The sequence below is a fragment of the Cherax quadricarinatus genome, chromosome 71 (genome assembly GCF_038502225.1).
Source record: "Cherax quadricarinatus isolate ZL_2023a chromosome 71, ASM3850222v1, whole genome shotgun sequence".
In the NCBI taxonomy this organism is placed as follows: Eukaryota; Metazoa; Arthropoda; class Malacostraca; order Decapoda; family Parastacidae; genus Cherax; species Cherax quadricarinatus.
In genome coordinates this window covers 17,420,806-17,492,894 of record NC_091362.1, presented here as the reverse complement: position 1 = coordinate 17,492,894, position 72,089 = coordinate 17,420,806, and the positions used below count along the sequence as shown (strand labels likewise).

At 41.7% G+C, this 72,089-nt stretch overlaps 4 protein-coding genes and 1 pseudogene across 4 annotated transcripts; 4 read left to right on the top strand and 1 right to left on the bottom strand.

Annotated features, from left to right (window-relative positions):
* The first annotated feature begins 5,430 nt into the window (after nucleotides 1-5,430).
* Nucleotides 5,431-9,298, top strand: LOC128700433 (cuticle protein AMP4-like; annotated as a pseudogene).
* Nucleotides 9,299-16,159: 6,861 nt separating this feature from the next.
* On the top strand, nucleotides 16,160-18,291 carry LOC128700343 (cuticle protein AMP4). The gene is made up of 3 exons (XM_053793456.2): nucleotides 16,160-16,195; nucleotides 16,516-16,715; nucleotides 17,787-18,291. The coding sequence occupies exons 1-3, from the start codon at nucleotides 16,187-16,189 to the stop codon at nucleotides 17,965-17,967; spliced, it is 390 nt and encodes a 129-aa protein (XP_053649431.1). The 5' UTR covers nucleotides 16,160-16,186; the 3' UTR covers nucleotides 17,968-18,291.
* A 5,539-nt stretch (nucleotides 18,292-23,830) lies between these two features.
* LOC128700256 (cuticle protein AMP4) lies at nucleotides 23,831-25,900 on the top strand. The gene is made up of 3 exons (XM_053793313.2): nucleotides 23,831-23,864; nucleotides 24,101-24,300; nucleotides 25,395-25,900. Exons 1-3 carry the CDS (start codon nucleotides 23,856-23,858, stop codon nucleotides 25,579-25,581), a joined length of 396 nt encoding a protein of 131 aa, XP_053649288.1. The 5' UTR covers nucleotides 23,831-23,855; the 3' UTR covers nucleotides 25,582-25,900.
* Nucleotides 25,901-31,641: 5,741 nt separating this feature from the next.
* On the top strand, nucleotides 31,642-33,531 carry LOC128700257 (cuticle protein AMP4-like). The gene is made up of 3 exons (XM_053793315.2): nucleotides 31,642-31,677; nucleotides 31,917-32,116; nucleotides 33,182-33,531. Exons 1-3 carry the CDS (start codon nucleotides 31,669-31,671, stop codon nucleotides 33,366-33,368), a joined length of 396 nt encoding a protein of 131 aa, XP_053649290.1. The 5' UTR covers nucleotides 31,642-31,668; the 3' UTR covers nucleotides 33,369-33,531.
* Nucleotides 33,532-41,887: 8,356 nt separating this feature from the next.
* On the bottom strand, nucleotides 41,888-43,470 carry LOC128700345 (cuticle protein AM1274). Its single transcript, XM_053793460.2, has 3 exons — nucleotides 43,423-43,470; nucleotides 42,938-43,137; nucleotides 41,888-42,246 (listed from the first exon to the last, which is right to left on the bottom strand). Exons 1-3 carry the CDS (start codon nucleotides 43,429-43,431, stop codon nucleotides 42,066-42,068), a joined length of 390 nt encoding a protein of 129 aa, XP_053649435.1. The 5' UTR covers nucleotides 43,432-43,470; the 3' UTR covers nucleotides 41,888-42,065.
* Nucleotides 43,471-72,089: the final 28,619 nt, after the last annotated feature.

Here is a 72,089-nt window from a genome sequence, read left to right as displayed (position 1 = left end):
GGGAGAGATGACAGTTAAAGGGAGAGGAAAGGGATGGTAGGGGAAGGGGTAGCTCACTAACATACCTTCCTTCTACCTTCTAGCTTACCTCCATTACTGCAGTTCACCTCCATCACTCCAGCTTACCCCCATCACCCCAACTTACCTCCATCACCCCAGCTTGCCTCCATTACTCCAGCTTACCTCCATCACCCCAGCTTGCCTCCATTACTCCAGCTTACCTCCATCACCCCAGCTTACCTCCATCACCCCAGCTTACCCCCATCACCCCAACTTACCTCCATCACTCCAGTTTACGTCCATTACCCCAGCTTACCTCCATTACCCCAGCTTACCTCCATCACCCCAGCTTACCTCCATTACCCCAGCTTACCTCCATCACCCCAGCTTACCTGGATTACCCCAGCTTACCTGGATTACCCCAGCTTACCTGGATTACCCCAGCTTACCTGGATTACCCCAGCTTACCTGGATTACCCCAGCTTACCTCCATCAACCCAGCTTACCTCCATCAACCCAGCTTACCTCCATCGCTACTTTTGCCTCCACTGCTTATACACCTCCATCGCTCCCTCTTCCATTATTCCTCCATGTATTATCAAATAATATCCTCAACTGACACCTACTACCAGGTACATAACCACTTCTCGGTGTATATACCGCCATTCCAACTACAGATCATGAGGCATTTTCGGAATATATTCCTCGAGACTTCATTTAAAATACCATAATTTCAGTCGTTACGTAACTCTGATGTTAGTGAACAGGATGAACTATACCGTAAAATAACCCTCCGGCCAGTTGATGAACATTAAAGTCAACAAAACTGTGCTGGAAACTGTCAGTATTGGGTCTCATGTTTCAACAATACTAACCTCTAACCCCAGGAGAGGGCGCTGAGTGTATATACACCGACTGTATGCGTGTGTATATACATGGAGACGGGTATACCTGAGAGTGTAAATACAGAGAGAAATTAGTCAGTAGTTGTCATAGGCACTTGTCGATGGATACTTGTCCGGGTTTGTTCGCGCGTGTGTGTGTACTCATCTATTTGTGGTTACAGGGGTCGAGACTCAGCTCCTGGCCCCGCCTCTTCATTGACCGCTACTGGGTCCTCCGTCTCCCTGCTCCATGACCTTTATTATACCTCGTCTTAAAACTATGTATGGTTCCTGCCTCCACTACATCACTAGCCAGATTATTCCACTTCCTAACAACTCTGTGGCTGAAGAAATACTTCCTAACATCCCTTTGACTCATCTGAGTCTTCAATTTCCAATTGTGACCTCTTGTATCTGTGTCCCATCCCTGGAACATCCTCTCTCTGTTTACCTTATCTATTCCACGCAATATATTGTATGTCGTTATCATATCTCCCTTGACCATCCTGTCCTCCAGCGTCTTCAGGCCGATTTCCCTCAACCTTTCTTAGTAGGACATTCCCCTGAGCTTTGGAACTAACCTTGTTGCAAGCCTTTGCACTTTCTCTAATTTCTTGACGTGTTTGACCAGGTGTGGGTTCCAAACTGGTGCTGCATACTCCAATACGGGCCTGAAGTGTGTGTGTACTCACCTATTTGTACTCACCTATTTGTGGTTGCAGGGGCCGAGTCCTAGCTCCTGGCCCCGCCTCTTCACCGGTTGCTACTGGGTCCTCTCTCTCCCTGCTCCATGAGCTTTATCAAACCTCGTCTGAAAACTATGTATGGTTCCCGCCTCCACTACATCACTTTCTAGGCTATTCCACGGCCTGACAACTCTATGACTGAAGAAATACTTCCTAATATCTCTCTTACTCATCTGTGTCTTCAACTTCCAATGGTGACCTCTTGTTTCTGTGTCCCCTCCCTGGAACATCCTGTCTTTGTCCACCTTGTCTATTCCGCGCAGTATTTTATATGTCGTTATCATGTCTCCCCTGACCCTCCTGTCCTCTAGTGTCGTCAGGCAGATTTCCCTTAACCTTTCTTCATAAGACATTCCCATTAGCTCTGGAACTAACCTTGTCGCAAACCTTTGCCCTTTCTCTAGTTTCTTGACGTGCTTTATCAAGTGCGGGTTCCAAACAGGTGCTGCATACTCCAGTATGGGCCTGACGTACACGGTGTATAGTGTCTTGAACGATTCCTTATTAAGGTATCGGAACGCTGTTCTCAGGCTTGCCAGGCGTGTGTGTGTGTGTGTGTGTGTGTGTGTGTAGCTATCAGTGTATGTGCACATCAAGACTGACGGAATGAAGAGATCATCTCCAGACTGAGGAGACGGGTTACCTCAACTCCTTCTTTTCTTCCATCCATTTTCTCTATATTGAACTGACAAAGCCACTGGCTGGCGAAACGTCTCCAGAACAATAACACCCAAGTGCTGCTCAAGTGTCTCACTTATCAACTTGTCAGTTTTCTATACCATTTACGAAATACAACCAGAGGTTTGTAATTCTAAATGGACATACACCGGGAGGTGTGTGTGTGTGTGTATGTGTGTGTGTGTGTGTCTGTATGTGTGTGTGTGTTTTTGTGTGTCTCTGTGTGTGTGTGTATGTGTGTGTGTCTATATGTGTGTATGTGTGTGTGCCTGTATGTGTGTGTGTATCCATACATGTCAAGTGTACAAACTCTCGAGAGTGTATTCTAATCCTTGTATTGAGGATTTAATCAATGCTGATGTCAGTATGTGAGGTAACAATGCTGATGTCAGTATGTGAGGCAACAATGCTGATGTCAGTATGTGAGGTAACAATGCTGATGTCAATATGTGAGGTAACAATGCTGATGTCAGTATGTGAGGTAACAATGCTGGTGTCAATATGTGAGGTAACAATGCTGATGTCAGTATGTGAGGTAACAATGCTGATGTCAATATGTGAGGTAACAATGCTGATGTCAGTATGTGAGGTAACAATGCTGATGTCAGTATGTGAGGTAACAATGCTGGTGTCAATATGTGAGGTAACAATGCTGATGTCAGTATGTGAGGTAACAATGCTGATGTCAATATGTGAGGTAACAATGCTGATGTCAGTATGTGAGGTAACAATGCTGATGTCAGTATGTGAGGTAACAATGCTGATGTCAGTATGTGAGGTAACAATGCTGATGTCAGTATGTGAGGTAACAATGCTGATGTCAGTATGTGAGGTAACAATGCTGATGTCAGTATGTGAGGTAACAATGCTGATGTCAGTATGTGAGGTAACAATGCTGATGTCAGTATGTGAGGTAACAATGCTGATGTCAGTATGTTAGGTAACAATGCTGATGTCAGTATGTGAGGTAACAATGCTGATGTCAGTATGTGAGGTAACAATGCTGATGTCAGTATGTGAGGTAACAATGCTGATGTCAGTATGTGAGGTAACAATGCTGATGTCAGTATGTGAGGTAACAATGCTGATGTCAGTATGTGAGGTAACAATGCTGATGTCAGTATGTGAGGTAACAATGCTGATGTCAGTATATTAGGTAACAATGCTGATGTCAGTATGTGAGGTAACAATGCTGATGTCAGTATGTTAGGTAACAATGCTGATGTCAGTATGTGAGGTAACAATGCTGATGTCAGTATGTTAGGTAACAATGCTGATGTCAGTATGTGAGGTAACAATGCTTATGTTAGTATGTGAGGTAACAATGCTGATGTCAGTATGTGAGGTAACAATGCTGATGTCAGTATGTGAGGTAACAATGCTGATGTCAGTATGTGAGGTAACAATGCTGATGTCAGTATGTGAGGTAACAATGCTGATGTCAGTATGTGAGGTAACAATGCTGATGTCAGTATGTGAGGTAACAATGCTGATGTCAGTATGTTAGGTAACAATGCTGATGTCAGTATGTGAGGTAACAATGCTGATGTCAGTATGTTAGGTAACAATGCTGATGTCAGTATGTGAGGTAACAATGCTTATGTTAGTATGTGAGGTAACAATGCTGATGTCAGTATGTGAGGTAACAATGCTGATGTCAGTATGTTAGGTAACAATGCTGATGTCAGTATGTGAGGTAACAATGGCTTTGATGATCCTGTTGCAGTCGAGAGGCTTCTCAAGTTCCTGTACAAGGAACTGTTAATTTTGCTGGTTACGCAGGACTGGTGGGAGAGGGTCACTCCCACCGATGTCCCCTTCGCTGTCAGGTTATTTGAGGTCACCCTGTGACCCGAAAGGTCAGAGGCAAGGTCCTGCTTCGTCTCGTACATTCTACTTATTTGGTGAAGCTGGACACAGACCAGTATTTATAATATAAATAATAATAGTAATAATAATAATAATAATAATAATAATAATAATAATAATAATAATAATAATAATAATTGTAATAAATTCTTCTTTTTCTATTATTATTATTATTATTATTATTATTATTATTATTATTATTATTATTATTATTATTATTATTATTATTATTTATTACTGCAGTATTTCAGGATACGTATTATATTATTAAAAGAACAAGCGCTAAACCCATTTGGGTGATTGAGCCGAATGGGTTTCAGAGCAACGTGATGCATAATAGGCAGGACCATGCTGGACCATGTACTGGACCAGGCTGGACCATTAAGACCATGAGCACCATGCTGGATCTTGAGGACCATGCTGGACCAGGAGGAACATGCTTAGACCATGAGGACCATGATGGACCTGGAGGAACATGCTAGACCATGAGGACCATGATGGACCTGGAGGAACATGCTAGACCATGAAGACCATGATGGACCTGGAGGAACATGCTAGACCATGAGGACCATGATGAACCTGGAGAAACATGCTAGACCATGAGGACCATGATGGACCTGGAGGAACATGCTAGACCATGAGGACCATGATGGACCTGGAGGAACATGCTAGACCATGAGGACCATGATGAACCTGGAGAAACATGCTAGATCATGAGGACCATGATGGACCTGGAGGAACATGCTAGACCATGAAGACCATGATGGACCTGGAGGAACATGCTAGACCATGAGGACCATGATGAACCTGGAGAAACATGCTAGACCATGAGGACCATGATGAACCTGGAGGAACATGCTAGACCATGAGGACCATGATGGACCTGGAGGAACATGCTAGACCATGAGGACCATGATGAACCTGGAGGAACATGCTAGACCATGAGGACCATGATGGACCTGGAGGAACATGCTAGACCATGGGGACCATGATGGACCTGGAGGGCCACACTGGACCATGCTGGACCATGAGAACCATACGGGACCATGAGGAGCACGCTAAACCATGAGGACCATACTGGCCATGAGGACCATGAGGATCATGCTGGATCATGAGGACCATGAGGATCAATCCGGACCATGAGGATCATGCTGGACCATGGGGACCATGCTGGACCACGAGGATCATGCTGGGTCATGAGGACTAAGCTGGACCATAAGGACCATGCTGGACCATGACTATCATGCTGGACCATGAAGACCATGTTTGACATGAGGACCATAAGGGCGAGTTTGTTGGACTTTTCACTTGTCATTCATTACAAGTTTTGTCTAACTGGTTTTGTCTCACTGGTTTTGTCTCACTGGTTTTGTCTCACTGGTTTTGTCTAACTGGTTTTGTCTCACTGGTTTTGTCTCACTGGTTTTGTCTCACTGGTTTTGTCTAACTGGTTTTGTCTCACTGGTTTTGTCTCACTGGTTTTGTCTCACTGGTTTTGTCTAACTGGTTTTGTCTCACTGGTTTTGTCTCACTGGTTTTGTCTCACTGGTTTTGTCTCACTGGTTTTGTCTAACTGGTTTTGTCTCACTGGTTTTGTCTTACTGGTTTTGTCTAACTGGTTTTGTCTCACTGGTTTTGTCTAACTGGTTTTGTCTCACTGGTTATGTTTCTCTGGTTTTGTCTCACTGGTTTTGTCTCACTGGTTTTGTCTCACTGGTTTTGTCTCACTGGTTTTGTCTAACTGGTTTTGTCTCACTGGTTATGTTTCTCTGGTTTTGTCTCACTGGTTTTGTCTCACTGGTTTTGTCTCACTGGTTTTGTCTCACTGGTTTTGTCTCACTGGTTTTGTCTAACTGGTTTTGTCTCACTGGTTTTGTCTCACTGGTTTTGTCTAACTGGTTTTGTCTCACTGGTTTTGTCTTACTGGTTTTGTCTAACTGGTTTTGTCTCACTGGTTTTGTCTAACTGGTTTTGTCTCACTGGTTATGTTTCTCTGGTTTTGTCTCACTGGTTTTGTCTCACTGGTTTTGTCTCACTGGTTTTGTCTCACTGGTTTTGTCTCACTGGTTTTGTCTAACTGGTTTTGTCTCACTGGTTTTGTCTCACTGGTTTTGTCTCACTGGTTTTGTCTCACTGGTTTTGTCTAACTGGTTTTGTCTCACTGGTTTTGTCTTACTGGTTTTGTCTAACTGGTTTTGTCTCACTGGTTTTGTCTAACTGGTTTTGTCTCACTGGTTATGTTTCTCTGGTTTTGTCTCACTGGTTTTGTCTCACTGGTTTTGTCTCACTGGTTTTTGTTGATTGTGTTTGCTGAGATGTTAGGTTTGTTGATGTTTTTGTTATGGTTGTTTATCTGTATCGTTGTTGTTAATATTGTTGTTATTGCTGTTGTTGGTTGTTGTCGTTGTTCATGTTGTGTTTTCTGTTGTTCTTGCTGTTGTCGTCTTTGGTAGTGATGATAGTTGCCGTTGCTGTTGGTGGTGGTGATGTTGTTGTTGTAGTTGGTGATGGTATTGTTGTTGTCAGTTTGTAGCTGTTGTTACTGCTGACGTAGTTGTTGTTGTCACTGTCGTTGGTCTGTGGTTATCGTTGTTGTTGCAGCTGTTATTATTGTCCTTTTTTCCTTTTTCTTTCAGTGACTGTTTTCATGTCTTTGTTGACCCGCTCGTTAAATATGTTCATTCGCCGAATTGGTGAAATTCCCATTTTCCTTAAGAGTCCTAAAGATGATCCAGTTTTCTACCTCGTCGTTCTCTCTTTCGTGTGGTGGTTCTGTCACGAACACGGGATATATACACTAAGAGGTGTATTTCTCGCAGCGTATATATACGTTTGGAGTTTAATCCCTATATTAGGAGTGAAATATTCTTGTCTGGTTGGTGGTGGAAGGGTACAGACTTAATGACCCTAGTCCAGGGTGTTCCCAACCATTTCTAAGTCCCGCAACCCTAGGAACCAAGTACTACTGTAGGCGAACAAACTGATCTTAGAAAATTAAGCTCTTAACTCAGCGCATAATGTAAATATAAACTGAGCAATTAGAACAGTATTTTGGTAAGATAAACGGAATTGGACTGTGTCGGTCCTGTATAAAAATGTATGAGACTATGATCTGCCAGCGGATATAAGGACGTGAAAAAATACCGCAGTGAAACTAGGAAATGTAACCTGGGCACTTTCATGTGCTTATATACATACTTCTCTGAAGATGTGTGTAAGCACATGAAATCGCTCAGGTTTTATTTCCTATTTTGACTGTGGTATTTTTTATATTGGCAGTCACGCGTTTTATTGTGATTTCTTTCATATAAGGACATTTCGACTATTACAAACTGCGTGGCAGTCAATTGCTTGTTTTATATCGTAATTGGTTATTTTTTTTTTAATGGACAGAGGACAACCTAACCTAACCGAGTAATTTACTGCAAACTGTATGTTAGAAGTCCACTTAAATGCTTGTGGGTGTTAAAAGGATGGGTTGGTAGTTGACCATCTGTTAAATCGTGGTACTGTCAATAGGCACTGGATGTGTTCAAGATCTGCTGTGTAGTTGGTCTCGTTCCAGCTGGTATCGTTTCAGCTTGTCTCTTCATGTAAATGCACTGGTTATAAGCTAGATTTTCTCGAACCATTTGTTCGCTTGTGCTGCCTACCATGGCGCTGTGAAAACAAGCCCTTGTGACGTAGGATACAGCAGGAGTCTTTGATCGTGTCTGGCACCCAGAACTCCTAGCTAATCTATAAAAACTAGAAGTGCTTGTGAGTCAGTCGGTGCTAGTGTACCACAAAGGAGTAAGCGTGGTCCATTGCTGTGGAATGTTACATGGGAGCGAGTTGGTCCATGGCTGTGGAATGTTTCGACATGGGAGAGAGTTTGGTCTATTACTGTGGAACATCTTCAACAAACTACCTTACCTCAGCCCCGAGTATATGCTTATTCAGATGACTGCACTGTAATATTTACATAAATAAGACAAATGAAAGAGAAAGGGAGAGAAAGAGATATGGGAAAATGGTGAGAACGTATGCTCCGCCAGTGCTGCATAATTCTGTTTTTCTCCCTCATACTTGTTGGTAAACAGGTGTCAGGGTCATATTTACCCCAATAAAAGTGAAAGCCTAAGAGCAGCGTCTTAGAAAAAGCCATCCTTGGTCAAGCAGTGATTATTTGGGGGATGACCTTCATTGTACGGGAGTGACCTCGGTCGACCTCTCACTGGCCCTACAACATGAAGTTCGTAAGTACTGAAGGTTCTCTTGACACTTACCACTGAAATCCGTCCTTTTCTATTATGAACCAAACCAGATTACCTCCTTTTCCCCAGGTTCTCTATGACCCCTACTGATTTAGCGTTTCCCATGAAAGTAATAATAATAATAATAATAATAATAATAATAATAATAATAATAATAATAATAATGTGAACCTTCATACTATTGTTTTTAACAATAATCGACTAACATTTTTTTTATTGTCCATTATAGTTCAATAGTCTGCAATAAATTAACAAAATGGCATATGGATTAGCTTTTAATCTGGTATCAAGTGTTCCATATTAGCTGGTGATCCTGGCTGTGGTTGCTGTGGCAGTGGCTGATAAACTGCCTGTCCTGCCCGTAGCCATCCTCCGCAGCCAGCAAATCAACCCCGACGCTGCTGGTGCCCACAGTTCCAACTTCGAGGCCGAGAACGGCATCCACTTCGAAGTTTCTGGCAAGGAAGGAGTTGATGGAGGATCCAACATGGCCGGCTCCTTGAGGTGAGTTACCTTTGATTTGGTCAAAGACCTTTCGGCAGCACAAATAACTATTTCTGCAAAGAATGCTTTGTATCTGGTTGCTGTATATAACAGCGCAGAAATAATGCTCGTCTTTCATGTTAATTTAACACTGCGGCATATTTTTTTTTCCAGCTACCCTCAGGAGGATGGCAGTGTAGCGTCAGTACAGTTCGTAGCTGACGAGAACGGCTATCAGCCACAGTCTGACTTGCTGCCCGTGGCTCTTGCATTCCCCCACAAAATCCCTCAGTTCGTCCTCGACCAGATCAAATTCGCCGAAGAGGAGATGAAGAAGAAGGCTCAAGAGCCATAAGACTCGAAGGGAGGCAATCCAGGCTAGGATTTAAGAGGAAATTTTCTTGGGTAAGACGTATGAGCAGAGTGACAAGGGTAAGACCCGAGAGAAAATTGCCTTTGTTAAATTAAACAAACGGTAGTCTGTGCCGAGTCAGACTTAACAGTCTATACTGAGTCAGACTCGAATAACAGTCAAGAAAATGCACCTCGAATGCTGCCATGGCTGGAAGTGACTTATTATGGGGGTTTAACTTCACCTAGTCTTCCTCGCTTTAGTCTAAATGAAGTCTTATGTTTTCAGAAAATTTACACGTATAGTCACTGCGTGACGAGTTCTGTGTGGTGTATTTATTTGTGAACCTTTGTTTTTTTTTCCTCGGAATATATATGTACAAAACTTTATGTGCTTATATTTACCTACTAAATTTTGTGAGTGGTGCACACTGCATAAAACACTCCCATAAAATACGATTTTCATCATGTTTCAATTTTGCTACCCAGATCATCGAGCACTATCATGCTATCACTAATTGCTAGCTTAATCATCACTACTAATTATAGGAACATAAGACAGAAGAAAAACTAAAGCAGGCTTATTGGCCTACTATGGTCCAATAGGCCTGCTAAAAAATATAATCCACTATCAAAAATATAGTCTAGAATGCAGTGATTCCCGATTCTTTTTTAAGTATAACAATTCCCTTTCACTTAATTTTTTTTTATTTCTCTCAATCCCTCATGCCATTAGTTATAATTTTAGCCCCGTTTATTGAGAAAATACGTAACGACAAAAGGTTATTATGAACTCTAAAGCTCGGCGAACCAGTCAGTATAACTCATGAGGACACCCAGGGGTCCGCAACCTACAGTTTGGGAACTACTGGTTTAAAGAATGTCTGTTTCTTCTGATAGTGACTCCTGACAGTTTCTTTTGAGTGTTGCTCCTGACAGTTTCTTTTGAGTGTTGCTCCTGACAGTTTCTTTTGAGTGTTGCTCCTGACAGTTTCTTTTGAGTGTTGCTCCTGACAGTTTCTTTTGAGTGTTGCTCCTGACAGTTTCTTTTGAGTGTTGCTCCTGACAGTTTCTTTTGAGTGTTGCTCCTGACAGTTTCTTTTGAGTGTTGCTCCTGACAGTTTCTTTTGAGTGTTGCTCCTGACAGTTTTTCCTGACAGTTTCTTATGACAAATCCTCCCAACAGTTTTAGAATTGAGTGAAACTATAACAGAGCACAATGTTTTTTTCCGAGTACATTGACACTGGATTTGAAGATTTGAAGAGTACAGAGCTAGAACTTCAATTGCAACAATACTTACCATCTCAGAAGAGATCATAAATATAATTGCATATGAAGCCAAGGCTTCATATGCAATAATGTTTTCTTAACATCATAGAAGGAGCGGTAAACATGTGTACTGAATGACTTGACACTTGAAATCAGTGCTGACTTGTGGAAACTAATTCTGATTATTATATATGTTATTACTCAAAAAGTTGAGGAGCCTTTAAACATGATGTCTCATGCCTTAAAAAACTGGGGAAGACGTATTCCCACTCTCCACCTTATAATGACGCTCGTGTATAGTGATGTAGGGTTGGAGGTGTAGGTAGGGTTGGAGGTGGAGGTAGGGTTGGAGGTGTAGGTAGGGTTGGAGGTGGAGGTAGGGTTGGAGGTGGAGGTAGGGTTGGAGGTGGAGGTAGGGTTGGAGGTGTAGGTAGGGTTGGAGGTGGAGGTAGGGTTGGAGGTGTAGGTAGGGTTGGAGGTGGAGGTAGGGTTGGAGGTGTAGGTAGGGTTGGAGGTGGAGGTAGGGTTGGAGGTGTAGGTAGGGTTGGAGGTGGAGGTAGGGTTGGAGGTGTAGGTAGGGTTGGAGGTGGAGGTAGGGTTGGAGGTGTAGGTAGGGTTGGAGGTGTAGGTAGGGTTGGAGGTGGAGGTAGGGTTGGAGGTGGAGGTAGGGTTGGAGGTGTAGGTAGGGTTGGAGGTGGAGGTAGGGTTGGAGGTGTAGGTAGGGTTGGAGGTGGAGGTAGGGTTGGAGGTGGAGGTAGGGTTGGAGGTGGAGGTAGGGTTGGAGGTGGAGGTAGGGACCGACGACGCTGTAAAGTTTGTAATACACTATCAGGTCTGCCAGGATAGAGAGTATTGTATATCTGAGGACAGCAAGCTCATATAAATTCATATAAACTCAACACTTTTACGTCTTCTACAAGTTTCATTTATATTGTAATATCAAAATCACATAAAACACTGATCATTTATGTGCGAGCAAATTATGTATGAAAACAGTTATGAAAGTGTAATGATAATATGCAAATATTTTATTCACATGCAAATACGGTGTGTATAAATACATAAATAAATATAAATGACACTGAGCATTGTGATGTCTGTATACAGAGAAAGTAGTAATGGAAAGTAATCAATAGTTGAAGAGTAGATCCAGGGAGAATGCGAAATAATAGAATTCTTAGCGTCCCTCTCGTTCCTCGCGCTTCCTTTCCTCCTCGGCGAAGGCGATCTGGTCGAGGACAAACAGAGATTTCGTGAGGGAATTCAGGAGCCTCAGGCAACAGGTCGAACTGTGGCTGGTAGCCGTTCTCGTCAGCTACGTACTGTACTGATGCTATACTACCATCCTCCTGGGGGATAAGACATTGGTATTATATATTGGTTGTTCATGTCAGTGATTAAGGCTTTCATGTCTAAAACATGCTCTGCTGTCGGTCTTTTGACACATTGTTGAGACCAAGTAAAAATTATATGCAGTGTGCAGTGTTCAATCTGGATGCTAGAAGTTAATGTTTTCTGGACAAGAATACAGGCCACCGTGGTTGAAGCACCGAGACCCATGTTTGTGAAATTGTGAAGCATAAAATGGAACTTTAGCCATTGGCTTAAGAGTTAAACTTATCACGAATATGTGATGAATTGTGTAGAGTTTATCACATACTATGTTTGAGACATATATTAACATTAAGGATTGTATGCTCTTACTGATGATAACTATGGAGAACTGGAATAGATGAAAGTTAAGGGTTTGCAAGGCGAATAGTAACGATAGCAACAGTGGGATATATTTTGGGTGTTTTATCAAACGATGTTAGAGTTCAATAAACAAATGAGTAAACTGTATACCGAGGGATAATAGACCTAGGGAAACAAGAGAGGACACACAGAGTTACATAGTCTGAAATAGTAGTTAAATAAATTTATGAGTGAGACTGAATGGGGATTAAAAGAAATAAGAATGGAGAAGAGAACCTAAATAAAATGGAATGATCAGCATCAGTAGCCGGTACAAAGGACACAAGATGAAGTGTGGAGTGGTCACTCTCTCTAAAGTATTCCAGCATTACATCATTTAGATGATATTTTAGTGTTGACAGAATTTAGAATCGGGGAAGTACTATCGGATATTTAAAAATATACGATATACGATCTATCATTACACTTACCTATATGAGCCAATTAAGTTGGTGCCTCCAGTGGCACCCTCAGAACCAGAAACGTGAACTTTAATGCCGTCCTCGCTTTCAAGTGCAGAACTGTGTGTCACCAGCAGCGTCTGGGTTGGTCTGTTGACTGCTAACGATGAGTACAGGACGGGCAGGCAGCTTCTCGGCCACTGCCACAGCCACTACAGCTAAGATCACGATCTAAAATATAAAAGATAATAAATTACGAGAGATTAATAAATATCCTTTCTTTATTAACATGTTGCAGGGTTTAGGTGTATGTGATGAAAAATAACAAAAAGATAACTGATCATTCCCCAGAGGCTCAAACATGAATAATAATTTATACTTATTGGAAATAATGTTATATATATGCTTGAGATTTCCCAAAAGTCTGCCAGTGGAGCAGTACTCATCACAAACTTCATGTTGTCAGGTAGTGAGAGTATGATGGAGTCTGGGTGTGGTGGTTCACCTTTTATGCCAAGCGAGGGGACGGTCAGTCCAGGGCCACACTCCCAGAAGCTGTCCTACTGCTCTAGGTCTATGATCCCGATTTCTTTCCTCCGTTAAAGGTGGCAGTAATGTCAGATATTTTAGTGCCTGTTATCTTGCGTCATATATGTGCGTTATCACACACACACACACACACACACACACACACACACACACACACACACACACACACACACACACACACACACACACACACACACACACACACACACACACACACACACACACACATATATATATATATATATATATATATATATATATATATATATATATATATATATATATATATATATATATACATAATGTGTGTGTGTGTGTGTGTGTGTGTGTGTGTGTGTGTGTGTGGGTGTGTGTTCATCAGAGTACACAGTACTTTATCCATAACGCCAGACTCCAGTCTGTGAATAAATTACTGTGCACAGTGATGCAGAGTTTGCAGGTTCGAGTCCTGCTGTAGATTGAGAGATAATGTTTGTAAATAATTTCGCCCGTTTGCAAATTGTTAAACATATATACATTTATGCTTAATCGTGTGTATGTGTTGTGTGTGTCTACTCACAAAATTGTACTCACCTAATTGTGGTTTCAGGGGTCGACTCACAGCTTCTGGCCCCTTCTCTTCGCTGGTCGCTACTAAATCCACTCTCTCTTTGCTCCATGAGTTTTATCGTATCTCTTCTTAAAGCTAAGCATGAATCCTGCCTCCACTACATCACTCTCCAGATTGTTCCACTTCCTGACAACTCTATGACTGAAGAAATACTTTTAACATCCCTTTGACTCATCTGAGTCTTCAACTTCCAGTTGTGACCTTTTGTTGCTATGTCCAATCTCTGAAACATCCTGTCCCTGTCCACCTTGGCAATTCCTCTCAGTATTTTATATGTCGTTATCATATCCCTCTTATCCTTTCTATCTTTCAATGTTGTCAGGTTGAATTCCCTTAACCTCTCCTCGTAGGACAAACCCCTCAGCTCTGGTACAAGTCTTGTTGGAAACCTTTGCACTTTCTTTAATTTCTTGACGTGTTTGGCCAGGTGTGGGTTCCATATTAGTGCTGCATACTCCGATAAGGGCCTGACGTACACGGTGTACAGTGTTGTGAATGACATCTTAGATGTCGAAACGCTGTTCTCGGGTTTGCCAGGCCCCCATATGCTGCAGTAGTTATTTGGTTGATGTGCGCCTCAGAGTGAGTGAGTTTTGCATCCTCTGACCTCTTAGGCTGTACTCCGTCTGAGGCCTTCTTTGTCCTTCCCCAATCTTCATTACTTTGCACTTGTCGGACCAGCCAGGCTTACGGCCTGTCCAGATCCCTTTGTAGGCTTACCTGATTCTCGTCCACATGTATTCTCATTAGCTTCACATCGTTTGCGAACAGGGACACCTCTGAATCTATCCCTTCCGTCATGTCATTCACATATACAAGAAACAGCACCTGACTTAGGAGTGATCCTTGTGAAATTCCACTCGACACACGCGCCCACTCTGACACCTCGTCTCGTACGGACACACATTGTTTTCATCCTGTCAGGTATTCCCTGATTCATTGCAGTAATTTCCCTCCTATTCCTGCCTGTTCCTCTAGTTTTTCAACCAGTCTGTTGTGCTGTACTGTGTCGAAAGCCTTCTTACAGTCTAAGAAGATACAGTCTACCCATCCCTCTCTTTCTCTTTCCTGTCTTACTTCTGTTACCTTGTCATACAACTCCAATAGGTTTATGACGCAGGATTTCCTTTCCCTAAAACAGTGCAGACTCTCATGTATGAGTAAATTCCTTTTTAAGTTCTCCACCACTCTTCCGATAATCTTCTCCATAACTTTACATACAATACATGTCAGTGACACTGGTCTGTAATTTAGTGCAGCCTGTCTGTCTCCTTTCTTAAAAATTGGGACTACATTTGCTATCTTCCACACCTCATGCAGTTGCCCTGTTTCGATAGATGTATTGACGGGTTTTGTTAGTGGCACTCACAGTGCCACTAACAACAGTATATGTATATATATATATATATATATGTGTGTGTGTGTGTGTGTGTGTGTGTGTGTGTGTGTGTGTGTGTGTGTGTGTGTGTGTGTGTGTGTACACAATATTTGTATTATTTTAGCCCAGGGTGGTGCATAAAATGTAAATCAAGGAAAGATATTTTTCTATCAGTGACGATGAGCCTCCTGCTGGTACACCAGACACCTCCTTACACTGTTGGCAAGGGCACAGCATAAGTTAGATTTAAAAAGTCTAGAGAGCTAGCATACTTGGTAACTTTAAGACCACCTTAATGAAAATTATTGTGTAACTCATTTACTTTGAAATAAATGCACTTTCTTCTATATATTGTCGGGTTTGTCTGTTACTACTTTACTGTAGCTGCCTGTGTTGGTCACTAACCGTTTTTGTCTGGTTGGACTAAACACACACTTCACTGAGCAGTAGCGAGTACACTCTGTAAGTGACAGTTATTATGAGAAACCTCTGCGCAACTTTTATGAAGAAGAAACACTTTCTTTACTGGTATGTTTGTCTGAATTAATATTTTTGTTTTCATATTTCTTTTATTGTAAGTTGTTTTTATTGGTTGTTTTGGGTTTAACATTGTTGTGAGTGTTTAGAAAAAATCTTGATTACAATTGAATGTTCGTTATAAAATTGATAATCACGTAATGGAACAAAACGTTTCAATAAAATCTCTCAATTTTTATACACTCGAGGCACTAAAATAGCTAGTATGACATAGTACAAGTTCGAATGCTAATTACCGACCCAGAGGGAAGAGCATGACTCGGGTCGCACCTCAAGTGCCACAGTGCCACTACCTTTTACGGAAGAAAGAAATCGAGGTCATAGACCCAGAGTTGCAGGACAACTTCTGGCAGTGTGGCCCTGGACTGACCGTCCCCTCGCTTGGTATATAAGTCGGACCTCCACACGCTGAATTCATCATACGCTCACTACCTGACAACATGAAGCTGGTGAGTGCTGCTCCACTGGCAAACCTTTTGGAAACCTACAGGCATTTTCTGCAATTAGTTCCAGCAGATAAAATCATTATTAAATCCGAGGAGAGGCACTAAACATGTTAGCCTTAAAGTACTGAGGCATAGATGAGGTGGGGGAAATAAGATTTACTCCGAAGAAGGGGAAAAGAGTTTGTATCAAGAGCTTTTTACTAGCGTTAGGAGATCATTTATCGGTATTTTATTTCTCAACATATACCCTGTTGCCTGCAGCAAATTAGTGAAGGAAAGATATTTATGGATCTCTTTTTAATTTTTCATCTTTTGTATTCCAGATCGTGATCTTGGCTATAGTGGCTGTGGCAGTGGCCGACAAGCTACCTGCCTCTCCTGTACTCATCCTCCACAGTCAACAGACCAACCCAGACGCTGCTGGTGCCCACAGTGCTGGATTTGAGAGCGAGGACGGCATTAAAGTTCAGGTTTCTGGTTCTCAGGGTCCCTCTGGAGGTTCCAACTTAATTGGTTCATATAGGTAAGCATTATTATTTTACAACGTATCGTATATCGGCTATCTTTAAATAACCAACAGTGCTTGTCCACTTCACTTTGTCATTAAAATCCCTTCTACATTTAGTTATCTTGACATACTTAAGAAAGCTCAATAACTCTATGCCACATTTATGTCCTATATACTGACTACTGATGTTTATTTCAGCTCCCTCCTTACAAAACTGAACGTCTAAAATTGTTATATCACACCCATGAAAATATACAATCCACCACTGCCACCATTAATTTGCAGGTTAACACCATCTTTGCAACCTCTTAACTTCCAACTAACCCACTTCTATATAATTACCATCTAAGAGAACATACAAGCCAACTGATCGTTGGTTATTTGCCTCACAGAAAGTATGTGTATAATTGGTATATGTTTTATTCAGGTCAGCACAATTCATACTGTTAAACTGTTCTTCCTGGATTCGTTCTGGGATTTTTGCCATCCACCTTTTTGTGCAACATATCGTTTATCTATGAAAAGTTATAATCCTAAACGTTGATAAATTAGACACATGTGCAACTCTTGGGTATCTTTATTGAGGAAACGTTTCGCCACACAGTGGCGAAACGACTCAAGGTTGAGGGACTGATTACCTCATTCTCCTCCTGTTCTTCAAGATTCTCCTTTGTATGGACTGATGAAGCCACTGTGTGGCGAAACGTTTCCTCAATAAAGATACCCAAGAGTTGCACATGTGTCTAATTTATCAACATGTCGGTTCTCTGAACCATTCATCTACAAATCCTAAACGTACACTAATAGCATTTAACATTCCATCGACATATGTCTCGGCGCTTCAACTACAGTGACCTGTAAACTGGTCTTGGAAAACCTAATTTGTCTTAATGCCCAATCTGAGCATTAACTTTTGACATTCAGATTATGCGCAGTATTTACATTTATTTCAAATGGCGCCCATAAAATTTGTTTTAAAACTGACAGCAGAATATGTTTTAGAGGTAAAACTTTAATGATCGAATAGAAATACAATATAAAAAGCCAGTATCATATATTGACCCTAATGAGGATGTTTCTTCTCAGCTACCCCCTGGAGGATGGCAGTATTGCATCAGTAAATTATGTGGCTGACGAGAACGGCTACCAACCACAGTCCGACCTGCTTCCCGTGGCTCCTGAATTCCCCCACGAAATCCCTGAGTTCGTCCTCGAACAGATCGCCTTCGCCGAGGAGGAGAGGAAGCGCAAGGAACGAGAGGGATGATTATGAAATCAATAATTGTCGATGAAATTCGTAGCCATCTTGAAAGGGATAAATTGTTTAATGAATCTCGACACGGTTTTGAGTAGGGGCATTCCTGCCTAACGAATTTGCAATCTTTTTTTCACTAAGGTATTTGAGGAGGTGGATCATGTTAGTTTAAGAAGCATTTAAATTTTTCATGCTCTACGAATCTATTGTTAAAGTACATTTTTCTCTTCATCTGAACTTTCTCTATGTACAGACATCACAATGCCCAGTGTCATTCATATTTATACATGTATTTATAAACACTGAATTTCCATGTAAATAAAGCATCTGCAAATTGTGTTTACTTTTTCTTAAACACTTTCATATATAATTTATCCACACGAATAATGACTCATATTTTATGTGAAGTTTTGATATTACAAACCAAATATCAGCTTCAGCACAGCGCAAAACAACTTATGTCATGTTAATGTCACCATTAACTATAAATTGGATGCTCTCAGTGCAGGCAGACTATTCTACTATACGCTCCTTACTCACTTTCCTCCCTAAATCCGTCACTGTGTAACCACCTCTATCCCTTTATATACCTCATATTCTTCATCCACCCTCCCCATCCTTACATCCAGCATTATCTACTCACATCCATGTTGCATCCAGGACTCTGCACCCACCTCTATATCTGTATCGACCTGCGTCCAACACCAATGTACGCTTACCTCTACATCCACCTCTATTCCTACATCCACCTCTATACCTACATCCACCTCTATACCTACATCCACCTCTATACCTACATCCACCTGAATACCTACATCCACCTCTATACCTACATCCACCTCTAGACCTACATCCACCTCTATACATACATCCAGCACTATGCCCCCACTTCCAGCCGTACATCTGTCATCTCTAAATCCACCGTCATTACTTTATTGGCTTTTTGTTAATGGAGTTTAAAGCTTGTCGACTACTCGAGGCTCATTAAGGCTGCACGGTAACCTGACAAGAATACTTTAATCCTTATAATAGGCAATAAAGCATACTCGTAACATATATTCGTTGAGATAAATTCCTGCGAGCATTATGAATGAAGGAAATCTGGAAGTCTTAAGAGTGAATGAAAGAAAAATAAAAGTTGGGACAAAATGATTTAGAAGGCGATAACAAGGAAACATAAGGAGTGCAGTAGTGCAAGTGAATGAGCAATTTTAGTATGAAAATAAGGCAAATAATTGTTGAAATTCAAGAAAAGTGTTTAAGATAATAGTTGGAACTGAGATGTGTGCGGAGAAATTACCGACCTGCAATCTTCTTCAGGGATACCCACATATTCTTTGAATTACAACTTTGTTTAGCATTACAGGTATCATTAGCAATGCTCCTATATATAATATACATTGGGTTTTCACCACGACTTTCCTCTGGGGACCTGTCACTACCTGCCTCAGGATACCTAGATAACTATTCAGGTCATCACTTATTCCAGAAAAGTATTTTAACCATAATTTATTTCAATATTAACATAATGTTAACAGTGAGGAGGTATTTAAAAAATAATGTTTCATTAGATATTCAGTGGATAAAGGTTACATATGATATATCCCTGGCACAGAGTTTCAAGATGCCATGGGGATTGCACTCACGTTTGTTCTGGTGATTTCTTACTGCCTAGCGCTCATTATGTAGCCTATACACGAAAATGTATATTTATAAGCATAAGAACATCAGCTTGGAAGAGAAGATACCACATATTCGTGTGTATTTCTGTGTAGGAACCATCACCTTCGTAACTCATTCTTCTGGCAGCATCCGTAGATCTAGCTCTGTCAATTCTCTGTTGCAGGTCGTAGTCGTCACCACGATTGTTGCTAGTGATATCTTGGTTGCAGAAGAGTTTTAATACAGGTTTCGTGCGATTTAACTATATCCGACTTCAAGATGACTATCTCCTGTGACAGTCATTATGGAAGCTTCTCCCAATTTATGCGCTTAGTGGAAAGGCGAAGGGATGCTAATTTTAAATTTATATTAATGAATGCCTCATTACTCAAAGTTGAACAATATTTCAGTTATTCTTAGAATACTAAATTTTATATTTCTTTTTTTTCTGGAAGTATATTATTCTTAATAGCAATTCTCAAAATGTTAATAAATTACATTGTAATATATGATGCTTGGTGGAATTTACATGAGTGAAAGAAGTTGGTTTTGAGTGGGTCTTGAACTTTGAGTTAATAAGCTTATTCCTTGGGTAATATTGATAATGGATTGGGCGAATACCTTTGTCAGTGTGTTTGGGTTTGACACCAACCTGCCAAGTATGGGCCAATAGACCTGTTGCAGTGTTCCTCCTTATGCTCTTACGAGTAGCTGATAACGCGTGTTGATTGGAGGAATTATTCCTACAAACACATAATACATACACATTACTACATAACTTCTCATGAATTACAAGAGTTTCTTAATGGGTAGTAAAAGAACATTACCTGATAATCTAAATAACTAATTTTACTTCAGGAAATTAGAAAATTTCTGTACATCTGTACACTTTGGGCAATAGTGTTTGAATCACTAGAGCAGTGAGGAGTGTAGAGAAAATGAATTTAGAGATTCTTGTAGAATTTGACCCTTTAATGGGAGTGCTTTAACATCATTGAAACGCCCTTAATCTGAGTAATTAGAATTATCCTCCCCTTCTTCGAATTAAACCTCAGTATCTCCCATCGTTCAGACATTATATGAATTAAAGATTTAGTGGTTCCCCATTATTATGATATTTGCGTTGAGAGTGTTTAAATGAATCTTTTGGAATTACTTTTAATGTCAGAAAAAGTGCAGATGAGGCAGTGTAAAGTTGGATGTGGGTGTAAGAATATACGTGGGAGTGGCAATGGTGGAGGATGTTAGAATGAAGATGGATGTCGTTTCAGCAATAAAATCATCATGCTAGGACAACCAACATAGAGCTGTCCAGATTATATTACACATTCCACACTTCATTACAGTTCGTAGGTTTTTTTTCCAGTATTTCCATAATACAAATGGGGAAGTGGAAAAGAATCTTTCCTCCGTAAGCCATGCGTGTCGTATGAGGCGACTAAAATGCCGGGAGCAATGGGCTAGTAACCCCTTCTCCTGTATACAATTACTAAAAAAGAGAAGAAGAAAAACTTTATAAAACTGGGTTGCTTAAATGTGCGTGGATGTAGTGCGGATGACAAGAAACAGATGATTGCTGATGTTATGAATGAAAAGAAGTTGGATGTCCTGGCCCTAAGCGAAACAAAGCTGAAGGGGGTAGGAGAGTTTCAGTGGGGGGAAATAAATGGGATTAAATCTGGAGTATCTGAGAGAGTTAGAGCAAAGGAAGGGGTAGCAGTAATGTTAAATGATCAGTTATGGAAGGAGAAAAGAGAATATGAATGTGTAAATTCAAGAATTATGTGGATTAAAGTAAAGGTTGGATGTGAGAAGTGGGTCATAATAAGCGTGTATGCACCTGGAGAAGAGAGGAATGCAGAGGAGAGAGAGAGATTTTGGGAGATGTTAAGTGAATGTATAGGAGCCTTTGAACCAAGTGAGAGAGTAATTGTGGTAGGGGACTTGAATGCTAAAGTAGGAGAAACTTTTAGAGAGGGTGTGGTAGGTAAGTTTGGGGTGCCAGGTGTAAATGATAATGGGAGCCCTTTGATTGAACTTTGTATAGAAAGGGGTTTAGTTATAGGTAATACATATTTTAAGAAAAAGAGGATAAATAAGTATACACGATATGATGTAGGGCGAAATGACAGTAGTTTGTTGGATTATGTATTGGTAGATAAAAGACTGTTGAGTAGACTTCAGGATGTACATGTTTATAGAGGGGCCACAGATATATCAGATCACTTTCTAGTTGTAGCTACACTGAGAGTAAAAGGTAGATGGGATACAAGGAGAATAGAAGCATCAGGGAAGAGAGAGGTGAAGGTTTATAAACTAAAAGAGGAGGCAGTTAGGGTAAGATATAAACAGCTATTGGAGGATAGATGGGCTAATGAGAGCATAGGCAATGGGGTCGAAGAGGTATGGGGTAGGTTTAAAAATGTAGTGTTAGAGTGTTCAGCAGAAGTTTGTGGTTACAGGAAAGTGGGTGCAGGAGGGAAGAGGAGCGATTGGTGGAATGATGATGTAAAGAGAGTAGTAAGGGAGAAAAAGTTAGCATATGAGAAGTTTTTACAAAGTAGAAGTGATGCAAGGAGGGAAGAGTATATGGAGAAAAAGAGAGAAGTTAAGAGAGTGGTGAAGCAATGTAAAAAGAGAGCAAATGAGAGAGTGGGTGAGATGTTATCAACAAATTTTGTTGAAAATAAGAAAAAGTTTTGGAGTGAGATTAACAAGTTAAGAAAGCCTAGAGAACAAATGGATTTGTCAGTTAAAAATAGGAAAGGAGAGTTATTAAATGGAGAGTTAGAGGTATTGGGAAGATGGAAGGAATATTTTGAGGAATTGTTAAATGTTGATGAAGATAGGGAAGCTGTGATTTCGTGTATAGGGCAAGGAGGAATAACATCTTGTAGGAGTGAGGAAGAGCCAGTTGTGAGTGTGGGGGAAGTTCGTGAGGCAGTAGGTAAAATGAAAGGGGGTAAGGCAGCCGGGATTGATGGGATAAAGATAGAAATGTTAAAAGCAGGTGGGGATATAGTTTTGGAGTGGTTGGTGCAATTATTTAATAAATGTATGGAAGAGGGTAAGGTACCTAGGGATTGGCAGAGAGCATGCATAGTTCCTTTGTATAAAGGCAAAGGGGATAAAAGAGAGTGCAAAAATTATAGGGGGATAAGTCTGTTGAGTGTACCTGGTAAAGTGTATGGTAGAGTTATAATTGAAAGAATTAAGAGTAAGACGGAGAATAGGATAGCAGATGAACAAGGAGGCTTTAGGAAAGGTAGGGGGTGTGTGGACCAGGTGTTTACAGTGAAACATATAAGTGAACAGTATTTAGATAAGGCTAAAGAGGTCTTTGTGGCATTTATGGATTTGGAAAAGGCGTATGACAGGGTGGATAGGGGGGCAATGTGGCAGATGTTGCAAGTGTATGGTGTAGGAGGTAGGTTACTGAAAGCAGTGAAGAGTTTTTATGAGGATAGTGAGGCTCAAGTTAGAGTATGTAGGAAAGAGGGAAATTTTTTCCCAGTAAAAGTAGGCCTTAGACAAGGATGTGTGATGTCACCGTGGTTGTTTAATATATTTATAGATGGGGTTGTAAGAGAAGTAAATGCGAGGGTCTTGGCAAGAGGCGTGGAGTTAAAAGATAAAGAATCACACACAAAGTGGGAGTTGTCACAGCTGCTCTTTGCTGATGACACTGTGCTCTTGGGAGATTCTGAAGAGAAGTTGCAGAGATTGGTGGATGAATTTGGTAGGGTGTGCAAAAGAAGAAAATTAAAGGTGAATACAGGAAAGAGTAAGGTTATGAGGATAACAAAATAAAACGTTACACAATATTTGTGCAGACAAATTATGTTTGCTCATGAAGTAAGTATGGCTATAGAAAGAAGAATAATTGACCATTACATCCAAAAATCATGATTGAAAAAGTTATTTAATTTCCATTTCGTCCCAGGGGAGCTTCCTTTCCTCTCCCGCGAAATCTGGTACAACGCGAACTGAGAGATGCAGGGAGAGAGGCAGGAGTCACGGACAGCAGGTCAGACTTTACCTAGTAGTCGTTCTTATCAGCAAGCAATTATACAGACAATAAAAAGCCGTTCTATTTATGTAAAGGAAAGAAAGCGAGGGCGTAGACCCAGAGTTGAAGGACAACTTTTGGCAGTGTGACCCTGACTGACCATCCCCTTGCTTGGTATATAAGTCGGGCCACAGCACTCAGACCTCACAGACGCTCACTACCTGACAACATGAAGCTTGTGAGTCCAACTTCAAAGACAGACTTTTGGGCACTCGCGGTCATCTATATTATTATTTCCAGTAGATATAAAATATTATATTTGAAGGGCAGCATTAAACATTTTCATACAACCTTTAATGAATGAGCGAGGAGGGAGTAATTAGATTTGATACGAGTAACTGCAAAAGGCAACATATGCCCCACAGTCTATTCATGGATCTCTTTTAATTTATTAATAATAGTTTTATATTTCAGATCGTGATCTTGGCTATAGTGGCTGTGGCAGTGGCCGACAAGCTGCCTGCCTCTCCTGTACTCATCCTCCACAGCCAACAGACCAACCCAGACGCTGCTGGTGCCCACAGTGCTGAGTTTGAGAGCGAGGACGGCATTAAAGTTCAGGTTTCTGGTTCTCAGGGTCCCACTGGAGGCGCCAACTTAATTGGCTCGTACAGGTAAACATTAGTTATTTTACGACGGATCGTATGTCAGCTGTTTATAAATATCCAACAGTACTGTCCACCTTACTTTGTCATCACCTAAATATCTTTACATTAAGTTATCTTGACATTCTTAAGAAAGTTCAACCACTCTACGCCACATTTTTGTATCCTATATACCGACTATTGATGTCTATTTCGGCTCCCTCCTTACATAATTAAGATCCTTCTAAAATTGTTTATATCATACCCAAGAAAATATACAACCCACAACTGCCACCATTAATATGCAGGTTAACACCATCTTTGCAACTTCTTAACTTCCAACTATCCCACTTCTCTATAATTACCATCTAAGAGAACATACAAGCCAACTAGATCATTGATTATTTGCCTCACATATAGTATGTGTATATTTAGTATAAGTTTTATTCAGGCCAGCACAATTCATACTGTTAAACTGTTCTTCCTGAATTTATTCTGGGACTTTTGACATCCACCTTCTCGTGCAACATATCATTTATCATTTAACATTGTATATACATAAGTCTCGGCGCTTCAATTACAGTGACCTGCAAACTGGTCTTGAAAAACCTAAGTTATCTTAATGCCCAATCTGAGCACCAACTTTTGACATCCAGATTATGCGCAACATTTATATTTGTTTCCTATTGTGCCCATAAAGACATGAAATTGCAATGATAGGATTGAAAACAAACCAGTGTATGGTTAGGGGTTGAACTCGCGGCTAGTGAACCGTAAAACTCCACATAGGCGCATTAGCCACTGGGTCAAATGGCTACAATAAGATTCATCCAACTTGGTATATTTATATTTATACTCTATAGGAAGGTTTGCATAGGCACCACTGTGTATAAATATACCTAGTTGGATTAATCTTATTGTAGCCAGCTGGCCCAGTGGCTAACGAGCCAGTCTGGAGTTTTACGAGTTCAGTCCCCGCCCGTACCGTGGTCTGCTTCCATAAAATTTGTTTTAAAACTGACAGCTGAAATTATTTTAGCGATAAAAGTTTAATCATTGAATAGAACAAATAATATATAAAGCCAGTGTCAAATATTGACCGTAATGAGGATGTTTCTTCTCAGCTACCCCCTGGAGGATGGCAGTATTGCATCAGTAAAGTATGTGGCTGACGAGAACGGCTTCCAACCACAGTCCGACCTGCTTCCCGTGGCTCCTGAATTCCCCCACGAAATCCCTGAGTTCGTCCTCGAACAGATCGCCTTCGCCGAGGAGGAGAGGAAGCGCGAGGAACGAGAGGGACGATTATGAAATCAATAATTGTCGATGAAATTCGTAGCCATCTTGAAAGAGATAAACTGAATAATGAATCTCGACAAGGTTTTGCGAAGGGGCATTCCTGCCTTACGAATTTACTGTCTTTTTCTGACTAAGGTATCTGAGGAGGTGGATCATGGTAGTTTAAGAAGCATTTAAATTCTTCATGCTTTCTGAATCTGTTGTTAAAGTACAGTTTTCTCTTTATTTGAACTTTCTCTATGTACAGACATCACAATGCCCAGTGTCGTTCATATTTATACATGTATTTGTAAACACTGGATTTCCATGTAAATAAAGCATCTGCAAATTATGATTACTTTTTCTTAAACACTTTCATATATAATTTATCCACGCGAATAATTACTCATATTTTATGTGAAGTTTTGATATTACAAACCAAATATCAACTTCAGCACAGCACAAAACAACTTACGTCAAGTTAATGTCACCACTAAGTATAAATTGGATGCTCTCAGTGCAGGCAGACTATTCTACTACACACTCTTCACTCACTTTCCTCCCTAAATCCGTCACTGTGCAACCACCTCTATCCCTTTATATACCTCATTCTCTACATCCACCCTCCCATCCCAACATCCAGCATTATCTACTCACCACCATGTTGCATCCGGCATCCCACCTCTATATCTGTATCAACCTTCGTCCAACACTAATGTATGCTTAACTCCATCTCTACATCCATCTCTATACCTACATCCAGCACTATGCCCCTACTTCCAGCCGTACATCTGTCATCTCTAAATCCACCGTCATCGCTTTATTAAGTACCAAACTTGATACCAAAGTTGCTGGAATCAAGTTTAAATCTTATTCTGCTCTTTTCTTAGACGTCTACATTTAGTCTGCCTTACTCGCCGACTTAGTGGATACAGATCAATTTTCTGTTCAACCTTAAATGCTTTGCCTCAGTTCAAAAGAATTTATTGCCAAACAACTATAACAAGGAAAATAGAAGCATCAGGTAGGAAAGAGGTGAAGGTTTATAAACTTAAAGAGGAGGCAGTTAGGGTAAGATATAAACAACTATTGGAGGATAGATGGGCTAATGAGATCATAGGCAATGGGCTCGAAGATGTATGGGGTAGGTTTAAAAATGTAATTTTAGTGTTCAGCAGAAGTTTATGGTTACAGGAAAGTGCGTGCGGGAGGGAAGAGGAGCGATTGGTGGAATGATTATGTAAAGAGAGTAGTCAGGGAGAAAAAGTTAGCATATGAGAAGTTTTTACAAAGTAGAAGTGATGCAAGGAAGAAAGAGTATATGGAGAAACAGAGAGAGGTTAAGAGAGTGGTGAAGCAATGTAAAAAGAGCAAATGAGAGAGTGAGTGAGATGTTGTCAACAAATTTTGTTGAAAATAAGAAAAAGTTTTGGAGTGAGATTAAGAAGTTAAGGAAGCCTAAAGAACAAATGGATCTGTCAGTTAAAAATAGGAGAGGAGAGTTGTTAAATGGAGAATTAGAGGTATTGGGAAGATGGAGGGAATATTTTGAGGAATTGTTGAATGTTGATGAAGATAGGGAAGCTGTGATTTCGTGTATAGGGCAAGGAGGAATAACATCTTGTAGGAGTGAGGAAGAGCCAGTTGTGAGTGTGGGGAAAGTTCGTGAGGAAATAATTAAAATGAAAAGGGGTAAGGAAGCTGGGATTGATGGGATAAAGATAGAAATGTTAAAAGCAAGTGGGGATATAGTTTTGGAGTGGTTGGTGCTATTATTTAATAAATGTATGGAAGAGGGTAAGGTACCTAGGGATTGGCAGAGAGCATGCATAGTTCCTTTGTATAAAGGCAAAGGGTACAAAAGAGAGTGCAAAAATTATAGGGGAATGAGTCTGTTGAGCATACCGGGTAAAGTGTATGGTAGAGTTATTATTGAAAGAATTAAGAGTAAGACGGAGAATAGGATAGGAGACGAACAAGGAGGCTTTAGGAAAGGTAGGGGTGTGTAGACCAAGTGTTTACAGCGAGACATATAAGCGACCAGTATCTAGATAAGGCTAAAGAGGTTTTTGTGGCATTTATGGATTTGGAAAAGGCGTATGACAGGGTGGATAGGGGGTTAATGTGGCAGACGTTGCAAGTGTATGGTATAGGAGGTAGGTTACTGAAAGCAGTGAATAGTTTTTACGAGGATAGTGAGGCTCAAGTTAGAGTATGTAGGAAGGAGGGAGATTATTTCCCAGTAAAAGTAGGCCTTAGACAAGGATGTGAGATGTCACCGTGGTTGTTCAATATACTTATAGATGGGGTTGTAAGAGAAGTAAATGCAAGGGTCTTGGCAAGAGGCGTGGAGTTAAAAGATAAAGAATCACACACAAAGTAGGAGTTGTCACAGTTGCTTTTTGCTGATGACACTGTGCTCTTGGGAGATTCTGAAGAGAAGTTGCAGAGGTTGGTGGATGAATTTGGTAGGGAATGTAAAAGAAAATTAAAAGTGAATACAGGAAAGAGTAAGGTTATGAGGATAACAAAAATATTAGGTGATGAAAGATTGGATATCAGATTCGAGGGAGAGAGTATGGAGGAGGTGAATGTATTCCGATATTTGGGAGAGGACGTGTCAGCGGATGGGTCTATGAAAGATGAGGTGAATCATAGAATTGATGAGGGGAAAAGGGTGAGCGGTGCACTTAGGAGTCTGTGGAGACAAAGAACTTTGTCCTTGGAAGCAAAGAGGGGAATGTATGAGAGTATAGTTTTACCAACGCTCTTATATGAGTGTGAAGCATGGCTGATGAATGTTGCAGCGTGGAGAAGGCTGGATGCAGTGGAGATGTCATGTCTGAGGGCAATGTGTGGTGTGAATATAATGCAGAGAATTCGTAGTTTGGAAGTTAGGAGGAGGTGCGGGATTACCAAAACTGTTGTCCAGAGGGCTGAGGAAGGGTTGTTGAGGTGGTTTGAACATGTAGAGAGAATGGAGCGAAACAGAATGACTTCAAGAGTGCATCAGTCTGTAGTAGAAGGAAGGCGGGGTAGGGGTCAGCCTAGGAAAGGTTGGAGGGAGGGGGTAAAGGAGGTTTTGGGTGCGAGGGGCTTGGACTTCCAGCAGGCATGCGTGAAAGTGTTTGATAGGGGTCAATGGAGGCAAATGGTTTTTAATACTTGACGTGCTGTTGGAGTGTGAGCAAAGTAACATTTATGAAGGGATTCAGGGAAACCGGCAGACCGGACTTGAGTCCTGGAGATGGGAAGTACAGTGCCTGCACTCTGAAGGAGGGGTGTTAATGTTGCAGTTTAAAAACTGTAGTGTAAAGCACCCTTCTGGCAAGACAGTGATGGAGCGAATGATGGTGAAAGTTTTTCTTTTTCGGGCCACCCTGCCTTGGTGGGAATCGGCCAGTGTGTTAATATAAAATATACTACAAGTATAACACTACAGGCTGTAGCCAGGATCACGACAGCCAACCACAAAACCACACCCTGATAAATTGTTGCTCTTTCATGAAAATAGTGAAGGTCGCCTTAAATGCTCTTGTGCATTAAAGCGACATAATATTATGAAGGTTGGCTTTTGGTTAATGGAGTTTAAAGCTTGTCGACTACTCGAGGATCGTTAAGGCTGCACGGTAACTTAACAAGAATACTTTAATCCCTAAAATAGGCAATAAAGTACACTCGTAGCATATATTTGCTGAGATAAATTCCTGTGAGCATTATGAATGAAGGAAAACTGGAAGTCTTAAGAGTGAATGAAAGAAAAATAAAAGTTGGGACAAAATGATTGAGAAGGCGATAACAAGGAAACAAGAAGAATGTAGCAGTGCAAGTGAATGAGCAATTTTAGTATGAAAATAAGGCAAATAATTGTTGAAATTCAAGAACAGTGTTTAAGATAATAGTTGGAATTGAGATTTGTGAGGAGAAATTACCGACCTGCAATCTTCAGGGATACCCACATATAAAAGAATAAGATACTTTGAATTACAACTTTGTTTAGCATTGCAGGTATCATTAGCAATGTTCCTATATATAATATACATTGGGTTTTCACCACGACTTTCCTCTGGGGACCTGTCACTACCTACCTCAGGATACCTAGATAACTATTCATGTCATCACTTATTCCAGAAAAGTATTTTTACCATAATTTATTTCAATATTAACATAATGCTAACAACGAGGAGGCATTTAAAAAATAATGTTTCATTAGATATTCAGTGGACAAAGGTTACATATGATATATCCCTGGCACAGAGTTTCAAGATACCATGGGCATTGCACTCAAGTTTCTTCTGGTGATTTCATGCAGTCTAGCACTATTTATGTAGGGCCCATACACGAAAAGGTATATTTATAAGCATAAGAACATCTACTTGGAAGAGAAGATACTACATATTCGTGTGTATTTCTGTGTAGGAACCAACAACTTCGTAACTCATTCTCCTGGCAGCATCCGTAGATCCAGCTCTGTCAATTCTCTGTTGCAGTTCGTAGTTGTCACCACGATTGTTGCAGGTGATGTCTGAGTTGCGGAAGAGATTTAATACAGGTTTCGTGCGATTTAACTGTATCCGACTTCAAGATGACTATCTCCTGTGACAGTTATTATGGAAGCTTCTCCCAATTTATGTGCTCAGTGGAAAAGCGAAGGGATTCTAATTTTCAATTTATATTAATGAATGCCTCATTACTCAAAGTTTAACAATATTTCAGTTATTTTTAGAATACTAAATTTGATATTTCCTTTTTTTTTCTGGAAGTATATTATTCTTAATAGCAATTCTCAAAATGTTAATGAATTACATTGTAATATATGATGCTTGGTGGAATTTACATGAGTGAAAGAAGTTGGTTTTGAGTGGGTCTTGAACTTGAGTTAATAAGCTTATTCCTTGGGTAATATTGATAATGAGTTGGGCGAATACCTTTGTCAGTGTGTTTGGGTTTGACACCAACCTGCCAAGTATGGGTCAATAGACCTGTTACAGTGTTCCTGTTTATGCTCTTACGAGTAGCTGATAACGCGTGTTGATTGGTGGAATTATTCCTACAAACACATAATACATACACATTACTACATAACTTCTCATGAATTACAAGAGTTTCTTAATGGCTCATACAAGAACATTACCTGATAATCTAAATAACTAATTTTACTTCAGGAAATTAGAAAATTTCTGTACATCTGTACACTTTGGGCAATAGTGTTTGAATCACTAGAGCAGTGAGGAGTGTAGAGAAAATGAGTTTAGAGATTCTTGTAGGAATTGACCCTTTAATGGGAGTGCTTTAACATCATTGAAACGCCCTTAATCTGAGTAATTAGAATTATCCTCTCCTTCTTCGAATCAAACCTCAGTAACTCCCATCGTTCAGACATTATATGACTTAAAGATTTAGTGGTTCCACATTATTATGATATTTGCGTTGAGAGTGTTTAAATGAATCTTTTGGAATTACTTTTAATGTCAGAAAAAGTGCAGATGAGGCAGTGTAAAGTTGGATGTGGGTGAAAGAATATACGTGGGAGTGGAAATGGTGGTGGATGTTAGAATGAAGATGGATGTCGTTTTAGCAATAAAATCTTCGGGCTAAGACAACCAACATAGAGCTGTCCAGATTATATTACACATTCCACACTTTCATTACAGTTCGTAGGTTTTTTTTCCAGTATTTCCATAATACAAATAAAATGTTATACAATATTTGTGCAGACAAATTATGTTTGCTCATAAAGTAAGTATGGCTATAGAAAGAAGAAGAATTTACCATAACATCCAAAATCATAATTGAAAAGTTATTTAATTTCCATTTCGTCCCAGGGGAGCTTCCTTTCCTCTCCCGCGATATCTGGGAGAACGCGAACTGAGAGATGCAGAGAGAAAGGCAGGAGTCATGGACAGCAGGTCAGACTTTACCTAGTAGTCGTTCTTATCAGCAAGCAATTATACAGATAATACAAGGCCGTTCTATTTATGTAAAGGAAAGAAAACGAAGGCGTAGACCCAGAGTTGTAAGACAACTTTTGACAGTGTGACCCTGACTGACCATCCCCTCGCTTGGTATATAAGTCGAGCCACAGTACTCAGACCTCACAGACGCTCACTACCTGACAACATGAAGCTTGTGAGTCCATCTCCACAGACAGGCTTTTGGGCACTCGCAGTCATATATATTATTATTTCCAGCGGATATATAATATTTTTCTATTTGAAGGGCAGCATTAAACATTTTCATACAACCTTTAATGAATGAGCGAGGAGGGAGTAATTAGATTTGATCCAAGTAACTGCAAAAGGCAACATATGCCCCACAGCCTATTAATGGATCTCTTTTAATTTATTAATAATATTTTTATATTTCAGATCGTGATCTTGGCTATAGTGGCTGTGGCAGTGGCCGACAAGCTACCTGTCTCTCCTGTACTCATCCTCCACAGTCAACAGACCAACCCAGACGCTGCTGGTGCCCACAGTGCTGAATTTGAGAGCGAGGACGGCATTAAAGTTCAGGTTTCTGGTTCTCAGGGTCCCACTGGAGGTTCCAACTTAATTGGCTCATACAGGTAAACATTAGTTAATTTACGAAGGATCGTATGTCAGTTGTTTATAAATATCCAACAGTACTTGTCCACCTAAACGTCTTTACATTAAGTTATCTTGACATTTTTAAGAAAGTTCAACCATTCTACGCCACAGTTTTGTATCCTATGTACCGACTATTGATGTCTATTTCAGCTCCCTCCTTACATAATTGAGCTCCTTCTAAAATTGTTTATATCACACCCAAGAAAATATACAACCCACAACTGTCACCATTAATATGCAGGTTAACACCATCTTTGCAACTTCTTAACTTCCAACTATCCCACTTCTCTATAATTACCATCTAAGAGAACATACATGCAACTAGATCATTGATTATTTGCCTCACATATAATATGTGTATAATTAGAATAAGTTTTATTCAGGGCAGCACAATTCATACTGTTCAACTGTTCTTCCTGAATTTATTCTGGGACTTTTGCCATCCACCTTCTCGTGCAACATGTCATTTATCATTTAACATTGCATATACATAAGTCTCGGCGCTTCAATTACAGTGACTTGTAAACTGGTCTTGGTAAACCTAATTTATGTTAATGCTCAATCTGAGCATTAACTTTTGACATCCAGATTATGCGCAATATTTATTTTTGTTTCCTATTGCGCCCATAAAGACTTATGGAATTGCAATGATACGATTGCAAACAAATCACTGTATGGTTTGGGGTTGAACTCGCGGCTAATGAGTCGTAAAACTCTACATCAGCGTGTTAGCTACTGGGCCAGATGGCTACAATAAGATACATCCAACTTGGTATATTTATATTTGTACACTATGGGAAGGTTAGCATAGGCACCACTGTGTATAAATATACCTAGTTGGATTAATCTTATTGTAGCCAGCTGGCCCAGTGGCTAACGAGCCAGTCTGGAGCTTAACGAGTTGAGTCCCCGCCCGTACCGTGGTCTGCTTCCATAAAATTTGTTTTAAAACTTACAGCTGAATGTATTTTAGCGATGAATAGAACAAATAATATATAAAGCCAGTGTCAAATATTGACCGTAATGAGGATGTTTCTTCTCAGCTACCCCCTGGAGGATGGCAGTATTGCATCAGTAAAGTATGTGGCTGACGAGAACGGCTTCCAACCACAGTCCGACCTGCTTCCCGTGGCTCCTGAATTCCCCCACGAAATCCCTGAGTTCGTCCTCGAACAGATCGCCTTCGCCGAGGAGGAGAGGAAGCGCGAGGAACGAGAGGGACGATTATGAAGCATTTAAATTTTTCATGCTCTCTGAATCTAATGTTAAAGTACAGTTTTCTCTTCATCTGAACTTTCTCTATGTACAGACATTATAATGCCCAGTGTCATTCATATTTATACATGTATTTATAAACACTGAATTTCCATGTAAATAAAGCATCTGCATATTATGATTACTTTTTCTTAAACACTTTCATATAATTTATCCACACGAATAATGACTCATATTTTATGTGAAGTTTTGATATTACAAACCAAATATCAACTTAAGCACAGCACAAAAAAATTTACGTCATGTTAATGCAACCATTAAGTATAAATTGGATGTTCACAATACAAGCAAGCTTCACATTCTTCTAATACTCTCCACTTACTTTAAGATAAAATTTTGTTCTGATTTTTAACCCCAGAGGGTTAGCCATCCAGAATAACCCAAGGCATTGCGTCATCGAGAAACACCCAAGTACCTACATGTTTGCTAGGTAAACAGGATAAGATGTGTAAGGAACAAGCCCAGTGTTTCCACCCCTGCCGGAGATCGAACCACGGACACTTACTGAGTGAAACGAGAGCGTTTCCTACCAGGCTACGGGCCACCGTCATCCCTATATCCACCATAATATACCATTTCATCCCTGCATAAACGTCCATGCATTCACCCACACACACTGTATACATGTATTCGCATCCATTCCCACAGCAACCTTGTATTCTATATCTATTTTCATCCCTGCATCCATCGCTACAGGCATATTCATTCTTACATTTAATACTGTTCACCCACTTTCATCCATAGAGGTATATCCATCCCTACATCTTACATCGTACACCCGCCTAAGTCTCTACATCCAGCACTAGATACCCACCTCAGTTCCTACTTACATACGTCATTAGTATCAGTTCCTCCATCTTCATCTGCCCAATCCTTGGCATTTTACACTTTTTTTCGAACTGACATTTACTCGTTTTCTGAGTGGACCAACCTCAGCTTTCTGTCCATATTTATATACACTACTGCACTATAAATAATTTTCAGGGCCATGGAAGTCTACCACTATTGGCTCCAGCCAGGTGCACGACAGCCAATCACAAAAAACTCACCCTGGTAAACTACAGCAGCATGTGAGGACTGTCACCTCACATGCTGCTATATAATTATACCTACATAACATTATGAATAAAACGGAACTGGACGTCTAAGTGGTGACTAAAGCAAAAGTTGTGGGAAAATGAATGGGAAGATGAACTGAGTTATGCGCATCTGAGGGAATATGAGCTGTAAGTCTGGCAGTAGCTGAAACAACAGTTTTCGAATAAAAATAAGGAGTATATTTATTTAAATTCAAGAACTGTGTTCAAGGCACTAATCCAAGACACTTGGAACTTAGAAGTATGTAGGGAATTGCCGACAAGCATTCTACTTGTTGGATAATTACATGAACCAGAGTTAAATAATTTCAGTTATAAGTCAATCGGGCAATTCAGTATTCTCTAGAAAATTTCTAAGATTTAAAAAATCATGGGTTCTCGATAAGGCGTTCATTTGCAGACCAGTAATTACCTGACACAGTAAACTACCTTCTCGTCGTGATAAGCTTCTCTCTCCTATGTACGGGTTGTGTATAATGCTACACTATTTTAAAGTTATAACTGGCAAATTGGCATCTACACTCTCCAATAGCAAGCCGAGCCATCTGAGGAGAATGCATGAATAGTGAGAGTTTGAAGCCGATCCCAAGAGGCTTTCTCAAGATATTGCAAAGAAACCAAATGCAGGGTTTTAATCATAACCATTAGACCGAGGCCAGCGGAAGGCCTCGGTCTAATGACTAAAAACTGCAGCTGTGGGTCATCATATGACTACAACTCACGTCAAGAAGCATTTGTGTTCTGTTTCCTGACAAACCTTACACCTATCTACCTACCAAATCCGGGAAAATAATATGAAAAATTAACCAAACTGTACCTGCACATGCCAATTATTTTGAGAACTTTTCCCTAGTAACACTGCACCAGCTCTGATTTTTTTTAGGTGATCGGATTAAACGTTGTCGAGTTATAAACTAAAACTTTGGAGAAAAAAATCCAAACAGCTACTTGAGGGTATTCCTTCAAAACCAGTTTTGGATTACTGAGGTGCTCCTTCAAGACCAGTTTTGGATTACTGAGGTGTTCCTTCAAGACCAGTGTTTGGATTACTGAGGTGTTCCTTCAAGACCAGTGTTTGGATTACTGAGGTGTTCCTTCAATACCAGTGTTTGGATTACTGAGGTGTTCTTTCAAGACCAGTGTTTGGATTACTGAGGTGTTCCTTCAAGACCAGTGCTTGGATTACTGAGATATTCCTTCAAGACCAGTGTTTGATTACTGAGGTGTTCCTTCAAGACCAGTGTTTGGATTACTGAGGTATTCCTTCAAGACCAGTGTTTGGATTACTGAGGTGTTCCTTCAAGACCAGTGTTTGGATTACTGAGGTGTTCCTTCAAGACCAGTGTTTGGATTACTGAGGTATTCCTTCAAGACCAGTGTTTGGATTACTGAGGTGTTCCTTCAAGACCAGTGTTTGGATTACTGAGGTGTTCCTTCAAGACAAGTATTTGGATTACTAAGGTGCTCCTTCAAGACCAGTGTTTGGATTACTGAGGTGTTCCTTCAAGGCCAGTGTTTGGATTACTGAAGTGCTCCTTCAAGACCAGTGTTTGGATTACTGAGGTATTCCTTCAAGACCAGCGTTTTGATTACTGAGGTGTTCCTTCAAGACCAGTGTTTGGATTACTGAGGTGTTCCTTCAAGACCAGCGTTTTGATTACTGAGGTGTTCCTTCAAGGCCAGTGTTTGGATTACTGAGGTGTTCCTTCAAGGCCAGTGTTTGGATTACTGAGGTGTTCCTTCAAGGCCAGTGTTTTGATTACTGAGGTGTTCCTTCAAGGCCAGTGTTTGTATTACTGAGGTGTTCCTTCAAGGCCAGTGTTTGGATTACTGAGGTGTTCCTTCAAGACCAGCGTTTTGATTACTGAGGTGTTCCTTCAAGACCAGTGTTTGGATTACTGAGGTGTTCCTTCAAGACCAGTGTTTGGATTACTGAAGTGCTCCTTCAAGACCAGTGTTTGGATTACTGAGGTATTCCTTCAAGACCAGTGTTTGGATTACTGAGGTGTTCATTCAAGACCAGTGTTTGGATTACTGAGGTATTCCTTCAAGACCAGTGTTTGGATTACTGAAGTATTCCTTCAAGACAAGTGTTTGGATTACTGAGGTGCTCCTTCAAGACCAGTGTTTGGATTACTGAGGTATTCCTTCAAGGCTAGTGTTTGGATTTCTGAGGTATTCCTTCAAGACCAGTCTTTGGATTGCTGAGTTATTCATTTAAGACCAGTGTTTGGATTACTGAGGTATTCCTTCAAGACCTGCGTTTGGATTATTGCGGTATTCCTTTAAGACCAGTGTCTGGATTACTGAGGTGTTCCTTCAAGACCAGTGTTTGGATTACTGAGGTATTCCTTCAAGACCAGTGTTTGGATTACTGAGGTGTTCCTTCAAGACCAGTGTTTGGATTACTGAGGTGTTCCTTCATTATCAGTTTTTGGATTACTGAGGTGTTCCTTCAATATCAGTTTTTGGATTACTGAGGTGTTCCTTCAAGACCAGTGTTTGGATTACTCAGGTATTCCTTCAAGATCAGTGTTTGGATTACTGAGGTGTTCCTTCAAGATCAGTGTTTGGATTACTGAGGTGTTCCTTCAAGACCAGTGTTTGGATTTCTGAGGTGTTCCTTCAAGACCAGTGTTTGGATTGCTCTGAGGTATTCCTTCAAGACTAGTGTTTGGATTTTTGAGGTATTCCTTTAAGACCAGTGTCTGGATTACTGAGGTATTCCTTTAAGACCAGTGTCTGCATTACTGAGCTATTCCTTTAAGTCCAGTGTCTGGATTACTGAGGTATTCCTTCAAGACCAGTGTTTGGATTACTGAGGTGTTCCTTCAAGAACAGTGTTTGGATTACTGAGGCGTCCCTTCAAGACCAGTGTTTGGATTACTGAAGTATTCCTTCAAGACCAGTATTCGGATTACTGAGGTATTCCCTCAAGACCAGTGTTTGGATTACTGAGGAGTTCCCTCAAGACCAGTGTTAGGATTACTGAGGTATTCCTTCAAGACCAGTGTTTGGATTACTGAGGTATTCCTTCAAGACCAGTGTTTGGATTTCTGAGGTATTCCTTTAAGACCAATTTTTGGATTACTGAGGTGTTCCTTCAAGACCAGTGTTTGGATTATTGAAATATTCCTTTAAGACCAGTGTCTGGATTACTGAGGTATTCCTTTAAGACCAGTGTCTGGATTACTGAGGTATTCCTTTAAGACCAGTGTTTGGATTACTGAGGTATTCCTTTAAGACCAGTGTTTGGATTACTCAGGTATTCCTTTAAGACCAGCGTCTGGATTACTGAGGTATTATTTAAGACAAGTGTTTGGTTTACTGAGGTATTCCTTTAAGACCAGTGTTTGGATTACTGAGGTATTCCTTCAAGACCAGTGTTTGGATTACTGAGGTATTCCTTCAAGACCAGTGTTTGGATTTCTGAGGTATTCCTTTAAGACCAATTTTTGGATTACTGAGGTGTTCCTTCAAGACCAGTGTTTGGATTATTGAAATATTCCTTTAAGACCAGTGTCTGGATTACTGAGGTATTCCTTTAAGACCAGTGTCTGGATTACTGAGGTATTCCTTTAAGACCAGTGTTTGGATTACTGAGGTATTCCTTTAAGACCAGTGTTTGGATTACTGAGGTATTCCTTTAAGACCAGTGTTTGGATTACTGAGGTATTCCTTTAAGACCAGTGTCTGGATTACTGAGGTATTATTTAAGACAAGTGTTTGGATTACTGAGGTATTCCTTTAAGACGAGTGTATGGGTAACTGTGGTAGACACACCAAGACCATTTTTTTTGTGAAAGTTATAGAAGAAGGTAGATGATAAATATCCCAGAATGACTTTACAAAGAACATTTTAATATGATATATACAGCTAGCCAAAATCCATTATACATTAATTATACACTGTATGCTATACGAATAACAAGCGATCTAATTTCTATTGTTTCATAGATGTTATATAAGGAGAAGTAAGTTAGCCGGAAGTTAAGAGTCTGCTGCGAAGATGTTGAATGACTACGAATAAAACGGCACGACTGCAAACAAACCGTACCCGGATTACTCGCTGGAACGCAGGAGGGAGAGATATATCATAATCTACACTTGGAAAATCTTGGAAGGAATGGTCCCAAATCTGCACACAGAAATCACTCCCTACGAAAGTAAAAGACTGGGCAGGCGATGCAAAATGCCCCCAATAAAAAGTAGGGGCGCCATTGGTACACTAAGGGAAAACACCCTAAGTGTCCGGGGCCCAAAACTGTTCAACAGCCTCCCATCAAGCATTAAGGGAATTGCCAATAAACCCCTGGCTGCCTTCAAGAGAGAGCTGGACAGATACCTAAAGTCAGTGCCGGATCAGCCGGGCTGTGGCTCGTACGTTGGACTGCGTGCGGCCAGCAGTAACAGCCTAGTTGATCAGGCCCTGATCCATCGGGAGGCCTGGTCATGGACCGGGCCGCGGGGGCGTTGATCCCCCGGAATAACCTCCAGGTAACCTCCACGTAACCTCCAGGGTGGTGACTAAACTCGTGGCGAGTGAGTAGTAAAACTCCAGGCCAGCGCTGGTGGGGTTTGAGCTCGCCACGAGTTCAATCCCCACCCGTGGTAAGTTTTTTTAATGAAACTTAATACTGGCGATGAGCTCTTGATGCAAGAAATTGAAATTAATCTCCACCCCTTCGTCAGATCTAACCTGATTACTCCTCACCTCTCCTAGACCTCAGATGTTGCTTGACTCAGTGATGTTACGAGGTCCTCAGTGAATATAATAACTGATGACTGGATACGATGGTAAGACGGAGTCTGTCGTGAAGCAATAGTCGCCATCTTCGTGTTATCAGTTTGTGGTGAGGTCAGGGTGTGGCGGCCCGACATATATACCAACCAAGGGGACCTTTATTCATATAGGATTGTTGGAAATTTAAAATAAAAGTAACTGAAAAAAGTACAAACACTCGCATTTTTATGACTGAGTTTCATAAGCTTTGCGAACTTTTAAATAATAATAATAATAATATACATACATACATACATATACATATATATATACATATATATATATATATATATATATATATATATATATATATACATATATATACATATATATATATATATATATATATATATATATATATATATATATATATATATATATATATATATATATATATATATATATATATATATATATATATATATATATATATATATATACGGTTTTATTCTAGAAGCAGTCACATCCCTAGAAACAGTGTTTTTGTCCGTGTCATGAAGGTTATGGCTTGTAACTTGAGAACGCTTCGTCAGATCGACCTAAATTTTCAGCATTAGTGAACTATAACTACAACTAATGTGCAGATGCCCTACGATCAATTTTATATAGAACATCCTCAATAATTGTTTCTGTGTGATAACTTGAGAATGACTCTACTGGTCGGCTTCAAACTCTCAAGAGTGATGCAATCCACTTATATGGAGGTAGGATGATTATTGTTTTAGGGTATAGGAATCAAAGGATGACTAGTTTCACGGATTTAAGGCTGTGTAAACACTATTTTTTTCTGGATTCTGTGCAATAACTGTAAATCGCATCTTCCGTTCAACTTTAAACTTTAAGTCTTCCTGCGTTTTCCTTCCTCTTGATGTCAGATTGTGTAAGTTTTGGATAATTTTATTCTTAAGAGTGTGTGGAATTTTTCTCCTCCAGGAAATAACCTGAGTAGGAATTTTCTGAAAGTCTTCAATATGTGTTGGCTGATCCATCTCATGAAACATAATTTATGAGGTTTATCTTCATATTAAATTTTGCCGACGAAGTGGCTAGTTTATTGTATACCTCATATCCATCCTGTGGATGGTAGCACAAGAGCATATGGATACACAAAAGACCTAGGAACTAGGCCCCAAAAGGGTTTACAGGAGTACATCTGGATTCATATCTACAGTTCACTTATCTGTTACTAACAAATTTAGGAAATTGGCTTAATATATCCGGTATCTTATTTTCATTAATAAGAGATCTTGACATATCACATAGGTTGTTATTCTGTCTATGCATGACTTCATAGGTGAAAATATGCCAGGAAGTCGTATATGATTGAAAAACGCACACACAAAAGCAGCAACTGGAGATTTCACATAGACAATGTTTCATCAGAGCAGCGAAACATCGTCCAAACGAAGCTTCCGGCTGTTTATCTTGTGTCTGTTAGCTGCATAGTTAATATACTTGAAAGTTTTGGATTACGTGCGACAGCTAGAGAATGCGTCTTGTGGTCAGCTTGAGACCTTCAGTGGTGGTGGTAATCTCCAAATAGACTTTGCACGAATTTTGTGTGGTTGTTTAAGTTTTAATTCATTATCAGTATTCAACAAATTGGTTTCCTAGCAATGAGTGTTCAATGCATCTTCTGATCGACTTCAAACCTTAAAACACTGTGGCTTACTTTTGGGATAATATGAATACTAGGTAAAGGCTTGCAACTCTGCAGTAAGAGGCTGGAGGCACTGAAGACGTCATCTCTACCTGGAGGCACTGAAGACGTCATGTCTACCTGGAGGCATTGAAGACGTCATGTCTACCTGGAGGCATTGAAGACGTCATGTCTACATGGAGGCATTGAAGACGTCATCTCTACCTGGAGGCATTGAAGACGTCATGTCTACCTGGAGGCATTGAAGACGTCATGTCTACCTGGAGGCATTGAAGACGTCATGTCTACATGGAGGCATTGAAGACGTCATCTCTACCTGGAGGCATTGAAGACGTCATGTCTACCTGGAGGCATTGAAGACGTCATGTCTACATGGAGGCATTGAAGACGTCATGTCTACCTGGAGGCATTGAAGACGTCATGTCTACCTGGAGGCATTGAAGACGTCATGTCTACCTGGAGGCATTGAAGACGTCATGTCTACATGGAGGCATTGAAGACGTCATGTCTACCTGGAGGCATTGAAAACGTCATCTCTACCTGGAGGCATTGAAGACGTCATCTCTACCTGGAGGCATTGAAGACGTCATCTCTACCTGGAGGCATTGAAGACGTCATGTCTACCTGGAGGCATTGAAGATGTCATTTCTACCTGGAGGCATTGAAGACGTCATGTCTACCTGGAGGCATTGAAGACGTCATCTCTACCTGGAGGCACTGAAGACGTCATCTCTACCTGGAGGCATTGAAGACGTCATGTCTACCTGGAGGCATTGAAGACGTCATGTCTACCTGGAGGCATTGAAGATGTCATCTCTACCTGGAGGCACTGAAAACGTCTTGTCTACCTGGAGGGTATGGACTTTTTTTTTTGGTCTGAGAACATTTACCGTATTTTACTAATTTCACACCATGAGCACTAAAGAAAACTTAATCATAATATAAACTTTTTATTTTACATGTAAAAATGTTATTTAATAAATAAATTCAATAAATATCATTAACACTTGAGACTGTGAGTATCTGCCACGTCTGTGTCAAGAGCATGTGTAGCTAGCGAGAAAGAAATAGTTTACCAACATAGCCAGAAAAACACATCAATAAAAAGTTTCTTAGTTCCCTTGTTCCTGGAGCTTCTTCTCCTTCTCGGCGAAGGCGATCTGGTCGAGGACAAACTGAGGGATTACGTGGGGGAATATAGGAGCCACGGGCAGCTGGTCGGACTGTGGCTGGTAGCCGTTCTCGTCAGCCACGAATTGTACTGACACTACACTACCGTCCTCCTGAGGGTAGCTGAGAAGTAACATCCTCATTAGTTTTAATGTGAATTATAAGAAATATTAATGATTGCTCTATTCAGTGACTAGAAATTTTATCTTTGAAATACCCCTTTCTTGTAAGTGTTACCATAAACATTAACGTAACAAAGTGAAAAATGTAAAATTAGGAAGTCAGAAGGTAATGTTTACTCTGCACTCCTAAGTCAATAAGAATGATTTGCTTAAATGTTTCATAACTGGTGTACAAATCACAAATGTTGATGCACCAATACTACAGTAATACACTGAATGTATTAAGTCAGGAACATAAAAGATCGGATTCTGGGCTTTAGTTGTAGGTCTATAACTTTTCATAAGAATATGGTAAGTTGTACAGGAAATCGAAAATTAAACTCTAGAAGGAAATTAGGAAGAGATCCATAAAGCAAGGAGTGAGCAAAGTATATTAATTAAGATAGAATGCATGGAGGAAGCAGAGAATATGCTAGATACCCTAGATACCATGCAAAAATATAAGGAATATATGAGGTAAACTGTGGAATTAAACTGAATGGAAATAGAGAGGACAAAATGCTCCAAGACTGACAGAAGACTGTGATATTTGGAGTCTTAGAGGTTTCTAAAGTATGAAAAAATATGATCAAGTAGAAGTTATTGCGGATATTTAGATGATATACAGATTATCTTAATAAAATGACTCTGACCTCCACGAGCCAATCATGTTGGACCCTCCATTGGCACCCTGAGAACCAGAGACCTGGAACTTGATGCCGTTCTCACTCTCAAAGTCAGAGCTGTGGGCACCAGTAGCGTCAGGATCGACCTGTTGGCTGCGAACGATGAGTACAGGCGGGGCAGCCAACTTGTCAGCCACTGCCACAGCTACTACAGCCAAGATCACGATCTAACAAGCAAGAAATAATATATTTAGCAAAAGGTTAAATGTACCATTGAAGACTACAGGGTTTATATGGCTAAATGTTTTGTGGGTTCCTTAAATCCTAGCAGTGCAGCAGAACGCACCATTATTATGTTGCCAAGATCACGAACTAGTATGCAAGAGACAATAAATAAATAAGTGATAAATATGGCACTGCAGGCTACTGGCTTTATATAGCATAATGGCAATGGAAAAATCGTAAAACTGATTCGTGGGTTCCTTAAATCCTGCCCCTCCAGCAACACTCACAAGCTTCATGTTGTCAGGTAGTGAGCGTATGATAGGGTCTGGGTATGTTGGTCCACCTTATATACTAAGCAAAGGGGGATTTGGAAGGGAAGGGGGGGAAGAGGCTGGAGTCAGGGACTTCACCGCCAGAGGTTGTCCTACAATTCTGGATCCATGACCTCGACATTTTTGTTATCTTCGTGAAAGGTGGTGACACAATGTCAGTGAAGTCTGCTGTTTTCGTGACTGAGTAGCGATCTATGTCTCGCTCTCACTGCGCCTCTACATTGTGATCTATGTCTCGCTCTCACTGCGCCTCTACATCGTGATCTGTCTCGCTCTCACTGCGCCTCTACATCGTGATCTATGTCTCGCTCTCACTGCGCCTTTACATCACCTACAAGAATTTCTTGTCGAGGCAATAATAATTTTAATACATTTCACCGAAAATCCTCACTTTCGACGAGGCTTCGGTCCTTCCTGGACTAGGGAAAGGTTACAACTAGTTCAGCAAGGACCGAAACGTCGTCAAAATACTTACTGGTGCGAGTTTTTGGTGAATAGTTCCAGCCACGGTACTGTTCCTTCTTATTCTTCAGTAATACTGATATTTTGGTCCAGTTTGTCTGTAGGCATAATGGCCCTTAGCTTTCATAATGCTCAGGGCATCGGTGATATTGATAGGCTTGCAGAAAATTGTTCATTAATTTTCACACATACACACACACACACACACACACACACACACACACACACACGCACACAACACACACACACACACACACACACACACACACACACAAACACACACACACACAACACACACACACATACACACACACACACACACACACACACACACACACACACACACACACACTCAAGCGCATATAACAGGGAGGGCACTGCAATGGATAAGGGAATACCTGACAGGGAGGCAGCAACGAGTCATGGTACGTGAAGAGGTATCACAGTGGGCGCCTGTGACGAGCGGGGTCCCACAGGGGTCAGTTCTAGGACCAGTGCTCTTTTTGATATATGCGAACGACATGATGGAAGGAATAGACTCTGAAGTGTTCCTATTCGCAGATGATGTGAAGTTGATGAGAAGAATTAAATTGGATGAGGATGAGGCAGGACTGCAAAGAGACCTGGACAGGCTGGACATGTGGTCCAGAAACTGGCTTCTCGAATTCAATCCTGCCAAATGCAAAGTCATGAAGATTGGGGAGGGGCAAAGAAGACCGCAGACAGAGTATAGGCTAGGTGGACAAAGACTACAGACCTCACTCAGGGAGAAAGACCTTGGGGTGACCATAACACCGAGCACGTCACCGGAGGCACACATCAACGAAATAACTGCTGCAGCATACGGGCGACTGGCAAACCTGAGAATAGCGTTCCGATACCTTAATAAGGAATCGTTCAAGACACTGTACACTGTGTATGTTAGGCCCATACTGGAGTATGCAGCAACAGTCTGGAACCCACACCTGGTCAAGCACGTCAAGAAGTTAGAGAAAGTACAAAGGTTTGCAACAAGGCTAGTCCCAGAGCTCAGGAGAATGTCGTACGAGGGAAGGTTGAGGGAAATCGGACTGACGACACTGGAGGACAGAAGGGTCAGGGGAGACATGATAACGACATACAAGATACTGCGGGGAATAGACAAGGTGGACAGAGATAGGATGTTCCAGAGAGGGGACACAGAAACAAGGGTTCACAACTGGAAGCTGAAGACTCAGACGAGTCACAGGGACGTTAGGAAGTATTTCTTCAGTCATAGAGTCGTCAGGAAGTGGAATAGCCTAGCAAGTGAAGTAGTGGAGGCAGGAACCATACATAGTTTTAAGAAGAGGTATGACAAAGCTCAGGAAGCAGAGAGGGAGAGGACCCAGTAGCGATCTGTGAAGAGGCGGGGCCAGGAGCTGAGTCTCGACCCCTGCAACCACAATTAGGTGAGTACACACACACACACACACACACACACACACACATACACACACACACAAATGGTGGGGACTCGCAGGAACCAAGGATCAGATGAGAATGGTTCTGGTAGGGAGGAGTGGATGGAGGAGCAGTGGAAAAGGATGGAACAAGAGTGGGAGAGAAAATTAGGAGAGCTTTCTGAAAAAATGGAGAAAGAGCTCTCTGTGAAATTGGAAAAGAGGTTGGAGAATGAGACAAAAAATTGGGAGGCACAAGTCGAAACTGCAGTAGCCAAGATAAGGGTCCTAGAAGTTGAGATAAATAGGCTGAAGCGAGTTACAGGGGCAGTGACCAGAGAAGACACAACATGTGAAGCTGCGAGGCCGAACAGGAAGGAAGGAATTATGAATTATGCTTAGGTCATATCAGCCTGCCAAGGAGGACCAAGGAGTGAAAGGGAAGAACAGCTGGTTGCAGATGGAGAGGGTGATAGGTCGAATGCTGAGGCACAACCATGCTATCAAGAGCCACTGGAAAAATCAAGGGAGAAACTGACCACATACAGGCAGGATCCAGAGTCACAGAGGGTGAGGCAATGGGAGGAGGAAAGGGCAAAATCAGTGTTTATCCATGGGCTTCAGGAGAGAGAGGAAAGGACACACACTGAAAGGCAGCAGGTAGAAAGAAAGGAGATTGAGAAAATCATCACGGAAATAGGTGAAGAGATGGACGAGATTGTAAATTTTCAGAGAATAGGGGGGAACTCGAAGGGGAGAAACCGACCAATCAAGCTGATTCTCAGGACGGAAACAGTGCGGAACAGGATCCTCCAAGAGAAACCACGATTGAAATACTCGGAAGAGTACAAGAGGGTGTTCCTAGACAGAGACAGAACAAAATCAGAACGACAGCAGCTGAGGGAGAGGAGAAAAAAGCGAAAGGAGCTAGGAAAAGAGACAATGATGGAACCAGCAGAGGTCAGTCAGAGCAGAACAGAACAGCAAGGGCAAGCACACACACAACTATTCTCAGAACCATACAACCTATCACACCATCCCAACACACACTACAGTCCATACCCACAGCCTCCACCCAACACCGAGCTATAGAATCCCACAGTATGCCACCAGGTCTCCCACCCTCACAGGCCCCCCAAACCACAGTGTTGGAAAGGAAACTGAAGGTATGGTACACAAACGCTGATGGAATAACAAATAAGTGGGAGGAGTGGCATGAAAGAGTCAAAGAAGCATCACCGGACATCATAGCTCTCACAGAAACCAAGCTTACAGGTATGATAACAGATGCCATCTTTCCAATGGGATACCAAATCCTGAGGAAAGACAGAGGGAACAGGGGGGGTGGAGGAGTGGCATTGCTGATCAAAAATCGCTGGAATTTTGATGAGCTGGAGAGAGGAGACAGCGGAGAAGAAAGTAATTACATAGCGGGAACGCTTCACTCTGGAGGTCCCAAGGTGGTAATAGCAGTGATGTATAACCCACCGCAGAACAGCAGGAGGCCAAGGCAAGAGAACGACGAGAGCAATAGAGCGATGGTTGACACACTGGCTAGAGTGGCCAGAAGAGCTCATGCATGCAGGACAAAGCTCCTGATCATGGGTGACTTTAACCACAAGGAGATCGATTGGGAGAACTTGGACCCACATGGGGGGCTAAGATGATGGAGGTGGTACTGGAAAACTTCATGTGCCAACACGTAAGGGACACTACAAGAGAGAGAGGAGAGGATGAACCAGCAAGGCTGGACTTAGTATTCACCTTGAGTAGTGCAGATATTGAGGGCATCACATATGAAAGACCCCTTGGGGCCAGTGACCATGTGGTTTTAAGCTTCGAATACACAGTAGAGCTACAAGTGGAGGGAGAAGCAGGAAGGCCAGGACGAATGAAGCCAAACTACAAGAAAGGGGACTACATAGGAATGAGGAACTGGGGAACTTCCTGAACGGGGTTCAGTGGGACAGAGAACTGGCAGGGAAGCCAGTTAATGAGATGATGGAATATGTAGCAACAAAATGCAAGGAGGCTGAGGAGAGGTTTGTACCCAAGGGTAACAGGAATAATGAAAAAGCTAGGATGAGCCCATGGTTTACCCAAAGGTGCAGGGAGGCAAAAACCAAGTATGCTAGGGAATGGAAGAAATATAGAAGGAAAGGACCCAGGAGAATAAGGAGAGCAGTCGTAGAGCCAGAAACGAATATGCACAGATAAAAAGGGAGGCCCAAAGACAATATGAAAATGACATAGCAGCGAAAGCCAAATCTGACCCGAAACTGTTGTACAGCCACATCAGGAGGAAAACAACAGTCAAGGACCAGGTAATTAGGCTAAGGAAGGAAGGAGGAGAGACAACAAGAAATGACCGTGAAGTATGTGAGGAACTCAACAAGAGATTCAAAGAAGTGTTCACAGAGGAGACAGAAGGGGCTCCAGAAAGACGGAGAGGTGGGGCACACCACCATGTGCTGGACACAGTGCACACAACCGAGGAAGAAGTGAAGAGGCTTCTGAGTGAGCTAGATACCTCAAAGGCAATGGGGCCAGATAACATCTCCCCATGGGTATTGAGAGAGGGAGCAGAGGCACTATATGTACCCCTAACAACAATATTCAATACATCTATCGAAACAGGGAGATTGCCTGAGGCATGGAAGACAGCAAATGTAGTCCCAATCTTTAAAAAAGGAGACAGACATGAAGCATTAAACTACAGACCAGTGTCACTGACATGTATAGTATGCAAAATCATGGAGAAGATTATCAGGAGAAGAGTGGTGGAACACCTAGAAAGGAACGATCTCATCAACAGCAGCCAACATGGTTTCAGGGACGGGAAATCCTGTGTCACAAACCTACTGGAGTTCTATGACATGGTGACAGCAGTAAGACAAGAGAGAGAGGGGTGGGTGGATTGCATATTCTTGGACTGCAAGAAGGCGTTTGACACAGTTCCACACAAGAGATTGGTGCAAAAACTGGAGGACCAAGCAGGGATAACAGGGAAGGCACTACAATGGATCAGGGAATACTTGACAGGAAGACAGCAGCGAGTCATGGTACGTGGCGAGGTGTCAGAGTGGGCACCTGTGACCAGCGGGGTCCCACAGGGGTCAGTCCAAGGACCAGTGCTGTTTCTGATATTTGTGAACGACATGACGGAAGGAATAGACTCTGAGGTGTCCCTGTTTGCAGATGACGTGAAGTTGATGAGAAGAATTCACTCGATCGAAGACCAGGCAGAACTACAAAGGGATCTGGACAGGCTGCAGACCTGGTCCAGCAATTGGCTCCTGGAGTTCAATCCCACCAAGTGCAAAGTCATGAAGATTGGGGAAGGGCAAAGAAGACCGCAGACGGAGTACAGTCTAGGGTGCCAGAGACTACAAACCTCACTCAAGGAAAAAGATCTTGGGGTGAGTATAACACCAGGCACATCTCCTGAAGCGCACATCAACAAAATAACTGCTGCAGCATATGGGCGCCTAGCAAACCTCAGAACAGCATTCCGACATCTTAATAAGGAATCATTCAGGACCCTGTACACCGTGTACGTTAGGCCCATATTGGAGTATGCGGCACCAGTTTGGAACCCACACCTAGCCAAGCACGTAAAGAAACTAGAGAAAGTGCAAAGGTTTGCAACAAGACTAGTCCCAGAGTTAAGAGGTATGTCCTACGAGGAGAGGTTAAGGGAAATCAACCTGACGACACTGGAGGACAGGAGAGATAGGGGGGACATGATAACGACATACAAAATACTGAGAGGAATTGACAAGGTGGACAAAGACAGGATGTTCCAGAGATTGGACACAGTAACAAGGGGACACAGTTGGAAGCTGAAGACACAGATGAATCACAGGGATGTTAGGAAGTATTTCTTCAGCCACAGAGTAGTCAGTATGTGGAATAGTTTGGGAAGTGATGTAGTGGAGGCAGGATCCATACATAGCTTTAAGCAGAGGTATGATAAAGCTCACGGCTCAGGGAGAGTGACCTAGTAGCGATCAGTGAAGAGGCGGGGCCAGGAGCTCGGACTCGACCCCCGCAACCTCAACTAGGTGAGTACAACTAGGTGAGTACACACACACACACACACACACACATACACACACACACACACACACACACACACACACACACACACACACACACACACACACACACACACACACACACACACACACACACAACACACACACACACACACACACACACACACACACACACACACACACACACACACACACACACACACACACACACACACACACACACACACACACACACACACAAAATACTAAATTCGTATATGAATCATTCAAGAAAATGCAGGAGACAGTTGACTGGTAAGTCTGGAATTTATTCAAATACATTCTCTATACTAGTCTGAAATGTGTTATGTGTACATGAACTCCTGTAAGTTTAGCGCTTCCCCTAAATATAATAATAATGATGATGATGATAATAATAACAATCATAATAATAATAATAATAATAATAATAATAATAATAGTTATAATTATACTATTACTACTACAACACCAACAACAACTACTACTACTACTACTACTACTACTACTACTACTACTACTACTACTACTACTACTAATAATAATAATAATAATAATAATAATAATAATAATAATAATAATAATAATATCTTTATTTCTACAAGTACATGTACAAGGTATACAGACCATATATCGACACCATGCCCAGCCCTTCTAGGTTAGGTTAGGTGCCTGAGCCAGAGCTTGTATCTCACAAGACTGTCATGCCCATTAGCCCCCTTGGGGAGGGGATGGCAGACCAGAGAGGCCTAGCTTCTCCCTACGAGCCCCATGAGGGCGGGGAATGTGGCTAGGCCTGGAGACAGTTGGTCCCACAGATGAGGGGATTCTTGTGCCTCCTCCCATGGGAGACCAAGGTCTCAGACACTCCCTGGACAGGGGGCCAAGGCCGAGCCACCACTTGGAAAAGGCCCGGGCCGGGAGAATACCGGCGAATCTTTAATAATAATAATAATAATAATAATACAGACCATAGCTGACATCAATGACATACTACTATATAGACAGCCCCTTGTTATGCAGAGCATTTCGGGAAAATTAGGTCAATTTTGTCCCAGGATGAGACTCACACCAGTCGACTAACACCCAGGTACCCACTAAGAGCAGCACAGGTGACAGTGGTGGTGACTGTATCATTAGTGAAAGCAACAAGTGACGGCATGACTGGTTGCAGCTGATAACAGATTGAGGACACTAGGGTAGATTTTTGAACACACACTTGCTGACGGGTGTGAGTAAGTAGGCCTCGCCCTGCCTCTTGGTGACATTCAAGCCACATAGATCACCTGATTGACATGAGGTCAGCGAGATTACCAGGCTGACATGAAGTTAACTTAACTACTTAACCGGTGTGAATATACATGGGTAACTTAAGTGACGTAAAGTCACTCAAGCTATCTATGTAACTTGACTGAGATGAATACACCTTGATAACTTGACTGACATGAAGTCACCTACATAACTTCACTGAGATGAATTCACCTTGATAAACTGGCTGAGATGAAGACGCTTAGGTTACTTAACTGTCATAAAATAACCTAGATTACTGGAATGGTGTAAAAACCAACAACTGGTCATACATGGAGGCAGGTAAACCCCATGGAAGGTGGAAATGCTGGATTACACAAATGCAAAATGTGATCATTGACTACGTTTCGCCCACACAGTGGGCTTTTTCAAGTCACAAACAGAACTAGTTCTGTTTGTGACTTGAAAAAGCCCACTGTGTGGGCGAAACGTAGTCAATAAAGGATCACATTATACTGCATTTCTGTTTATATTCCCATGGAAGGTGCTGGATTACCAACAAACAAGGTGGATGTGATGTAAAGGACTTCGAAAACAGACAAATTGAAGAATTAGACAGTTTAGCTACATCTGGGAATCCACATTGTGGAAACGTTCCGCCAACGAGTGGCTTCCCCTCAGTCCGGTACAGAAATGCATGGTGGGAGATGAGAAGACGTTTGAGGTAATCAGTCCCTAATCCTGGAATCGATGTGTTCAGTCCATCAGTCTTGATAGACTGAACTGAGCTGTCAGATCCATTCGCTCCCTAGATTTTCTCACATTGTTAATCTCACTTCAGAACTTTTTCTTATTCTCAACAAAATTTGTTGATAGCATGTCACCCGCTCTCCTTTTACATCCTTCACCACTCTCTTAACCTCTCTTTTTCTCTCCATATACTCAATTCTACTTTGTAAAAACTCTCATATGGAATGATGAGTGTAAAAAAAAGGACGTAGGGTCATCTGATCTCCCTACTAGACATAGATTAAAAAATAATTACCTGATAGATATAAAGTCAGAAAGAGATTTCTTAATAGGAATGGGCTCTCTAAGTGTGACTTGTAAATAGTCACAAGTCGGACCGAAACGTCGTCATTAAGCTTCTCTCTCCTATGTGCGGGTTATTTTGTATTGTTCCAGTCATGGTATTATGCCTTTTTATTCTATATTACCATGGTAACTTGACAGGTATAAGGCGTAGTTATGGGGGTCGTCTATATGCCTGCCACGACGCCCCTACGCAACCGCCTCCCGTCGGACAGACCCGGGATGACAACACAGTACATCTTGTGTGTGTTGTAGTCAACAACCTGCGGATCTTGCTTTCGATCACCGCCTGCCACCCGTCACCTCATATGGGGAGTCACTGTCGGGACACCGCATGGAGAAGACCCGGGCCAGGACCCGTCCTTGCGAACCTACCTGTACCTAAATGCCTTATAGGCATGGGACAGGGTCACCTATTTCCCAGGTCATGAAAGCTGTTACCTGAATCTGGTCGCCAGAGTTAACTGCAGATACAGTTACCTGCCTGCCTGACTCAGTGTGCACAATCGGTGCACAAACAGCAAGTTAGGACATAGTTGATCATGTTACTTCTCTTGTTAGACAACGGGGCAGCGCCGCACTCAAACTTTTAAAACAAAAAGTTTTTTAGTGGGGTCAGAAATGTTAAAAATTTAACCCGAGTCCAAAAATGTTAAAAGCTTGAGTGAATATTTAGCGCAGTACTCTGGAGTCCTAATTATCGTCTTGTACCGCTGGGTATGGCTTCAAATGTTAACATTTTTTGGAGTAGGTTTAAAATGTTAATATGCTTTTTTGAGTGGGGTTAAAATATTACCTTTTTTGGAGCAGGGTTAAAATGTTAACATATTTTGGAGTGAAGTTAAAATGATAACATTTTTCTGAGTGGGGTTAAAATGTTAACTTTTTTGAGTGGGGTTAAAAATGCTTACATATTTTTTGAGTGGGGTTAAAAGGATAAATTTTTTCGAGTAGTGATTAAAATATTAACATATTTTGGAGTGGAGTTAAAATATTAAAATTTTTTGGAGTGGGGTTAAAATGTATACATTTTTCTGAGTGAGGAAATAAAGTTAGCAATTTTTTGAGTGGGGTTAAAAACATGTTAAAATTATCGGATGGGTAAATTGTTTAGCTTTCCATTATTTGTGTCAACCTTATAATATTTTTGAAACAAAGTCAAGATGTTAATATTTTTGAGGTAGAGTTAAATTGTTAATGTTACAAACTTGCAGTCAATATTTATATGTTTTTTTTAACAGGTGTCAAGATTTTAGAATCATAAGAACAGGGCCTCAGAATATATACACCGAGAGGTGTATATACACTGAGAGGTGTATATGCACTGAGAGGTGTATATACACCGAGAGGTGTATATACACTGAGAGGTGTATATACACCGAGAGGTGTATATACACTGAGAGGTGTATATACACTGAGAGGTGTATATACACTGAGAGGTGTATATACACTGAGAGGTGTATATACACTGAGAGTTTGCCTATATCCCTAATTTAGGTAGTAAAGTATTCTTGACTGGTGTTGAACAGGTGACAAGCAGTCTTAATGACCCTCGTGAAGTTGATAGGCTTTAAACCCCATTAAGTAACCATGAATGGGTAGTACTAATATATCTATTAGTAGTAGTGGTAGAAGTGTTAGTAGTAGTAGCAGCAGCAGCAGCAGCAGTAGCATATTTTATGCATCGAGAATAGGAGGCATATTACCACATATATAATAATTCGTATTATATATATATATATATATATATATATATATATATATATATATATATATATATATATATATATATATATATATATATATATATATATATATATATATATATATATATATGTCGTGCCGAATATGTAAAACTGGTCAATTAACAAGAACTCATTTAAAATTAAGTCCTTTCTAAAATTTTCTCTTATACGTTTAAAGATATATTTTTTTCATTAATGTTGATGTAAAAATTTATAATTTTGCACCAAAAGGAACTTAGAAAACTTACCTAACCTTATTATAACAAGAACAATTTATTTTAGCCTAACCCAACTAAATATATTTTAGATTTGTTTACAATAATTTAATACTAAACAAACACAGTGAAATATATTTTTTTTCGTTAGGTTCAGAATGATTTTGGCGAAATTATTGCATACACAAATTTTCACTTGTCCAATATGGCAAGATGAGCGTTGCTATTTAAGCCAAGATCGCAAGTTCTGCCTATTCGGCACGACATATATATAATATATATATATATATATATATATATATATATATATATATATATATATATATATATATATATATATATATATATATATATATATATATATATATATATATATATACAAATATATATACAAAGAATGAGGAATATAGAGTGTAATCGAACCAGTAGTGTCCACGACCTGACTCTGTTCACTCTCTTACCTTCTGACACTGACGTGAGAGATTAATCCATTATCTTATCGTGTCTTCTGCTCCGTCTCCTCTGCATACATGATCTGGTGGAGGGTAGTAAGTGGTGGGGGATGGTGGAGGGTGGTTAGTGGGGGGGATGGGTGGTGAGTGGTGGTGGATGGGTGAGGGTGGTGTGGAAGATGAGTGGGGAAAGGAAGGTGATGGGTGATGCAGTAAGGGTTGGGAATCATGAGGTAGTTCAGGATTGGTGGTAGTGAAGAACAGGTACATATGGCAGGTAATTATGACAGGTAAAATCGACACAGGTAAAATGACAGGTAAATAGGCGAAAATACACAGGTGAAAATGGCATAGATGAAGATTGCACCTCAGGAAAAAATGACATCTGAAAATGGCACACGTGATAATGAAACATGTGAAAATGACACAAGTAAAAATGACACATGTGAAAATGACACAGGTATAATTGATGAGGTGAAAATGACACAGGTGAAAATGACATATGTGAAAATGACACAGGTTAAACGACACAGGTGAAAATGACACAGGTGAAAATGACAGGTAAAAATGACACAGGTGAAAATGACAGGTAAAAATGACACAGGTGAAAATGACACAGGTGAAAATGACACAGGTGAAAATGGCTCTAATAAAAAAATAGAAGAATTAAGAATACTAGAAGTGAAATGTTGGGGAAATTGGTTCATCGTAGTGAAAATAGCTGGCGTCCTAAGCTAACTTAGCTTAACTGGGAACCTATCCTAACTTAACCTCTCCTAACAACCTAACCTAACTGACTAACCTAGCCTTAACCTATAGTAACCTAACCTAACCCAACGTAGCCTAGTCCAACTGAAACCCTATCCTAATTTAATCTATCCTAATCTCGCCTAACTGGAAACCTGTCCTAACTTAACCAAGCTTAAGTAACGTCCATAGAGAAACCTTAAGAAAAAATATATAAAAACCTGATAAGTGTGTTTTAATTTTTAGAGCACGTGAATGATATATATCTGCCAGTGAGTTACATTATAAATTGTAAGTGTTTTGCAATCTTTCTTATTATGCAAATAAGTTGAATTATTAATGTACCAATCCGAGGACTGGTTGAGGTAAGGGAGGCCTGGTCAAGGACCGGGCTGCTGGGGCGTTGACCCCTGGAACATCCTCCAGGCAGACTCCAGGTAGACTCTAGGCAGCATAATGACAACGAAGAGGAAGGAGAAACAGACGAACAAGGGAAGAAAGACGTGAAGATATGAGGAGAATGTTGATTAACGAGGACCAGTTATGTAAGGAGAAAGGGGGAAGTCTAGGCACCATGACCAGCTACACGCTACATGTGACTTTCCAGGTGTTCCCTTACACCGTACATTAATGTTACGTAGAGATAAGTGTAGGGACGAGTGAAAGGAAGAGTGTTCCTTACCGTACATATAAGAACATAAGAAAGGAGGAACACTGCAGCAGGCCTGTTGGCCCATACTAGGCAGGTCCTTTACAATCCATAACATCCATGAATGAGTCGTGCCTTCCATGGTACATTATCATGAACACCGAGGTATCAGTATATTCCTTATGTGGCATAAACATTTTATGCTGCCTGAGTTATGTACTGAACGTCAGACATGTTCACCCTTTATTAATTTACTCCTTCTAACTGTAATGTTAGTTATACCGGTAATGTTTTTAGATATTTCTAAGATACAGTAAGTAAACATTGAAGAATGTATCACTATTTTCGTAAAAGATACGTTCGCTGGGAAGTGTGTATTAATCTGATACGATGCTACGATGACTGCTACCATTACTTTTACGATGACTGTTACTATGGCAGTTAAAATGACTAATACAATGCTACGATGAGTACATTCTTTATACTTTGCTGTTGGTATAATGTTTCTGTTCTTCAACTTGTTTCTTTAACATGTCAAGGTGTAGAGAAAGGCTTGTGGTGCTGCGTTTCTCTTACAACCTACGACTCTCCAGTTACCACGTCTTCCTCTTCTCAGTCACTTTTCGCCCTCACCCAGAGCATTACGTGATCCCTTATGGACCTTATCAAACTCCTCTCTCTCCCAAGTATTACTAAACGTTGGGTTCTATACATTCACTACCAAAAGTTCCTCATAATTTAAAAAAAAAATGTGTCTTTTTGATTTCCATTCTCGTAAACTGTATTGTTTCTGTTATCAATATTGTCAATCCTCCTCATATCTTCCATGTGCTGCTTCTCAATACTCAATGGTTTCCATCCAGAGCAGCACCTTTGGAAATATATTTTCCCAGTTCACTTTCATTTTGACTATATCAGGTTTCTTTTCAGTTATTGCGTCCCTTTAGCTGTCTTCAAGAGGGAACTTGACAGGTTCCACAAGACCACCGACGACCAGCTGGTCGTCGGTGGTCTTGAGGTCATCAGGCCAGCAACCAGGAGGTTTGGTCTGGGACCGGGCAGCTGGATCAGTGCCTCCCTAACCCGGTAATGACTACAGGTAACCTACAGGTAACAATCAGTCTTGTTGATAATAGTATAAAATACCAACATGTTGATGATTAAAACACACGTGCAACAACTAGGTATCTATGATGGATTGATTATATCATCTTCATTTCAATACTACAGCTGATGTCTCTGTATTTGACTGAAGAAGTCTACTGTATAGGCGAAACCTTTTATCAATAAAGATAATAAACTGTTGCACATGTGTCTTAATCAATCACCAGTTGTCTTGAGATATCTTCATCAATGTCTTCGCCAGTGCAGTTATCTCATCATTTCCCTTTTGGTTATCATCTCTCCTGTGCTCATTTCTTTCACAAACAGTTTGCTAGGTCGGTACGGCTCTGTCAGTTTGTGAAAATAAAAAAAAAAAAATTTTCTTTCTCGCTTCTATCTTCATATAAATGTTTCAATGTATTAACAAAATCCAATATACATTTTGTCATTTTATTTGTGTTTTATGTTGATTCTTTTTTAGTTTTAATATTATTTCTGTTTTTGTTAGAGCCAGAATCAATAAACATTTTTTGTTATCTAATGTTTTTCCACAATAACCTAAAATTATTAAAAGTGTCGTTGTAATTTTTTTTCTAATATTATTCTTACGGTAAATTCTTTTGCCAGTACACACACACACACACACACACACACACACACACACACACACACACACACACACACACACACACACACACACACACACACACACACACACACACACACACACACACACACATGCAGGGCAAAGCTCCTGATCATGGATGACTTTAACCACAAGGAGATCGATTGGGAGAACTTGGAGCCACATGGGGGGCCAAGATACATGGAGGGCTAAGATGATGGAGGTGGTACTGGAAAACTTCATGTACCAACACGTAAGGGACACTACAAGAGAGAGAGGAGAGGATGAACCAGCAAGGCTGGACTTAGTATTCACCTTGAGTAGTGCAGATATCGAGGACATCACATATGAAAGACCCCTTGGGGCCAGTGACCATGTGGTTTTAAGCTTCGAATACACAGTAGAGCTACAAGTGGAGGGAGAAGCAGGAAGGCCAGGACGAATGAAGCCAAACTACAAGAAAGGGGACTACACAGGAATGAGGAACTTCCTGAACGGGGTTCAGTGGGACAGAGAACTGGCAGGGAAGCCAGTTAATGAGATGATGGAATATGTAGCAACAAAATGCAAGGAGGCTGAGGAGAGGTTTGTACCCAAGGGTAACAGGAATAATGAAAAAGCCAGGATGAGCCCATGGTTTACCCAAAGGTGCAGGGAGGCAAAAACCAAGTGTGCTAGGGAATGGAAGAAATATAGAAGGCAAAGGACCCAGGAGAATAAGGAGAGCAGTCGTAGAGCCAGAAACGAATATGCACAGATAAGAAGGGAGGACCAAAGACAATATGAAAATGACATAGCAGCGAAAGCCAAATCTGACCCGAAACTGTTGTACAGCCACATCAGGAGGAAAACAACAGTCAAGGACCAGGTAATCAGGCTAAGGAAGGAAGGAAGGAGGAGAGACAACAAGAAATGACCGTGAAGTATGTGAGGAACTCAACAAGAGATTCAAAGAAGTGTTCACAGAGGAGACAAAAGGGGCTCCAGAAAGACGGAGAGGTGGGGCACACCACCATGTGCTGGACACAGTGCATACAACCGAGGAAGAAGTGAAGAGGCTTCTGAGTGAGCTAGATACCTCAAAGGCAATGGGGCCAGATAACATCTCCCCATGGGTATTGAGAGAGGGAGCAGAGGCGATATGTGTACCCCTAACAACAATATTCAATACATCTATCGAAACAGGGAGATTGCCTGAGGCATGGAAGACAGCAAATGTAGTCCCAATCTTTAAAAAAGGACACAGACATGAAGCATTAAACTACAGACCAGTGTCACTGACATGTATAGTATGCAAAATCATGGAGAAGATTATCAGGAGAAGAGTGGTGGAACACCTAGAAAGGAATGATCTCATCAATAGCAGCCAACATGGTTTCAGGGACGGGAAATCCTGTGTCACAAACCTACTAGAGTTCTATGACATGGTGACAGCAGTAAGACAAGAGAGAGAGAGGGGTGGGTGGATTGCATATTCTTGGACTGCAAGAAGGCGTTTGACACAGTTCCACACAAGAGATTGGTGCAAAAACTGGAGGACCAAGCAGGGATAACAGGGAAGGCACTACAATGGATCAGGGAATACTTGTCGGGAAGACAGCAGCGAGTCATGGTACGTGGCGAGGTGTCAGAGTGGGCACCTGTGACCAGAGGGGTCCCACAGGGGTCAGTCCTAGGACCAGTGCTGTTTCTGGTATTTGTGAACGACATGACGGAAGGAATAGACTCTAAGGTGTCCCTGTTTGCAGATGACGTGAAGTTGATGAGAAGAATTCACTCGATCGAAGACCAGGCAGAACTACAAAGGGATCTGGACAGGCTGCAGACCTGGTCCAGCAATTGGCTCCTGGAGTTCAATCCCACCAAGTGCAAAGTCATGAAGATTGGGGAAGGGCAAAGAAGACCGCAGACGGAGTACAGTCTAGGGGGCCAGAGACTACAAACCTCACTCAAGGAAAAGGATCTTGGGGTGAGTATAACACCAGGCACATCTCCTGAAGCGCACATCAATCAAATAACTGCTGCAGCATATGGGCGCCTAGCAAACCTCAGAACAGCATTCCGACATCTTAATAAGGAATCGTTCAGGACCCTGTACACCGTGTACGTTAGGCCCATATTGGAGTATGCGGCACCAGTTTGGAACCCACACCTAGCCAAGCACGTAAAGAAACTAGAGAAAGTGCAAAGGTTTGCAACAAGACTAGTTCCAGAGCTAAGAGGTATGTCCTACGAGGAGAGGTTAAGGGAAATCAACCTGACGACACTGGAGGACAGGATAGATAGGGGGGACATGATAACGACATACAAAATACTGAGAGGAATTGACGAGGTGGACAAAGACAGGATGTTCCAGAGATTGGACACAGTAACAAGGGGACACAGTTGGAAGTTGAAGACACAGATGAATCACAGGGATGTTAGGAAGTATTTCTTCAGCCACAGAGTAGTCAGTAAGTGGAATAGTTTGGGAAGCGATGTAGTGGAGGCAGGATCCATACATAGCTTTAAGCAGAGGTATGATAAAGCTCACGGCTCAGGGAGAGTGACCTAGTAGCGATCAGTGAAGAGGCGGGGCCAAGAGCTCGGACTCGACCCCCGCAACCTCAACTAGGTGAGTACACGCCCACACACTCACACACCAGAATAATAACAGATTCAATCTTTCCACCCGGATATCAAATCCTCAGGAAAGACAGAGGGAGGAGAGGGGGAGGAGTTGCACTGCTCATTAAAAACCAGTGGGGGTTTGAGAAAATGGAAGGAATGGATGGCACGGGCGAAAGGGACTACTTAGTAGGAACAGTCCAGTCTGAGGGACATAAGGTGATAATTGCAGTAATGTACAACCCACCACAGAACTGCAGGAGGCCAAGAGAAGAATACGATGAGAGCAACAGAGCAATGGTCGACACACTAGCCGAGGTGGCCAGGAGAGCACACATGGGGGGAGCAAAGTTACTAGTTATGGGTGATTTCAATCACAAGGAGATTGACTGGGAAAACCTGGAGCCCCATGGGGGTCCCGAAACATGGAGAGCCAAGATGATGGATGTGGTACTGGACAACCTCATGCATCAACATGTTAGAGACACTACCAGAGAGAGAGGAGAGGACGAACCAGCAAGACTGGACCTTGTATTCACCTTGAGTAGTTCGGACATCGAGGATATCATGTATGAAAGGCCCCTGGGAGCTAGTGATTATGTGGTTCTGTGCTTCGACTACATAGTTGAGCTCCAAGTGAAGAGAGCAGCAGGAATAGGGTGGGAAAAACCAAACTACAAAAGGGGGAACTACTCAGGCTTGAGGAACTTCTTTCAAGACATTCAGTGGGAGAGGGAACTGACAGGAAAACCAGTACAAGAAATGATGGACTATGTGGCAACAAAATGCAAGGAGGCAGAGGAGAGGTTTGTTCCTAAGGGAAACAGAAATAATGGGAAGAACAGAACGAGCCCTTGGTTCACCCAAAGGTGTAGGGAGGCAAAAACTAGGTGTACTAGAGAATGGAAAAGGTACAGAAGACAGAGAACTCAGGAAAATAAAGAGATTAGCCGAAGAGTCAGAAACGAATATGCACAGATAAGAAGGGAGGCTCAGAGACAATATAAAAATGACATAGCATCAAAAGTAAAGACTGACCCGAAGCTGTTGTACAGCCACATCAGGAGGAAAACAACAGTCAAGGACCAGGTAATCAGACTGAGGAAGGGTGATGGGGAATTCACAAGAAACGACCGGGAGGTATGTCAGGAGCTCAACACAAGATTTAAAGAAGTATTTACAGTGGAAACCAGTAGGACTCCAAGAAATCAGAGCAGGGGGGTGCACCAGCAAGTGCTGGATGAGGTACATATAACCAAGGAGGAGGTGAAGAAGCTGCTATGAGAACTTGACACCTCAAAGGCGGTGGGACCAGACAACATCTCTCCGTGGGTCCTTAAAGAGGGAGCAGAGATATTGTGTGTACCGTTAACAAAGATCTTCAACACATCATTTGAAACTGGGCAACTCCCTGAGGTATGGAAGATGGCAAATGTAGTCCCAATTTTTAAAAAGGGAGACAGACATGAGGCACTAAACTACAGACCTGTATCACTAACGTGTATAGTATGCAAGGTCATGGAGAAGATCATCAGGAGGAGAGTGGTGGAGCACCTGGAAAGAAACAAGTGTATAATTGACAACCAGCATGGTTTCAGGGAGGGAAAATCCTGTGTCACAAACTTACTAGAGTTTTATGACAAGGTGGCAGAAGTAAGACAAGAGAGAGAGGGGTGGATCGACTGCATTTTTTTGGACTGCAAGAAGGCCTTCGACACAGTTCCTCACAAAAGGTTACTGCAAAAGCTAGAGGATCAGGCACACATAACAGGAAAGGCACTGCAATGGATCAGAGAATACCTGACAGGGAGGCAACAACGAGTCATGGTACGTGACGAGGTGTCAGAGTGGGCGCCTGTGACAAGCGGGGTTCCACAGGGGTCAGTCCTAGGACCTGTGCTGTTCTTGGTATATGTGAATGACATAACGGATGGGATAGACTTAGAAGTGTCCTTGTTTGCGGACGATGTGAAGTTAATGAGAAGAATCAAATCGGATGAGGATCAGGCAGAACTACAAAGAGACCTGGACAGGCTACAAGCCTGGTCCAGCAACTGGCTCCTTGAGTTTAACCCTGCCAAATGCAAAGTCACGAAGATTGGGGAAGGGCAAAGAAGACCGCAGACACAATATAGTTTAGACGGCCAAAGTCTGCAAACCTCACTCAAGGAAAAAGATCTGGGGGTGAGTATAACACCGAGCATATCTCCCGAGGCGCACATCAATCAGATAACTGCTGCAGCATACGGGCGCCTGGCAAACCTACGGATAGCGTTCCGATACCTCAGTAAGGATTCGTTTAAGACTCTGTATACCATCTACGTCAGGCCCATACTGGAGTATGCAGCACCAGTTTGGAACCCACACCTAGTCAAGCACGTCAAGAAATTAGAGAAAGTGCAAAGGTTTGCAACAAGACTAGTCCCAGAGCTACGGGGATTGTCCTACGAAGAAAGGTTGAGGGAAATCGGCCTGACGACACTGGAGGCAAGGAGGGTCAGGGGAGACATGATAACGACATATAAAATACTGCGCGGAATAGACGAGGTGGACAAAGGCGGGATGTTCCAGAGATGGGACACAGACACAAGAGGTCACAATTGGAAGTTGAAGACTCAGATGAATCAAAGGGATGTTAGGAAGTATTTCTTCAGTCATAGAGTAGTTAGATAGTGGAATAGCCTAGAAAGTGATGTAGTGGAGGCAGGAACCATACATAGTTTTAAGGCGAGGTATGATAAAGCTCATGGAGCAGGGAGAGAGAGGACCTAGTAGCAATCAGTGAAGAGGCGGGGCCAGGAGCTGTGACTCGACCCCTGCAACCACAAATAGGTGAGTACAAATAGGTGAGTACATATTAAAAAAAACGAAATTTAATCGTAATGAAAATTCTTTCAGCGACAAACGCTGAAATATGACAAGCCTTTTAATAATGTTGGTGAAGTGAAACATTCTGAACGTCGGAATTATTTCCCTCAAGTCTATCAACTGATACAGTTATCAAAACATTTCCTCTGACGTGCAATCAGTAAATAATAAAACTCTCAAATTACTATTAATTACTCTCTGCAATTAAGCAATTTTTTAATTATAAAACGAAAAAATCCAGAATAACTTGTAAAAAAAAAATGTTATTTTTCCTTTAGGGTAATATAATTCATTAACTTATTATAAACCAATAACTTGGTTTATTATAAATCAATAACTTGGTTTATTATAAACCAATAACTTGGTTTATTATAAATCAATAACTTGATTTATTATAAATCAATAACTTGGTTTATTATAAATCAATAACTTGGTTTATTATAAACCAATACCTTGGGTTATTATAAAACAATAACTTGGTTTATTATAAACCAATAACTTGGTTTATTATAAATCAATAACTTGGTTTATTATAAACCCATAACTTGGTTTATTATAAATCAATAACTTGATTTATTATAAATCAATAACTTGGTTTATTATAAACCAATAACTTGGTTTATTATAAACCAATAACTTGGTTTATTATAAACCAATAACTTGGTTAATTATAAACCAATAACTTGGTTTATTGTAAACCAATAACTTGGTTTATTATAAACCAATACCTTGGGTTATTATAAACCAATAAATTGGTTTATTATAAACCAATAACTTGGTTTATTATAAACCAATAACTTGGTTAATTATAAACCAATAACTTGGTTTATTATAAACAAATAACTTGGGTTATTATAAACCAATAACTTGGGTTATTATAAACCAGTAACTTTGTTTATTATAAACCAATAACTTGGTTAATTATAAACCAATAACTTGGTTTATTATAAACCAATAACTTGGTTTATTATAAACCAATAACTTTGGTTATTATAAAACAATAACTTGGCTTATTATAAACCAATAAATTGGTTTATTATAAACCAATAACTTGGTTTATTATAAACCAATAACTTGGTTAATTATAAACCAATAACTTGGTTTATTATAAACCAATAACTTGGTTTATTATAAACCAATAACTTGGTTTATTATAAATCAATAACTTGGTTTATTATAAACCCATAACTTGGTTTATTATAAATCAATAACTTGATTTATTATAAATCAATAACTTGGTTTATTATAAACCAATAACTTGGTTTATTATAAACAAATAACTTGGTTTATTATAAACCAATAACTTGGTTAATTATAAACCAATAACTTGGTTTATTGTAAACCAATAACTTGGTTTATTATAAACCAATACCTTGGGTTATTATAAACCAATAAATTGGTTTATTATAAACCAATAACTTGGTTTATTATAAACCAATAACTTGGTTAATTATAAACCAATAACTTGGTTTATTATAAACAAATAACTTGGGTTATTATAAACCAATAACTTGGGTTATTATAAACCAGTAACTTTGTTTATTATAAACCAATAACTTGGTTAATTATAAACCAATAACTTGGTTTATTATAAACCAATAACTTGGTTTATTATAAACCAATAACTTTGGTTATTATAAAACAATAACTTGGCTTATTATAAACCAATAAATTGGTTTATTATAAACCAATAACTTGGTTTATTATAAACCAATAACTTGGTTAATTATAAACCAATAACTTGGTTTATTATAAACAAATAACTTGGGTCATTATAAACCAATACCTTGGGTTATTATAAACCAATAACTTGGGTTATTATAAACCAATAACTTTGGTTATTATAAACCAATAACTTGGCTTATTATAAACCAATAAATTGGTTTATTATAAACCAATAACTTGGTTTATTATAAACCAATAACTTGGTTAATTATAAAACAATAACTTGGCTTATTATAAACCAATATCTTGGGTTATTATAAACCAATGCCTTGGGTTATTATAAACCAATAACTTAGGTTATTATAAACCAATAACTTGGTTTATTGTAAACCTATAACTTGGTTTATTATAAACCAGTAACTTGGTTTATTATAAACCAATAACTTGGTTTTTTATAAACCGATAACTTGGTTTATCCCAATAACCCTTGTGAGGTCAGTGGATAGAGATGCAACTAATATGACATTTTACACAAATAACCCGCACATAGGAGAGGGAAGCTTATGACGACATTTCGGTCCGACTTGGACCATTTATAAGCCACACTATAAATGGTCTAAGTCGGACCGAAACGTCGTCACTAGCTTCTCTCTCCTATGTGCGGGTTATTTGTGTATTGTTCCAGTCAAGGTATTGTGTCTTTTGGTTCTTAATGCGACGATTTACCGTGGGAACGTTTCGCTCTCTAGAAGCTGTGTCAAAGCTCCTGGAGAGCGAAACGTTGCCACAATAAAATCCCACATTAGTTGTATCCATTTACCTAACATTCTGTCGGTAATTCTACCATTATTTCTAACTAACCCAATGTTTGTTCAGTGGGTTGGATCGTTTTTCTAGTAATTAAATATATGGTTGATTTACAAAAATGTGTACATTTTCTGATATGTTTGTGGAGGATGGAGAATAAATAAATAGTGGTGGGAGTAGGTCAAAGGTGCCAGCAAGGTCAGAAACGAGGTCAGAGGTGTAGTTCAAGTGTGTAGTGTGAATCTTGCAAGCTGGAAGGGCTGCAGTATGTATCTCACCCCAACATGACCTGGAGAGATGGCAGATTCCTGCCTTTGAAAAGCCTTAATTCCGTGTTGCGTTGTGTAGGGCTCCAGGGGGGCGGTGGGACTTCAAACGTGTTCCAGCGACTGTGTGACAACAACTATGTTCCAGCAACTGTGTGACAATAGCTATGTTCCAGCAACTGTGTGACAACAGCTATGTTTCAGCAGCTGTGTGACAAACGTGTTCCAGCGATTGTGTGACAACAACTATGTTCCAGCAACTGTGTGACAAACGTGTTTCAGCGATTGTGTGACAACAAACTTGTTCGAGCGACTGTGTGACAACAACTATGTTCCAGCAACTGTGTGACAAACGTGTTCCAGCGATTGTGTGATAACAAACTTGTTTCAGCGACTGTGTGACAACAACTATGTTTCAGTAACTGTGTGACAACAAACGTGTTCCAGCGGCTGTATAACAACAACCATATTCCAGCGACTGTGTGACAACAACTATGTTCCAGAGACGCATGACAACCATGTTCCAGCGTCTGTGTGACAACAACAACTATGTTCCAGATACTGAGTGACAACAACAACTATGTTCCAGCAACTGAGTGACAACAACAACTATGTTCCAGCGACTGAGTGACAACAACAACTATGTTCCAGCGACTGAGTGACAACAACAACTATGTTCCAGCGACTGAGTGACAACAACAACTATGTTCCAGCTACTGAGTGACAACAACAACTATGTTCCAGCGACTGAGTGACAACAACAACTATGTTCCAGCGACTGAGTGACAACAACAACTATGTTCCAGATACTGAGTGACAACAACAACTATGTTCCAGCGACTGAGTGACAACAACAACTATGTTCCAGCGACTGAGTGACAACAACAACTATGTTCCAGCGACTGAGTGACAACAACAACTATGTTCCAGCGACTGAGTGACAACAACAACTATGTTCCAGCGACTGAGTGACAACAACAACTATGTTCCAGCGACTGAGTGACAACAACAACTATGTTCCAGCGACTGTGTGTCAACAAACATCGCAAAAAAAAAAAAAATACTGGTACTGAAGCTGACGTTGAAGACTTAATAGACGAAATCACAAAACAAACAAAACACAAAACAAACGCAACAGACACAACAAAGACAGCAAAAAAAACAATAAACACACCAAATAAAAATACACAACAAAAACACAAATTAAGAAAGAATCCTCATATACAACAATAATAATAATAATAATAATAATAATAATAATATTAATAATAATAATAATAATAATAATAATAATAATAATAATAATAATAACAATAATAATAATAATAATAATAATAATAATAATAATAATAATAATAATAATAATAATAATAACAATAATAATAATAATAATAATAATAATAATAATAATAATAATAATAATAATAATAATAATAATAATAATAATAATAATAATAATAATTCGAAATAAAAAATAATATAACTTTAAAAATAATTTTGACTTAATTTTGACGATAATTCGAAGTCACGTGTATAATTTGTTATAATTTGTATAATTTTTGGAACATTTGCTTTTTAAATGCGAGTTTTTTTTGCTTGGTCACTGAATTTGAAATTTCTTCATTAATGTTGGTCGTATGTAATTAATGTTAATTACTGAGGGAAGATAGTGATAAGAGGGAGACTGTTACTGTGTGGTGATGCTGTGGTGACGTGTGTGTCTTTATCACCACCCACACTATCACCACCCACACTATCACCACCCACACCACTATCACCACAACCCACACTATCAGCACCAACACCACCATCACCACCCACACTATCATCACCAACACCACCATCACCACCCACACCACCATCACCACCCACACTATCACCACCCACACTATCACCACCCACACCACTATCATCACCCACACTATCACCACCCACACTATCACCACCCACACCACCATCACCACCCACACTATCACCACCCACACTATCACCACCCACACCACTATCACCACCCACACCACCATCACCACAACCCACACTATCACCACCCACACCACCATCACCACCCACACTATCAGCACCAACACCACCATCACCACCCACACTATCACCACCCACACTATCACCACCCACACTATCACCACCCACACCACCATCACCACCCACACTATCACCACCCACACCACCATCACCACCCACACTATCACCACCCACACCACCATCACCACCCACACCACCATCACCACCCACACTATCACCACCCACACCACCATCACCACCCACACTATCACCACCCACACCACCATCACCACCCACACTATCACCACCCACACCACCATCACCACCCACACTATCACCACCCACACCTCCATCACCACCCACACCGCCATCACCACCCACACCGCCATCACCACCCACACTATCACCACCCACACCACCATCACCACCCACACCACCATCACCACCCACACCACCATCACCACCCACACCACCATCACCACCCACACTATCACCACCCACACCACCATCACCACCCACACTATCACCACCCACATCACCATCACCACCCACACTATCACCACCCACACCACCATCACCACCCACACTATCAGCACCAACACCACCATCACCACCCACACTATCACCACCCACACCACCATCACCACCCACACTATCACCACCCACACCACCATCACCACCCACACTATCACCACCCACACCACCATCACCACTCACACTATCACCACCCACACCGCCATCACCACCCACACTATCACCACCCACACCACCATCACCACCCACACCACCATCACCACCCACACTATCACCACCCACACCACCATCACCATCCACTTTATCACCACCCACACTATCACCACCCACACTATCACCACCCACACCATCACCACCCATATTATCAGCACCCACACCATCACCACCCATACTATCACCACCCACACCACCATCACCACCCACACTATCACCACCCACACCACCATCACCACCCACACTACCACCACCCACACCACCATCACCACAACCCACATTATCACCACCCACACCACCATTACCACAATTACCACTATCCACACCACTACCCACACCACTACCCACACCACCACTACCCACACCACTACCCCCACCACTACCCACACCACTACCCACACCACTACCTACACCACCACTACCCACACCACTACCCACTGCATCACCACCCACCCCACCACTATTCACACCACTTGCCACACCACTACCCACAGCATCACCACCCACACCACCACTACTCACACCACTACCCACAACACCACCACCACCATCACAACCACTACCCACAACACCACCACCATCACAACCACTACCCACAACACCACCACCACACCACCACTACTACCCACACCCCTACCCACACCACTACTCACACCACTACCCACAACATCAAACACACCACCACTACCCACAACATCACCACCACAACCACCACTATCCACACCCCTACCCTCAACATCAACCACACCACCACTACCCACAACATCACCACCACAACCAAGACTACCCACACCACTACCCACAACATCAACCACACCACCACTACCCACAACATCACCAGCACAGCCACTACTACCCACACCACTACTGACACCACTACTCACATCACTACCCACAACACCACCACCCACACCACCACTACCCACACCACCACTCACATCAACTACTCCATCACTATCCACACCACTACCCACAACACCACCACCACTACCCGCACCACTACCCACACCACCACTACCCAATCCACCGCTACCCACACCACTACCCACAACATCAACCACTCCACCACTACCTACAACACCACCACCACCATAACCACTACCCACACCACCACAGCACCACCACTACCCACGCCACCACAGCACCACCACTACCCACAACATCAACCACACCACCACTACCCACACCACCACAACCACCACTACCCACACCACCACAACCACCACTACCCACACCACCACAACCACCACTACCCACACCACCACAACCACCACTACCCACACCACCACAACCACCACTACCCACACCACCACAACCACCACTACCCACACCACCACAACCACCACTACCCACACCACCACAACCACCACTACCCACACCACCACAACCACCACTACCCACACCACCACAACCACCACTACCCACACCACCACAACCACCACTACCCACACCACCACAACCAACACTACCCACACCACCACAACCAACACTACCCACACCACCACAACCACCACTACCCACACCACCACAACCAACACTACCCACACCACCACAACCAACACTACCCACACCACCACAACCAACACTACCCACACCACCACAACCACCACTACCCACACCACCACAACCAACACTACCCACACCACCACAACCACCACTACCCACACCACCACAACCACCACTACCCACACCACCACAACCACCACTACCCACACCACCACAACCAACACTACCCACACCACCACAACCAACACTACCCACACCACCACAACCACCACTACCCACACCACCACAACCAACACTACCCACACCACCACAACCACCACTACCCACACCACCACAACCACCACTACCCACACCACCACAACCACCACTACCCACACCACCACAACCAACACTACCCACACCACCACAACCAACACTACCCACACCACCACAACCACCACTACCCACACCACCACAACCAACACTACCCACACCACCACAACCAACACTACCCACACCACCACAACCAACACTACCCACACCACCACAACCAACACTACCCACACCACCACAACCACCACTACCCACACCACCACAACCAACACTACCCACACCACCACAACCACCACTACCCACACCACCACAACCAACACTACCCACACCACCACAACCAACACTACCCACACCACCACAACCACCACTACCCACACCACCACAACCACCACTACCCACACCACCACAACCACCACTACCCACACCACCACAACCAACACTACCCACACCACCACAACCACCACTACCCACACCACCACAACCAACACTACCCACACCACCACAACCAACACTACCCACACCACCACAACCACCACTACTTACACCACCACAACCACCACTACCCACTCCACCACAACCACCACTACCCACACCACCACCCACTTACGAAGTGCACTCAAACATCATGTTTTAAAGATGACACAGTCCCAGACATGGACGTACACACGGTATTCACGAGGCTCCGGAACCCTCAGTAAGCCTTTGTGTAGCCTACCCACCAACACAACCCATCCCCACACAAAAGAATGCTTTAATCTCTCTCTCTCTCTCTCTCTCTCTCTCTCTCTCTCTCTCAGGAACTAAGCAATCTCAAAAATAACTACAAAATGATGACCAAATTGTATTCCCAACACAAAAGAAATTTTTATTCAGATGAATTGTAATCCTGAGCGAACACTCCCACACTCCCAAACTCCCACACTCCCACACTTCCACACTCTCACACTCCCACACTCCCACACTCACACTCCCACACTCCCACACTCCCACACTCTCACACTCCCACACTCCCACACTCACACTCCCACACTCCCACACTCCCACACTCTCACACTTCCACACTCCCACACTCCCAAACTCCCACACTCCCACACTCCCACACTCCCACACTCTCACACTCCCACACTCCCACACTCCCACACTCCCACACTCTCACACTCCCACACTCCCACACTCCCACACTCCCACACTCTCACACTCCCACACTCACACTCCCACACTCCCACACTCCCACACTCTCACACTCCCACACTCCCACACTCCCACACTCTCACACTCCCACACTCCCACACTCACACACTCACACACTCCCACACTCCCACACTCTCTCACTCCCACACTCTCACACTCACACTCCCACACCCCCACACACCCACACACTCCCACTCACACACTCCCACACTCCCACACTCTCACACTCCCACACTCCCACACTCCCACACTCTCACACTCCCACACTCCCACACTCCCACACTCTCACACTCCCACACTCCCACACTCCCTCACTTCCACACTCCCACACTCATCTCCCTCACTCCCACACTCACACACTCCCACACTCCCACACTCTCACACTCCCACACTCCCACACTCTCACACTCCCACACTCCCACACTCCCACACTCCCACACTCCCACACTCCCACACTCTCACACTCCCACACTCCCACACTCCCACACTCTCACACTCCCACACTCCCACACTCCCACACTCACACTCCCACACTCCCACACTCCCACACTCTCACACTCCCACACTCCCACACTCCCACACTCTCACACTCCCACACTCCCACACTCACACTCCCACACTCCCACACTCCCACACTCCCACACTCTCACACTCCCACTCCCACACTCCCACACTCCCACACTCTCACACTTCCACACTCCCACACTCCCACACTCTCACACTCCCACACTCCCACACTCCCACACTCTCACACTCCCACACTCCCACACTCCCACACTCCCACACTCCCACACTCCC

Excerpts from the sequence above, each read along its gene's own strand:
- LOC128700257 (XM_053793315.2), top strand. Across the intron at positions 32,117-33,181 it reads AACTTAATTGGCTCATACAG|CTACCCCCTGGAGGATGGCA; the intron begins GTAAACATTAGT and ends GTTTCTTCTCAG.
- LOC128700343 (XM_053793456.2), top strand. Across the intron at positions 16,716-17,786 it reads AACTTAATTGGTTCATATAG|CTACCCCCTGGAGGATGGCA; the intron begins GTAAGCATTATT and ends GTTTCTTCTCAG.
- LOC128700256 (XM_053793313.2), top strand. Across the intron at positions 24,301-25,394 it reads AACTTAATTGGCTCGTACAG|CTACCCCCTGGAGGATGGCA; the intron begins GTAAACATTAGT and ends GTTTCTTCTCAG.
- LOC128700345 (XM_053793460.2), bottom strand. Across the intron at positions 42,247-42,937 it reads AACATGATTGGCTCGTGGAG|CTACCCTCAGGAGGACGGTA; the intron begins GTCAGAGTCATT and ends GTTACTTCTCAG.